This window comes from Sardina pilchardus, chromosome 14, assembly GCF_963854185.1.
Source record: "Sardina pilchardus chromosome 14, fSarPil1.1, whole genome shotgun sequence".
Lineage (NCBI taxonomy): Eukaryota > Metazoa > Chordata > Actinopteri > Clupeiformes > Clupeidae > Sardina > Sardina pilchardus.
Window position 1 is genome coordinate 33,152,632 of NC_085007.1, and position 60,948 is coordinate 33,213,579.

At 41.0% G+C, this 60,948-nt stretch overlaps 1 protein-coding gene and 1 long non-coding RNA gene across 3 annotated transcripts; both read left to right on the forward strand.

Annotated features, from left to right (window-relative positions):
• Positions 1-7,213: 7,213 nt before the first annotated feature.
• LOC134101495 (uncharacterized) lies at positions 7,214-9,766 on the forward strand. Of its 2 annotated transcripts, none has more exons than XR_009941383.1 (4): positions 7,214-7,284; positions 7,498-7,579; positions 8,545-8,619; positions 9,635-9,766. It is a non-coding gene; the product is annotated as an uncharacterized LOC134101495 (long non-coding RNA). The 2 variants fall into 2 exon arrangements; XR_009941384.1 differs by having other exon boundaries at positions 7,239-7,301.
• A 17,919-nt stretch (positions 9,767-27,685) lies between these two features.
• si:ch1073-398f15.1 (cardiomyopathy-associated protein 5) lies at positions 27,686-52,448 on the forward strand. The gene is made up of 2 exons (XM_062554051.1): positions 27,686-27,852; positions 50,198-52,448. The coding sequence occupies exons 1-2, from the start codon at positions 27,725-27,727 to the stop codon at positions 52,260-52,262; spliced, it is 2,193 nt and encodes a 730-aa protein (XP_062410035.1). The 5' UTR covers positions 27,686-27,724; the 3' UTR covers positions 52,263-52,448.
• The last annotated feature ends 8,500 nt before the right edge of the window (positions 52,449-60,948 follow it).

Sequence of the window (60,948 nt, forward strand, 5' to 3'; positions counted from 1 at the left end):
GGTCCGCTTATTGTGTGTGGTACGGGTCTGCTTCTTGTGTGTGGTACGGATCTGCAATAGGGCTCGGGCACACGCCTTGCATTCTAGGATAGCCACCATGTTGATAGCGTACCGAACGTAATATCCATTCATGTAGATGCAGAAGACAAGAAGCAGAAATATAGTATTAGCGATTCTTTTCCTCTTGCGATCGTGGGTTGCGCTGTTACACCCCACTACACAGCACCAAGAAGGCAACAACTAAGTAACAGGAACACACTAGGTGGGAGTAAATCCATAGTAATCCATAGTAAACTAAGGAGTGAGGCAATATGGCTGTAGCGACACCGAGCCCTATTCATGGGTTTCATCAGGTCCCTTTCCACAGGTGTATACAATCAAGCACCTTAATTATCAATGCAGACTGCATGGTGCTTGATACACCTGTGCAAAGGGACCTGATGAAACCCATGAATACGGGTCCGCTTCATGTGTGTGGTACGGATCTGCAATACGGGTCCGCTTGTGTGTGTAGTACGGGTCTGCTTGTTGTGTGTAGTACGGATCAGCAATACGGGTCCGCTTATTGAGTGTGCTACGGGTCCACTTATTCTGTGTTGTACGGATCTTCAATACGGGTCCGCTTATTGTGTGTGGTACGGGTCTGCTTATTGTGTGTGGTACGGATCTGCAATACGGGTCTACTTATTGGGTGTGGTAGGGGTCCGCTTATTCTGTGTTCTACGGATCTTCGATAGGGGTCCGCTTATTGGGTGTGATAGGGGTCCGCTTATTCTGTGTTGTACGGATCTGCAACACGAGTCCGCTTATTGGGTGTGGGCTACATCTGGCCCACAGTCAGATACCGTAGGTCCGCTACATACGGATCTAAAGGCTTTCATGCGGATCCGGCCCAAAGGAAATTGCTATCTGGGACAAATAGGACACATGCTATGCTAATAGCAAAAAATTAAATGAAACAATGTAGCCTAGCTACCTAGCGATGGCTGGATTCGAACCGTGGATGTCGTGGACAAAAATATCCCATCAATAGTGGCTTATACCCCTACACTACAAGCTGCTGGAAAAGTAGAGTGATTTTTTAACAATTTATTGGGTTTCTAGTCAAAGTTAACACAGGTTAACATACTGTGAGAAATATACGCCTATGTTAACTGGTGATATCACAATTTAACATGGGCATGCAAGTCTCGAAACATAGCCTTAAGTAGCCTAGGCTCATCTTGCTTCAACCCAGATAGCAAAATCTTTCTGGCCTTTATACGGCCCGAATACTGGTTTTAATTTAGGCATATATGCCGCGTGGAATGCAGGGCCAAGACTGGCCCACACACAATTTTGCCAAACTCATGCCAATGTAGGCCAGATAAATGCCAAAGCATTACCACAGGTTAACCCAAACACCTCAGACTGGCCCATATTCACGCCGTAACTATGCCAGGAGGTACCCATGTAATTGCCAGAATTGTCCCAAGAGCAAGCCATAGCTTTCCCAGATGAAAAAAACCATTGGACATTTTCAGAATTCTTCTGGCATATCTTTGGTTGAGCAATGGCACAACAGATACATGCCGATATATTTTGTGTACATTAGGGTGATTATAAAAGGACACAGAAACATTGCATTTTTTCAAAGGTTCAGGATTTTATTGCTATACAACCGGAAAATACACTAACAGTCAAACATTCATTTCGTAGTGGGCGTAAGAGCCACCAGTGGCAATGTAGACATGAAAGAACAGCCTACAGTAGGCTACACAGTACACAACCACTGATTGAATACAACAAAACGTATTATAATAGTTTGTGTACTGTAGGTCATGGGGATTTGAAAAACTGTTCCAAACACACATCTCAATCTCTGTTAGTTTTTGTGCTAGACACATATAAATGACACCATTAGAAACCTTTAAAAGAGAATGTTATCAATAGAGCACTTTGTAAAAACAATAAAAGAAAATCCTAGGATTTCAGTCCTCTTATCTGAAGCAGGTCCATTCAAATAATTTGCCTTTGAAAGAGCCACTCACTAAGTGAAGTGACACATTTAGTCTGACCTTTTTCCAATTTGTAGTAAAACTACATTTTTTTAATATTCTTTTTACTTATATGGAGCCAACGCCGTTGTTTTCAAGGTACAAACTTCAAAAGTCTTAGCTAGATATATCTAGAGCGTGTTTCTTACCTTTAAAAATATATTTTTTTGAAATAGTTGTGTTAACACTGAATTATAATAAAAAGTAATTTCATTTCATCCACTTTACACTCATAATTATTGTGGAGAACCTCTAGAATATAACCAGATGTGCCACTTTTGCATAGATGTTTTTAGTTAGATGAAAAACTTAAAAATCTCAAGGTATAGTAGACTGCCTCAACGTGCCTGAAAGGGCCCGGACCTCCAAGTGTTAAGAGAATCAAATGTAAAGGTGTCGTTTCACATATCAAACAAAAAAACAAATACAATGCTCTGTCTCCAGGGTGCGTGTGTAATAGTCCACAGGTCTCTCCAGTGTGAAAATAGTTTAAAGGAATAGTTCGGAATTTTGGACATAGGACCTCATTTCCAACTTAGTCGGGGTGATACAGGTCGGTGAAGACCATTTTCAGTGAATTTCTGCCCTTCCTTGAGTTGTAACGATCATCTCGTGCTAACCCGGTGCCGAGATAACGCAAGTCAACTGTAACATCCAGCCTGCCACTGAAAACACTCCACAGAACACCCGAAACAAATAAATTATAACGTCAGACTATCAATGCACATGCCTGTGTTGATAGAACAATGTTAGAAATAAAACTAACCTTAAAACGCATTGCAATAGCCCAATTTGTTCCCTGTATGGCAGTGGCGGATTGATATTGAGAAACTAGTCCCTCAAACTGTAACAAATCATTGAGTTGCAAGGTTAGTTTTATTTCTAAAATTATTCTATCAACACGGACATGTATATCGATAGTCTGACGTTTTAATTGACTTGTCTCGGGTGTGCGGTGGGGTAAGACTGTTGTTGATGTCAGACTGATGTTACCGTAGAAATGCGTGAGCTCAGAACCAGCGTTAGCAAAGGGGGACGCTGCAACTGAAAGAAGGGGTTAAACGCGATAAAAACGGTCTCACCGACCTATATCACCTCGGTAAAGTTGGAAATGAGGTCCTATGTCCAAAATTCCGAACTATTCCTTTAAGAGACAATCAAATGTAAAGATTTCGTTGTACGTGTGTGTGTGTGTGTGTGTGTGTGTGTGTGTGTGTGTGTGTGTGTGTTGGTATAACAGTCCACAGGTCTCTCCAGTGTGAAAATAATTTGAGAAAATCAAATGTAAAGACTTTGTTGTACGTGTGTGTGTGTGTGTGTGTGTGTGTGTAACAGTCCACAGGAGTTCTGTTTTCAGCACTACTGCGAGAACTTCTTGCTAAGCTCGACATGCAGTCTACTCAGAATTCTGTTCACCCACACCATTGGACAGGAGTTTCTTGCCAGTGAGAAGCTTCTGGCCTTTTGGATCTGGACCATGACTTCCGCTCCAATCCAGAGAAATAGAAAGACTTGATGATCTGTAAACAAAAAAATTAACAGCTGTCATGTCCTTTGCAGTAGTGCTGAAAACAGAACATTTGAAAAGATGGGTCACTGATTTTACAGCATAAAACACTAACTTGTATTGCAAAAGAGAATAAAATTACTTCTTACATACTCTGACACATTCTTCCTGGAAGTAGCATAATGTGAGGCCTCTGGAGAATGTTGATAACATCGATGTACTGGAGAATACGATTCAGCCAAATGCGGGTGACGTGGAAGTCCAAGAGAATGTAGCTCAGACAATTGCGGGGAGTCCTGGAGAATGCAGCTCAGCTGTATGCAGGTACCCTGGGAGTCCTGGAGAATGCAGTATATCTATAAATCCCTCTGTAATTGTTCTCCCATCTAATATTAACACAATGAAAAAATAATTTTGAAACTAGTTTCATTCAAAGTTCAGATGCCATGTTTTATATGCAAATTAGTGCATATTTAATGAGACAATACCTCATTTGCATATTTAAACATAAAATTACAGAAAACTTGTAATGCATTTTTTTCTTATGTTGATGTTAGTAATCAACTGGGGAAATTTCATAGTGATATCTGCTAGTTATTCACCTGTAGTGTCTCGCCTTAAATAAGTGTAACTTACACGAGGAGTGCAGTGACCAGAGTGATTTTAATGTTACTAAAAATATATGAGCTGCCACAGGAGCACACATTGGATTTGAATCCCGACGATTTTGAGGCTAAGCGTTCTATGACCTTTGTTCTGAAGTACTGTGCAAATGATTCCAAGTAGTGTATTTCATTTTGCCACATGGATTAAAACTGACTAATGTATATGAATTCCATTCAATAATGTTAATACAATTTCTCATATGTCTACACTTCACTACAATACAATACAATACAATGGCGGACGTTTGATATTTGACTGCCTGAGGAGATGGTTCATGCAAGCTAGATGGCTAGCAACTAGCAGCTACATGGCTGGCATAAATTTCAGCGGCAAAAAAACAAAACGATACATTTCACATATTCAATAGAAAGCGACAAAACCTAAGTTAAGACAACTGTACGAAAGTAAGAATATCATGCAATTACAAGGAACATTGGTCGCCAAACACAACTTACCTTATTTTTACTCCAAGTCGAGCAAGGGTAGGGAAAACTGTCTGGGGATAACGTTAGAGTTAACAGTTAGGTTTGCTAGCTAGTTATGCTAAGAACTTCAAAGCTAAAGCTTCATATTGTTAATTAACTTTAACCCCCTCTCCCCTACATAGCAAACATAACACGAAGACAGATAAAGTTAGGCTACAATTGTCTGTTTGCTCTAAACTAAACAGAGTATTTGTACTTAAATTGCGCCGTTACCTTTCGTGTAGCTCCGAATGAATGGACGTTAATGGTGGCATCGTGTGGTGGCAAGGAGGCAGAATATAAAATGGTTGCCGTCATAAAGGTCAGAGTGCAAATCAATATTTCTTTGTACAATGTACCTAATACAAAAACATGATTTACTGTTAATTCTATGAATGTGAACTTTAAGATAAAATTATATATTCTTAAATTAGGCTATAATAATATTGGTCTTCTTAAATTACGGACTTTACTATTTCTATGAAACTATTAATAATGTAGGCTATTATGTTGTTATTATTAGGGTATTATTATTATCATTATTATTATTATTATTATTATTATTGTAGGTGAAGTACCATAAATAGACACATAATTAGATTAAGCTGACTAAAATCCTTTAGGTTCGTAAAGTGAGTCAGAAAATCAGCCAGGCAAAAAAAAAAAAAAAAAACCCAACCGTCACATTTTCGGGTGTCCAGAAATATGCCGAACATCAGCCAAAGCGCAATTATCTTCTTTGGGTAAACAATCAAAACTCACAATTCAGCCATAAGGTCTGTTCTATGATGTTTGGCATTACTTTGGCTTGCCACTCTCTAGCCAATGCCAGCCAGTGCCATAATCGAGCCAGGTATATGCCAGAAGAATAGGCCTACTGAAAAAACCCAAAAGGTTTTGCTATCTGGGAACTAGCCGGTTACATGTCGGCAGTCCGACATCCTGCCAGTCCGACATCCCTTTCGTCCGACATGCCGCTATTCAGACATGGTGTTATTCCGACATGCTGCCAATCCGATACATTTTAGTACCCCCATTCCGACAGTTTACAAATCCTATTTTTTCCACGTCAATTCAACGGACCCTATGAGCCTGACGGACGCAAAGTGCGTCAAAAAACACACCCATTCTTCTCTGTTACATTGCTCTGCTATTAGTCACAGCGAGATGAGACCTATATTGCATGAAAGAGCTCAGAACCTTTCCAACGAGACTAGACACGTGTCTGTACGATCAAGTATGAAAATAAAAATAAAATCATGAATTTAAATGAAAGTAGGCTAGCATATTTACAGTCTATTGCTCTGCGTTCACCCACACAGCCACTGCTCTCGCATGAATTACTCCGGAACCAGGCATCGCACAGCCATAACATGCATATCAAATGAAAGAGGAGAAAAAGAGCTTTCCATTGATACCAAACACATCGATCCTTTTGTGTTATAGAAACAGACGAAGTGACAAACAAATAAGAATCACCCATACAGAAAAATCCATGGAAAAAATATATGCACATATATGCAGCTGCATCCAGCATATGTTTAAATAGATGGCTAAAATATATTGAATACATATATAGTACCAATATGTATATATGCCAATAAGTATATGTGGAACCAAGCACTGTAACATATATGTGGATATCTTACATGAAAGTCTATGTGCTGAATATATTCACTGAATAGATGCAAGTATATGCGGAACCCAGCACTAACATATATGTGAATATCTTACATGAAAGTCTATGTGCTGAATATATTCACTGAATAGATTTTTTAACGGTTGCTTCAAGTGCACGCGCACACACAGCAATTCCCATCCCCCACCCCTAACTGACTTTTCAACTCCAGCCACAAGTCACTTCAACTGTCACTTTTCTGTCATGAAGCTTGCTGTATGTAAGCTGTACAAACTCTGCCGTCATCATCATATTCAAGGTAAGAATTACAGTACTTTCGTATGCCAATTGAAAACGGGAATCTATTAGAAATGTATTGTTTTCATAATGAAATCTCAACCATAAGTGATTATGATTTGATAGTGTTAGATTAGAATCATAATTAGTTAGCATATAGCTAGCGAGCTAACATCACTAACGTTAGCGATGTTAGCTGTTAATGTTAACGTTTACAGTAACCAACTTCATTATGAGGAATATCTGGAATGGTAGTTAATATATCTAGCAATAATTCAGTCTGAGATGTCGTTATGAATGTACAGCTTTAGTTTGAATTAAATATCAGGCGCAAGTAGCTTATCAAACAGTAGCCTACATTTAAAGTGGCTGTTACCATGCAGGCTGAAGTTACAGACACATGAAAGTTGTTAACGTTACTATTATAATAGTGTTACGTTGCAAACTTCCATGGGACATGGGTAGTTAACATTATTTAAAGGTAATACATGTAGTGTTGATGCATAATATACATAGTGTTGCTATACGTTATCTCACCCCCTGATTTCAGGAACTATAGATCTTTGTGTTTGCAACTTATTCATTTTAGCCTCCTTCTGTTCCTTCTGTTTGCAGGCGGTGTGTTGTGTGGAGGACTGCTGCCCTGAGACCCTGAGAGGAATATTGTCACTTCCAAAGCCCATTACAAGCCTGCAAGTGAGTTCACTCACCAGGTAGAGACTAGAGAGACACACACACACACACACACACACACACACACACACACACACACACACACACACACACACACACACACACACACACACACACACATAATTGCATATAGCATTGGTATACGTGTGTGCATGTATTTGTGTTTGTAAATGTTTAACCCTTCCTTTCATGTGTCTGTTTGTTATGACTTTGTAGTGGGCTCTATGAACTGTCCAGAGCAAAGTCAGTCTGTCCTGATGGCACTACCTGCTACTATGGCTGCTGCTCTCAACCTGGTGTAAGTGCAGTGTTGGGAAGGTTACTTTAGAAATGTAATGTGTTACAGTTACAAGTTACCCTGTTTAAAATGTAATAGTAGTGTAACTATTTGAATTACTTTTTCTGAGTAACGTAACTAATTACTTTTGATTACTTTTTGATTACTTTTCCGATTTTTGAATGATATATATAGTCCCCAAATCCATGCGAAGATTTCGGCCTTGGTCTACGGGCTGCCGAGCAGTTCTGTACAAGCGCACAAGGCAGCAAGGGCATTCAATACATGAATTAGCATCACATTTTTTGTGAGGATAATATAATGATAATCATAACACGTTTACAGGCAGGCATGTAGGCCTACGCTGATGGTGCTGTAGACGTGATAGAACCTATCAGAAGGTCCCGTATCAAACTATGGCTGTGGAGGGAAACAGTTCTTTTTACATACAATATTCTTTGCAAGGTTTTGCTGACAATATTGAGATGTAATTCAAATTGTAATTTTGAAAAAATGCAAAAGTACCTGTAATTGAATTACAAATGTTTCTACAGTAACTGTAATATATTACTGTTACATTTATTTTGTAATTAAATTACGTAACTCAATTACATGTAATGCGTTACTCCCCAACACTGTGTAAGTGTTTGTGTTTTTATCCTTTACAACATTAGGAAGATCAGACCTTATCTGACACAAGATTCCACACAGTTTATTGTACAGATTATGGTTATTTCCAAGCTGGACTATTGTACACTGTTACCTGGCCTGCTTGTGCATTAAGATCGTTACAGTTGATTCAGAACGATACTGAATGCTTTATCTGTGTAGTTCTCTATGTCTCTCCTGTGTATGAGTTAGTTGTGTTGTCTCATTTAAAAATGTTAGGCTATCTGTGTGGACTGCTTCACATTTTCACCTCACCATCATAGATCTTTTCAGTAGTAAACTATTTGAGGATCTAATTGATTGTGCAATTTTTTCAGGGGGCAAGTCTTAAGAGTTGCAGACGGGGGAGCAAAGGGAGTTCCTGGACCCTTAAAGGGTTAAGGCCATAATGGGTGAGTTTATTATATTTGTATGTCTTTCTCTCCAACTCACTTTGTATTTCTATGCAATATTTTTTTGAAGTGAGATAACCTTAAGTGAATATACAGTTATGAACATCATTCATATTCATATAGGCTACAGTCATATGCATAAGTTTGGACTCCCATGCTGAAGTTGAAATCATCTTTTAGAAATTGATCTCAATGCCTTAATGTAGGAAAAGTCCAACCTTTAAAGACACCCCTATGTTAAATTCCCATAGAGACAGGCAGATTTTCCTCATGATTTTGCCTTATTGACTTGCAGTTATGTCATGGATCCTGGATACTGCTCATAGGAAATTATTCATCCCCTTGGCAAATATCAATTTAATGTTGATTTTCTCTTGACCAATATGTTTGTTCTGACTGAACATGACACTGCCACATGCCATTTTTCATCAAAATGTAAAAAAAGTTCCATGTTTCTAGCACATGGTCTTACAACCTTTTGGCATGTGGCAATGTCGTTTTCAGTCAGAACAAACATTGGTTAAGGGAGAATCAACATTAAATAAATAATTCCAGGGGTATGAATCATTTTGTTCCAAATTGCGTGTTTATTTGATCTATTATGTGCATATATCAATACATCTTTAGACATTTTTGCATTGTATGTACACTTATTTGACCTTGTTATAAGTGAAAATCTACTTCTATTGGTGAATCCTGCAAATGAAAGTTTCTTGTTTTGTGGAAATACCACTTATGTAAGATAAACTAAATTATCTTGCAAGATTTGTCAATAGAGCAAGATGATTTTCACTTATAACAAAGTCAAAACTTAAATGTAAAAAGGTATTGCTATAAGTAAATGATAGAAAACAAGACTATAATGGATGAATTTATTTTATTTTACATAACGTATGTCTTTCTCTCCAACTGGCTTTGTATTTCTCTCCAATTATTGTGATTCTGTACTTTAGCATCCGTGGTTGTCACTAATATTTTGCATGTTCTATTTGTATATGTTCTGTCTTTTCCATAGGCCACCCAGAAGAGATTCAGGCACTCCCTCAAGATTGCTGGGCCATGCAATTAATGCCAAACTTACAGAACTGTGATGTCAGTACAGAAACAAAAATAGCAATTTTTAAATAAATTCAACAAAAGAAAACAGAAGAGTTGTGTGTTTCTTCCTCTTTATAATGATACTATGGTTAGTTTTAAGTAAATACTATAGTGAAAACAATTATAAATGCAGAAAACATGAAACCATAGTAGAATATGAACTATATTTAAACAATATATCAGAATATATGTGAGAAATATAAGTCTGAAATATATAGGTCATGTGATCACAATTTTCATGAAGGGTCACGTGATCATTCTTTTTAGTGCCATATATTTAAATATATTTAATTATATGCAGAAAATATAAGAAAGTGGCCAATTTCAAACATGTACTTATATGTTGACATATATTGATACATATATGTAAATATATGTATTTAACATAGATGTAAATATATGTATTTAACATAGATGCCCTTATACTGGAATATATTCAAGCTGCATATATGTCAATATGTTATTTTTCTGTATGGGATAGCTTCGGCTACCGCTATACTTTCGTTTGATTTAGCCTACTCGTGAAACCGTGTTAAAAAGATACGGCTTGCATGTCAGATAAAAGAGGAGAGCTAGAGCTATCCACAGATACCAAATACAACCTTCTAGGCGATAAAACAGACGAAGTGACAGCAAAATAATAACTTAATTTAGCTCCACTTAGTCCGCGAATAATGAGACAGAGAAGAAAACTTGCCATGAACTGCTTTCACTTCCCCGAGTCGTGCACGCAACAGACACATAACCATATCAAGAAGTCTTCACAATGACATTTTAAATGGGAATCTTTATTATTTTACACAATTGGATATAGTTATGACATTAATAGCCTATTAATGACCTCATGTCGGAATGGCACGTTGTTTGAAAAAAAAGTTAAATACCGCCACTGCGACCATGAAAAAAAAAAATGTCGGAGTGGTGGAACTTCCTCCCATAAAGAGACATGCCTCCACTACGACAATTGGACGTCAATGTCGGAGTGCTGGTATGTCGGAATGAACGGCGGTAGCCCAACTAGCCTAGGCCTACTACAAACAGGCATGATCCCTACCACTTTATTCTGTTTTTGGGGTAAAATGAACAAGTAAGGCAAAAATGTGATCATTTCATTGTTAAATTGTGAATCATCTCACAGAATGTCACATGCTTATCTCGAACAGATTTTTAAAAGGCTATGCTGCTCGTAGCCTGTTGCAAAACATTCCTCAGATGTATTGCTAATGAACGTAGGCAATATTGATCGGCTGACAAACATTGCATATAGCTATTCATTTATTGGGAAGACCATGTATTAAATATCCTAACTTCATTTCAGCAGATTTGTGGTGCAATTGAGTAAGGGCATAGGCAGTTACAAATCTTGACGTTTTAATGAGCAGTTCGAGGCCCAGTGATCTTCATGTTTTTTGCATTAGATAAGGTGTTTCTGTCCCTCAAAATGAACAACGTCTGGAATGAGGTCATGCCCGTTTGTTGTTATTGTAGCCTGAAATAAATCTGTATTATTTAAGGCTTGCATTCCTGTGTTTGCTCATGTCATGAGCCATCCCACTTAACGTGGACGTCATGATTTCAGTATAATAAGCTACGCTAGCTCACAGATGCTCAGTGCTTACCGTAGTGCAGTGGTAAAGATGCAGCTAATGGATCATTTTGCCCACGCGAGACTCATGTTCGAAACCCAACAAAATCTTGTTGTTTTACTTGAACAATTCCTTTTTCTAGAGCATCTTGTGTGGATTATGCTTAAGCACACCTGCATGAATCGGTGATGTCGGCATGTTTTTGGCAAGATCTTTATTCCCAATTATCTCACTCACTGCAGCTTCCTGAAAATGTGAATCTCCAGCACTCGAGGGGCGGAGGCAGAGCAGAGCGCTGTTAACGAGTAGGGAGGGTTCTTGTTGAAAATTCAGTGATTTTATGCAAATATCACAATCTGAACTGATCACAAGATACCATGGTACACCGGCACCTGAGTTGAGCCTGCATGACAGTCTATCGCGGCCCTAGACGAAAGATATTGTCGCGTTTGACTGGTGAGACCGACTGCCTCCTCAACGTTGTCGGAAAAGGTTAGTTTGTGATGTATAACAAACGAACAATAATCATCATGAAGATGTATGATATTAATTACAATCTCCATAAATCCAGGCTGAGTTTGCTACGTTTAGCCTAAATAATCAGACAGCCTGCAAGCAGACAAGCAGCCCGTTGTCCCATAGCAGGCTAGCCTACTATTTTTTTGGTATTGGCATAATCCAGTTTGTTTCTCACATTTCGTTTTAGCAAGAAGAATGAATGATGGAAGTAGCCTAATGCATCACATTCATTATTTCATTCAAAATGGTTGAATGCCTAAATCCTATCACTATTGGGGTATTGAAGTAAAAATGATCACTGAAAAAAATCAGGAGAAGGAGAGACAACTCAAGTAGGCAGCAAAGGGCAGCACATCAATGCAGGGTTGGCTACAAAAAAGCCAACCAGCAGGTGAGACAGAGGCCCTTTCCGAAATGGATCCCTACTCACTTCGACTCGGTTAGCGAGTGAACTTCCTTTTCAAGTCCACTCGTGGGTGCGGAGAAAACTCGCATTTGAAGGGTTAGGGCAGAGGTTCCCAAACTTGAGACTGCTGAGGCCCACTTTCAATTCTGAAAATGTTCTGCGGCCCACCCGCCCAAATGTTCTGCGGCCCACAACCGATATTTATCGGTTTGTTTTGTAGTGGCCCATACTGATGATACGATAATCGATAATATTAGCCTATTCTTGGAGAATTGTTTTTATTTTCTTTTAAATGAATAGGGGACAACATTTAATAGGCATAATTTAATTGCAGTAGGCCTAATTGGACATAACTCATAAAAGTCCTCAGATACAGCAGTCAACAGCAGTTGCCTAGGCCTATGTGTGGCTCCTTTAAGTGAACGTGATGTCATTAAGGTGCGAGTGAGTGGCCAGGGACAGTGCATGAATCGTTCTCATATTAGACAGGGAAAAATCCAGAACGATCTAATAAAGGTCACTACCAAACTTTTTCTCAATTGATTCTATAGTACTTTTCCGCGTAGAATCCATTTCTGCTTGGGACATTTTTATATCACGCATAGTTAATGAGATAATTTGCATATTTGAAGACATTAGGGCAATTCCATATCAGTTGGAACAGGTCCGACACCATGGTCCTCAGTTTTTCCTGATTTTTGGTCCAAATGTTCCTCCATGTCTCATTAGAAGAAAACCAAAATGTTAGCTGGGTATCTCGTTTAGTTTCTGAGATATGGCTCTTCAAATGTGGTTAGACGTGTCCTAAAAAAAAGGCTGAAAATTCCTGTATTTAATGAGCACCACTTTTTTTTAAACCCCTCTCCTCTCTTAAGGCTACCATATTATTTTCAAAAAATTTGAACACTGGGGCAGTACCCTGTGTTGTTGTCCAAAATCACAAAGGAATTACAGTCCTTCCCACCATTGGAGACTTATTCATCGAAACAAACCCATATTTTTTTTTGAAAGCAATGAAAAAAAAGCCTGTTTTTGTTCTCTTATGGTCATGAATGCCTAGCACTCACATTTTTAAAACTCTGCATATATATAGTCCATGAGTAAGAGAACATGTTGACAAAAAATTGAGATGTTTTTTTTTCTTATTTCGAGGCTATGAGCCTTCAAAGTTGGCCAAAATGGCGTTTTTCCTAAAAATGCCACTTTTATTGCCTTTTTCCAAGGACAAGATGAAATGCAAATCCAACATTTATTTTTTTCTGCAATAGTGTGGCACTTTAGATCTTGTGAATGTGGTAGATCCGACCTGTCCATTTTAATATCCCCACAGCACATGTCTGAAGCTAGAAAAAATGAAAAAATGTCTTGGCTGAAGGAGGTGTTGGTTTGATTTGTATGAACCTCTTAGAAGGACAATATGGGATGTAAATCCATTTTTATCTTTTTGAGGGATCAGAATGCCATCCTGTAAACAGGATAAAAATGTTATATCCCATTTTTACTCTTTAGTGATCCCTTAAAATATGTCCAAAAGTTGTCAGAAATGGGGGGAAAAAGGCGACTAAATTGAGGGGCTTAAATGGCCAAGTGGATCATCCATATCCGCCTTATATTCAACACATTGGACAAGAAAGGCTTAATATACGAAATTGCCCAAGGGATATCACCGGGCACCCTCTTAAATCTTAAAGAGGTACACCTACTCTACTAGATTCAGCAAAAAAAAAAACTTTAACCGACAAAAGTGAAGTGTTCCTTTAAGGTTCTCGTGAGCTTTTGGCAGACCAGACCAGTCACTAAGCCATGGGGTCAGGTTGCAACCAACCCAGGTCAGACCTGGTTTTGTTGGTTAAAGTTTTTTTTTTTGCTGAATCTAGTAGAATAGGTGTACCTCTTTAAGATTTAAGAGGGTGCCCGGTGATATCCCTTGGGCAATTTTGTATATTAAGCCTTTCTTGGCAGCTTTGGATCCTTTTTGTAGGCGAACTTCAGAGGTCTATGGAGGTATTATAAGAACTGGAGAAAGTGAACAAGTCCCGCCCCCATTCATTTTCAATGGGAATGCTAGGCTAGTGAAAATTGCCAAAATTGAACGATTTTTTCAGGCTTCAACATGGCGTTTCAAGGGGCTTGTTTCCGGTGCCGTTTTACTTAGCCGTGCCCACACTAAGCTCGTGCATGAGCTGAGAGTGGAACAGCCACCAATCAGCATGAGGAAAACGCAGGGAAAACGGCACCGGACATGATGTATTTCTGGAAAATGGCGACGAGGAAGTGCTTTGCTAATCGGCGAAGCTAACCAGTCAAATCCTGACCCCCTGGTGGAGCTTGACCTGCGCTGCGCAATGGATTATGGGATATCTGAGGCCAAAAAGATGCATCGATGCACGCTTGGAAATCACGCCAAACGAAGTACCCAACTAGTGAGAGCGCTTGACTTTCGGACAGTCTATTCTGACGTAACTTCCGGAAAATGCACACTGCCCAGCGTGCACGCTTGACTTCTGGACACAGCCCTATTGTGAGCTGTAGAAGTCCGCCCCTTAAGGGGTCCGGGTGGAACACAGTGGCTTACAACTATTTCCACCTACTGCCAGTCACCCGGTGACAGATGTGTATAGGCTATAATGGTCCATTGCTCTATCTGACTAATGTCTGAACCTAATATCATTAGTCAGATAGAGCAATGGACCATATTCATCATCATTATTACATAATGTCACTCATAACATAATATCCTCATAAATGTTTCAAGAAATTTGGATTTTCTTAGGTTTCTGAGTGTCCAGAGTGCCAGGCCAGGCGGAATACTCTAAAGGAGAAAAAAGCATATATTCCCATTGAAGTAAGTTCAGTTGAAAAATGAATACAACTTTGGCCCAACAATGGATTCGTGCGCTTGTTCATTTTGTTTTCTGATAGGTTTCAGAGCCTTTTGAGTTAGTGGGCATGGACTTGGTGGGAAAACTGAGGCCCACTAAAAGTGGGCACAGATACATGTGTGTGATGGTAAACTACTTCACCAAGTGGGCCAAAAGTGCAAAGGAAGTGACGGCCTACATTTTGGACTGGTTTTATACCTTTGGGGCACCCAAAAGGCCCCCCCCCCCTTGAGCTCTCACTAAGCTGGTGGGCAACAAGCCTCATACATGGGACCTCCACCTGAAGTCCACACTTTTTGCACAGCGAACAAAGCAGCACTTTTCAAAGCAGTTCTCCCCATACTTCTTAATGTTTGGAAGAGAGGCACGTTACCCTAGCCAGGTTTTGGAGAACCTTGAAGTGAGTCATTTCAGCTATTGGATTGTGTTTGAGGAATACTGTATCTGTTTCAATGTTTTTGACTTCTTTAATTTCTACAGGTTACCGATGAAATGGCAGAGGAACTGGTCTCTAATGAGTCTCCAGCTGCTCTGCAAGCCCTGCCTGACTTTCATAAGAGGGTCTTGAATAATATGAGGAAAGTGCAGGACAAGGGGCCTCATTTATAAAGACTGCTACGCACAAAAAAGTTGCGTGAACGGGGCTGAAATGTGCGTACGCACCTTTCACCGTCAACGTCGGGATTTATAAAGAAAATCTATGCGTGAAAAGATGCGCAATTCTACGCATCCTTTTGACCGTCCGTAAAGCTTACGCAAAGTTTTTCACGCATGAAAATAAGCGACATCTAATGGTGAAATCACAAAATAAAGCTCAGAGGGCATTGAAAAGATCTTAACACTTCAACATTTCATTATGTTACCTTCGTGATCACTATCATTCATTCACATCAGGCTATGAGGTTTGTAGCCAAGGCTGCCGACAAATAGGCCCAAGTCTACACTAAACTGCAAACGTTTTCAGTAAATCACGTTTAGTAATATTGATATTGATGTTCCTTAATAATAGTAATATAGCCTAAATGCCTCTCCCGACAGTGCGAGGCTATACTTGCGCTGCTAGTCTAGAAAAGTAGGCTACTCCGAGAGAGCACCGATATCTTGCTAATGTAGCAGGACGAACACTGGTTAGTTCCAAATGGGTAGCAATTAACTTGCTCTCCTTGCCCCGCCCCTGTGCTTAATTGCTTGCACCTGAAAAGGCCTTCAGATCCCTATAAAGGGGGTAGAAGAGAGGCCATGTTGGAAAGGGTCTGTTGCATGCGTGATCCCCGGACGGCTCTCACCCCAGCTCCATGGGCTCTGTCCCTATAGCATTTGGTCAGTACTATGGCTGTTTTGCAGCAAGCCAGCGTTTAGATTCACTCGCCCTGTGCACTGGATCTGCTCTGGTCCGTCAAGGACTGCTGGAAGCACCTTGCCCCATGGTGTCTGCTCCCTCGCCATTTGTACTCAATGTTGACCAAAGTGGTAGGTTCCCTTAAGTTCTATTTTATGATTATAGTGACTTAGCAGTTCATTGTAATGATGATCTCCACCCCTGTAGGCCTGAGCTCGGATGGAAGCCGACAGGCGAGGCTGCTCTGTTTCTGCGCTTTTACCAACACCCGTGTGTGTGTGTGTGTGTGCGTGTATGTGTGTGTGCATATGTTGCATGTGCTGGCCTGTGCTCCACCCTCCCGGCGACCTCCCAGCGGCAGCCAGTGAAGTCTGTTCGGGTGGCTCCAGCTTCCTGTTTGGCCCCGTTGTCGGCTGATGGCATTTGTGTGTGTGTGTGTGTATCAGTGCGAGTTTGTCTTTTGTTTGCCATTTGCCAATGGCTTGTTGGGTGTTTGTGTAGTATTTTGTTCTGTCCTTGTATTTGTCATTAGATGTATTGGGCTGTCTTTGGGGGAACTCCTTTGGTGGTCGCTATCCCCCTTTTTGTGTGCTGTGTTTTAACGTAGCTAGTACTACTGTTAGTCCACCTTGTGGTCGTGCCTGTGTGGAGCACTTTTGATTGCCGTTTGGGGTACAGCGCCCGTTAGCAGGGTAACCTGATAAGTCAGTCTGATTAGTGTCCTGATTTCTGTGTGTCTTTACATGTTGTCTTATGTAATAAAATATATGTAATGTGAAACCTGCGTAAACTTGTGCGCCGCACGGTTTTATAAATCAGAATATTTTTTTGCGTACGCAAATTGCAAGGTTTGTGCGTACGCAATGTTATAGGGTGGAATCTACGCACACCTTTATAAATGAGGCCCCGGGTGCGGAAGAGGAGGATGAAGGTAGGGAGAGAGGACCACTTTGCCATAGGGGACAAGGTTCTCAAGAGAAATATCAGGGAGGAGCAGAGGAAGGGGGGCAAAATGGTGTGTGGTATGCTGGGCCCTTACACCATTGTTGGCCTGGAAGGCAAGAGTGCTGACCTTGTTTCCGACAAAGGGAAATCAATCAGTAAGGTCAACATTGATCAGCTTGCCCCCTATAATGAGCCAGAGGCCCGGATACCCCACAAATGGCCCTGTAGGATTGACACAACCTCCCCAACAGATGAGCCCAGGCCAGGTCCATCATACCAGCCTATGGATGATAGGCTGGAGTCATCTGATGATGAGCTGGATATATATCCTGATTAAGAGCTGCCAGGGCCAGATCCTCATCTGGATGAGCCGGAGCAGGGTCCAGACCAGCTAGCTCATGACTATCTGCTGGAGTCCTCTGGTGATGAGCTGGATGCATCTGCTGAAGAGCTGCCAGGGCCAGACCCTCAAGGGCGTCGTAGTGGGGGGAAAAGGGGGAATACTTTACCCGGGCCCCAAGTGGGGGGAGGGCCCCTAAAGAGTTGAATTTTATTTTCCTTAATAATAAATAATTCCCTTAATTTAAAGATCTTAATAAATATTATTAACGAATATAAATGCAAATATTTTGGGTAATTGTTTGAGGGCATGCACCCTCTCCCTTGCACAAAATGGTTCAGTCCGCCTTCCCCGGCTAGGCACATTTTTGAAGTAGCGTTCATTCTGCCTGAGCGGTAGACGGTGTGAAGATGAAAGCGAAATCCGGTTCCCAAAAAAGGAAAGAGAGGCGAGAAAGGGAGGAAAAGGTGAATAAGGGAAAGCAAGTGTTGACAGCCTTCTTTCCCAAGAAAGGTGAGCCCAATGTGAAAGCAATAGTCTACAAATGAACTCCTTTGATGTTACAAAACACTTCAATACCACCGCGATTATATCAGTCCTTAAACAGTATTAACACAAAATAAGAAATAACATGATGCCTGCTTTGTAGCCTACCACAACATTTCAATAGCCTACTAATTCGAAAATTATTATGAGCTAATAGCTTAACTTAGTAGGCTCAATGTTATAGGTTCATGAGGAAAGGCTGTCAAATTAGCAAAGCTAACTTGTGAAACGCATCACACTCAGTTTCAGAAACTGTCACAGAGGGTGATGCAGCAGCAGACCTCTCACAATCTGGTGATGTGGACTTGAGACAAGGTGAGCCTAGTTTAAAATGAAATCACATGAAAGGCTATACTGTAATGTATTTGGCAACACTGTCATGCTCTGTCTTTCACTGTAGTCTGGTGGTTGGGCGTTTGGCTATAGTCTAATTAAAATACACCATTTTTTTTGTCACAACCATCAGAAAAATAAAATGTTCTTACAGTGCCCTCCAAAAGTATTGGAACACATGCTTAAACACTATACCCCCACACCAACACTATACCTGGCCTTCACCATACGATTTCATTCTCATTGAGCTCAATGCAATTCAAACCAGCTAATAGGCTAACTGAAATAAAACCATGTCAATCTCTTACTATGGTGAAGGGTATAGTGTTGATGTGGGGTTATTTTAATTCCAAAGGCCAAGGGATCAGGGTGCATAGTGTCCTGGATCCATGAAATAACTGGCCTTTAAAAATGAAAATAAAAATTCTCTATGCGAATTTAACATGGCCGCTCCAATAGGCTACTTATGACCCCTGTATTTTAAGGAAAACATTTATTTATTTACAATACATTATTCATTCACAAAGAAAATTGATGGCCTGAATATTTCCTCATTTTTCATATAAGGCATTAAGATCAATTTCCGAAAGATGATTTTATCTTTAACTTTAAGCATGTGTTCCAATACTTTTGGAGGGCACTGCATGTTTTTATGAAGCAAATGAAATTTGAGGAAATTTGACACAGAATATTTAAATATTAAGCATGTTCAGTCACATCCATAAGGCTATACATTGGAATTGCCTGCTAATATATCTATATGCTGGTAGATAGAGAAGATGTAGTGGATGAAGGAAGCGAAAGAGAAGGTTCTGAAAAAAGTGAAAGCGATGAAGAGAGGTCAGAAGGCAGTCAGGGCAGTGCTGAGGAGATGCCATTGCCTGAGGATCCAGCACTATGGCCAGAGAAGTTGAAGAGTGAAGAAAGAGATACAATAGTACGCAGATTGGCGACCAAAGAAAAAACAGATAAAATAACAGCAAAGGACAATGAAGGAAAACCATTTCCTGAATACCTTCAATTTGCAAAATCTGCCAATGGCCGTGAGAAAGTCAAAAGAGATTGGCTAATCTGTAGTCAAAGTGCAGAGGCTCTGTATTGTATCCCATGCCGTCTGTTTTCTCAAGATCTGAAAAATCCATCTACAAGTGCTCTCAACCGTAATGATGGTGTTCAATTAGCACACATAAAATGGCAAAAAATTTACAAAAAATTACCAGAACATGAAACAAACATGCCTCATAAGGAATGTTATTTGAAATGGAAAAGCCTTCAGCATTCATTACTGTCTGGAACAGGAGTTGATGGTCACATTCAAAAACAAATACAGACAGAAATTGAAAAAAAAACAGAATGATTCTTGAGAGGCTCTTGGATGTGACCCTTCATTTAGCATCAAGAAACCTTGCATTTAGAGGCAAAACTTCAAATCTAGATGATGTACACAATGGAAACTTTCTTGGCACTTTAGAGCTGCTGGCACATTATGATTCAGTTTTAAAAGAGCATTTGGAGAAATTAAGGCAAAAGGAAGAGGGGTCAAGGTTAACACACTATCTGAGTCCTGAGACACAGAATGAGTTTATTGATATCTGTGGCAAAAGAGTGCTGAACACCATACTGGCAGAAAGAGAAACTGCAATCTATTACTCTGTGATATGTGACTCAACACCAGATATTTCTCACACTGAACAGAATGTACTGTTATTAAGATATGTTCATCAAGATGTTGAAAGCAGTGATTGGAAGATAACTGAGAGATTCTGTCAATTTAAAAACTTTTACAAAAAGACAGGCAAGGACATCTTTGAAATGATTCAAGCTGTACTGCAAGACAGGGGCATACCATTAGAGGACTGCAGAGGACAAGGTTATGATAATGCAGCCAATATGTCAGGGAAACTGAAAGGTGTGCAAGCCCAGATTCTAAAAGCAAATCCGTTTGCGATATACTCCCCCTGTGCAGCTCACTCCCTTAATTTGGTGGGTGTACATGCAGCTGAATCATGTGAGGAGGTTTCAAATTTTTTTGGTGATGTTAATCGCCTCTATAATTTCTTCAGTGCTAGTCCAGAGCGGTGGGCAATCTTGATGAAAGAAACGAGATGCTCTCTTCATCGTCTATCTGACACTCGATGGAGTGCACGGATTGCTGCTGTGCGAGTTGTGGCCTATCATTTACCGTCCGTTCTGGTGGCACTAGAAGGTGTACTAGACACATGCAACCTTACAAAGGAAGCCAAGTCTGAGGCAAAGGGCCTTTACATTATTTCAAGACCTTTGATGCAGTAGTTCTCCTTACTGTGTGGGTAAAGGTGCTACAGTGTATTGAAAATAGAAATCTAATCCTTCAGACAGGGGATATTTCTTTGGAGTGTGAGGCTGCAAACATCAAGGATCTACAGGAGGAAATACAGGCTATTCGTGATAAATGGGACTCCCTTCTCTCTGAAGCCTCCTTAGTAGCCCAAGCCATGGAGATCCCTGCACATTTTAGAAGGGAGGAGAAGCGTAAACGGAAAAGGAAATTAATGCCTGACGAGAGGAGGAGTGAAGAGGATGAGAGGGAGTGTAGTGCAGAGAAGGAATTCAGAAACAATGGCCCTCATTTATCAAACGAGCGTACGACCAAAAACAGGCGTAAAACAGGCGTACGCTTGTTTCCACGCAAAGTATGGCATTTATCAATGTGAACGTGATCGGTGGCTACGCTCAAATCTCACGTCTAGTCTGAACTCGTGTACGCAAGTTTTTCAGGCGGCATGCATCGCGCAGCAGTAAATCAGCGGTGCATTAAAGAGTTGAATTGATGGACTATCTCGGACATAACACCTTTCCTGAACATGTGCAGCCTATTTTCTGTAATGAGGCATATTATATTGACATATTTCATGGCTTAGAATAGCCATATAGGCGATGATTACTTTCTCTTTGGCAAACGCAACATTCATGAATTAGGCCTAGGCATATATTTTAAAAGGGCAAATTTCAGTGTCGTACGGTTTTGTAATGAATGTATTTATAGTATGATGCGTTCTCTCTGCGAAAATAAAGTCTGTTGCGCTCAAATCGCTCTAGTTTCCCGCCTTCCTTGATGACAGCTTCTAGCTGTCAAAATTAACAAGGTTCAGCTGGACGTCACTGTGGCTCGAGATCACTAATGATCTTTTTTGGACGTATAATGCACCTTCATGTCGTAAATTCTAGGGGCGAGGCCATTAAAATGAGCATAATATAGGGGCGTGATATTTAAATCACGCTTGTTTCCAGCCGCCACATTTATCAACAAATGTTCATTCTTACGCTGGAATTGGAGTGATACGAAAGTTTGATGAATCACACGTGAGTCCCGTCGTAAGATGATTTCTACGCTCAGATATACGCTGGTTTCTACGCTCTGTTGATAAATGAGGGCCACTGTGTTTTTTGTTGCAATTGATAGCATCATCAGTGATCTCAGTGTAAGGTTCCAGACTACAGCCACCATATGTGAATCTTTTGCACTTCTTCTGAGGTTGAAGGATATGTCAGAAGAACAGATAAAGGCAACATGTCAGGCTTTGACAAGAACATACCCAAAAGATCTCACAGTTGAGTTTGAGAATGAGATGCTGCCCTAAACACAATATATAATGCCACATTTGCTCATAACCTGTCTCCTCTTCAGCTTCTCAATGCCATCTATAAGCTACAGCTACAGAGCATCTTTGGAGAAATATGCATTGCACTGAGAATTTTCTGTACCTTACCTGTAACAGTTGCTAGTGGTGAACGGGCTTTCAGTAAGCTGAAACTGGTTAAAAACTACCTGAGATCAACAATGAGCCAGGATAGATTGAACAGCCTTGCCCTTCTCTCCATTGAAAGTCAGTTGGCAAGAAAACTAGACTTTAAGGACCTCATCAAGTATTTTGCCACCAAAAAGAAAAGGGGGGCATGGTCACCACTTGTGGATAGGGCCCATAATTTGGTGCTACGCCCCTGCAGACCCTCATCTGGATGAGCCGGAGCAAGGTCCATCTAATCAGCTGGAATGCAGCTCAGGGCCAGGTTCATCCCAAACCTGTGAGTTTTGCTTTCCTTATTACAATTATTATTAAGTAATAATGTATAATTTTATGAAAAGTTTGGTGTACATGTTGCTTGTCTTCCAGTGATCCTTGACATCTGGGCAGGGAGAAAAGTGAACATTCTGTGGTGCAAAATGGGACCATACAGAATTTTCACTAAAAACCTGTATGAACACCTTGGGCCAGGGAAGCTTCTGGAAAGTGAAGAATGTTCCATGATATTGTCTTTGTTTGCATGTTGCTCAGTAAATAATTGAATTTTCAAGTGACTGTGCAGATCTTTTCAAGGTGATCAATGCCTTCCTTGTGGCACAAATTGTGAAATACAATGCCGACAGTAGGAGGGGGTATGCAATTGACTCTTACCAAATGACTGCCATCTGGCAGGGGTCAACCAAGGGTCTGCGGAAGGTGAGTGTTGTTCAGCTTTTATTAAAAGTGTGTATTTTGACCACATTTCATGACTAGATATCCCATGTGTGTAGCTCTGTCCTTTGGATTATGACCTCCTCATTGGGGCAGTGTGCGAGAGGAACCATTGGACACTTGTAGTAAGTCGGCTAAAAGGCTATTATCACCTTGATGTCTTTTAGCTGTTTTGTGTGTACTATAATGTTGTATAGCTACTTTGTTAAGGCCATGTATCCAAAAGAGCGGAGGGCACTGGTAGTTGACCCCTTTGGTGCTAGAGAGGAGGCTATAGCCAAATGCACACAAATCACAAGGTAACTGCAAAGTTTGTGTCAGTATGTACTCGGAGGCTGAATCCTGTGAGGGCCATAATGATGTCAGATAAATTAAGGAAAATGTATTTTATTGATCAGGGCCTTCATGAGACAAAGGGGAATAAACTATTACAGGTGGAAAGGGGAGATCATTCTGCACCCTACTCAACAAGATGCCACCTCTTGTGGAGATCTGGTGTGCAAAGTAAGCATATGCATTATTTTGGAATATGTTAAGGTGATTCATTTAACTAATGTTGCCTTTCAATTTTAAGCTTGCAGAGGTCATCTTGACAAGTGGAGAGGCATCTTTTGCAACAGATCCAGAGGGAATTACTGCCCTCCGCCTTCACATTGCACAGACGTTAATCAGGGACACTGGTGAGTTTGTTCTTGCCCTTTCACTAGCAGCTTTTGTTGTGTCTTTGTCTTAATGTAATGTCATCCACAGAGGACCTGTCAAACATATGCAGGATATGTGGGGCCAGTCTGGCAATTGTGTAAGTCTGCTTGTGCAAAGTTTGTTCCACACTTTATGGGGATTTATAGAAATATTCTAAATGTAGTCCTCTCTCCCCAGATTGAGTGTGCACTGTGTGGTGTGTGGTACCACTGGCTGTGTGTGGGCCAACGGGCAGAGGAAGGGCCTTTCCATTGCCCTATTTGTTTGTAGGCCTAGATGGTTTTTCTTTCTAGGTCCAGGTAGCCTATTTTTCATTTCCTCCATTAAATGATTTATCTCTTTGTATTTAATTATCAAAACTTAACTTCTTTTCATTTCAAATGATGCAAGACATTGACCACTGCCAAGCAGTTGCATGTTTTAATTTGATATGGGCATATAGAATGGTGGTGAAACCTTTTGTGTTGTTAAAAAAAAAAAACAGGGAAAAAAACATAATTAGCCTAATATATCAGCTAATCAATCAGTTCATATTTATTGTCTCTGTTGATGATCGTTTAAAACAAAGTTGTGTTACATTGTTCCAACCTACCAGGTTGCTACACATATTATTGTATAAAAATACACTGAATGTTTTGTATTTTGTATAGTTTACATAGTTCACCATGTGCCTTCTGAATACTCACTTCTGTAAATGCCTCAATCCTTTCATTCTTTTTTTGTGGTGCAATGTCAATGACCATGTCTTTAATTACATGCATAAATAGTTTGTGAATATTAAACAGTGTTGAAAGTACAAGTGTCTGTGGTAGCCTTCTTTTACAAAATGCAATATGCTCCTGAACAGTGAGGTGGTGTGGATGCTCGAGATATGAGTTAAATTAATGACCAACTGATATTTTTACATCCTCTAATGGGTTCAGTAACAGCATATAGGATGGGATATCTGTGTTGCTTTAATGGTTTGCTAAAGTCTGACATTTCCTAAACCATCAACAGGCTGAACAAAAGCAGTCTGATGAAAATGGTGTCCTTAGTTTGTCAAATTTGGTTCTGGTGACAAAACATGGCTTACATCGCATAAAAAAACTTTCCTTCAAAACCCAATTTATGGTCAAATCAGTGTGTAGCCTAGCGTAGCCTACTTCAACCATTTCAAGAAAAATGTCAAATCCAACCTATTTTTCTCTATAAGCAAGGTTCAGCCTGTAGCCTACTTAATCAAACAGGCGACATTGAAGTTTCACCCACGATAGCTGTGCATAGTCCGAACAGCGTTAGGAGATAATCTGTAACATGGATTGTGCATTTTGTATCAGAAAATTGTTATTTTGTCAGATCAAATAACTCTACGAGATCTAAGTTCAATGTTACACTGCCAATAAACAACTGGAATTGTAGTGTAATGGATAGCGTCTCAGTTTGGGAAGGTATGTTTTGCTCAAAGAGTCACGGGTTCGTGTCCCGCGGGCGCTTTGTCAACTTTTTTTCATACATTGGCTCATAGTGGTTATGATGCGTTGCATTGCGTTACCAGGACATGTTAGACATTTAAAATATGGTAAGGATGTTTGTAGGCTTGTTCCAAACAAGTTGTCTTCAGTTTTGAAGTGACGAAACTGTAAGCGGCCACATCTGTCGAAGACACGTCATGAATCGTGAAACGTCATCAACGAAGCCAGTTGACATAGGAAGCCAGTTACCACATAACACCGGTTTGCACATGTCCCGCCTCTTCCAGTGCCGTTGCTCCAATCATTTTGCCGATCACGCATGCGCAGTCCAAGATTACCAGTAAGAAAAAAGCTTTTTCAGCGTTGATTTGATACAAAACCACCAAACCTTTTCAGCGATTTTAGTCTAATTTTCATCGTGATTTCAAACATGTGATTTTTATGTCCCTTACACCTCTGAACATGGACATGCTCTCTTCCCCATTCATTTAGATAGGGCCTGGTCTTGTTACCATAGACCTACGTTCAAACTGGCTGCCCGACCCCATGGCCAATATGGCTGCCGACTGACTTTACTTGCTTTAAAAAGACTTTGCTGTTACTGATTCTCCCTCTCTCACATGGCGCCTGGACTGAACTGAACAGAAACGCGCCTGCACACGATACTGATAGCTAACGTCATTTCCACTGACTCTGCACACATTACCCATTTTGAATGTGAATGTTTTCTGGTGAATGTATGTTTATCCTGCGATTTACATTGGTTTCCATGGTTTGGTATTTTGAAGAATTTGAATGTGAATTTAATTGAGTAATAAGTCAGATAAGACAGTCATTTAAAGTGAAGGTTTGGTTCAAAAGGAAAAGTGTTAGAAAACAGTAAGTGGGGTTGTTAATTCATGTTGACTCAGTGTCAAAGGTGGATTGATGTTTTTTTGTTTAAAAAGGTGTTTTGTAAGCACAAATAAAAGTTATCTTGTGCTGCGTTTATCATTTCATATCTCAGGAGGAGTAATAAATATTATTTCTCTTAATTATTCTCTTTTGGGTTACTTACCTGGGGGTAGGGGCGCTCCACCTGATTCAGCTAGACTTGGATAGAGTAGGGGTGAGTGTAAAGTACATACATCTCATACACCACATTCCCTTCAGGCAGCCACTGGACACTCCTTACATCCTGAAGCCCACTGTAACCAGTCTATTAAGCCTGCATTTAGTCGGGGCTGCTGAACAGGATACAACTTGCTCGTGCATACACGCACATTGGGGCTGTAGCTATTGGGTGTGGGGGACCTAGATCCTGGCCCACTCAAGGCTCCCTAGGCAAAGTACTATACTATCCCCTACAAGGCGGCGGCAATAACTCCGACCGCCACAATAAGCTTTGTCACGTTCCTCTCGAACTTAAGTTTGCAACTACATTAAAATAAGTCCCGTCCGAATAGGGCTTTAGTTAAGGGAATAACATAGTTTAATATAAAAAAAACGGTGGAGTTTTCCTTAACGGATACATTTTTTTGTGTATTTTAAGTATTGCTTACCAAACAATATGCATATTGTAGTGCGTGACATAGTGACAATTATTTTTTTTATCAGCAAAAGATACCCTTGGTCACAGTGAAATAAAATACTTGAAATGTCCACAATTGTATAAATGAGTTTTGAAAGTATATGGAAAAAGAATACAATATTCTTGATAAACATTTCCTAGTGCTGTGAACAAGGCTATTGACTGAGCAAACATTGCTCAGTGCTGTTCATTAACAGAACTCAATAATGTTAGTAAGGACAACAACATTATTGTAGTTGGGGTAATCACATGGCTTAAGTGCTTTCCCTCATCAGAACTAATTAATATAAGTAAAGACAACAATGTTATTGTATAATTCAGTGTAGTTTCATCAGGTTCTACAATGTGTTACAAACCTTAAAATGAAATATAAATGTTTCTCATTCATTAATCACAGTGCTAAGGATTCAAACACACACACACACACACACACACATACACACACGCACACACACACACACACACACACACACACACACACACACACACACACACACACACACACACACACACACACACACACACACACACACACACACACACACACACACACACACAATGTATACACTTCTCCACCATCTCCACCATAGGTCTTTAGTTTCATAGAGACAGGCATAAACAGGAAGGGAGAGGGAATAAGAGAGATTAGTAAGAGAGCATATTTAAAATGTCTGACCTCAGTTGACATTAGTTATAGATGATATGAGCGGTGAGGATCTAATGACTATTTACTGGATGTCATGGATAGCTGAAGGAACACAGGATGCCTTTCTTGCTATTTTGAGATTATGCTGGGTAAGAGTTTAGTCCTCACACCGCTAAAGTGACATTCACCTTGCAACTGTGAGGAGGGAACACATCCTACAAGTTATTGAAAACTGAATTAAAAATGGAGACCTGTGTGCAAACTGGATCTGGAAAAATTGCTACAGAGCTCCAAATGACTGTTCTACAAAATGAGACATCGGGGGACAGTGACGTTCAAGTGAACGACGAACTTGAAGAGCTTAGCAACAGGTCAACCACTAAATTTTGCACCCCACACAAAAACAACACAGAGAACAACATGAAGTGTCATTATATGACTAGATATGTTATATGACAAGTTATAGTTGAGAAAAGGGTCTGTTATTTCAACAATTCATTGTTGTAGATTGTGATCTAAACAGAATAAAATGTAAATGTCTGTAACATCCAAGGCTGGTTCAAACACAAATAGAACGTCAGAATGTCAAAAGATCTGTCAACTGAGAAACATCTGCCATTACTATGGTAGGGTGACCAGATTTCTCTGAACTAAAACCGGGACACTTTTGTGCGTGATCAAATGTAACGTCAACATGCGACAGGTGAAACTTTTTTTTGTAGCCGTCCTTAAGCCAAAAATTTCATAAATATTGCTGTGTAAATGCACAAATTCTGTGCACTTTCAGTCAGAGATTAGGGCCTGCACTGTCTGACTCCTAAACATTCCTCACCTATTATCTAGCCTATGCATGAAAATTTTTTTTGAAAACGAAACTCAGCCATATTATTTTCTCAACCTTAGTTTGCATTATGTGTGATAACTCTAAACAGCTACTCTTGTCAGATGGCTATTATACATCATTGAAAAGCTTAGAATTCCAGGCTTTCAGTAAAGGTAGGTTTGCCACCTTTTTGGTAACGACCAACCCCTCTGGCTCACGGACTAATTAGGTTATTGAGAATGATGACTTTCTCTTCAGCATTGTCGTAGCGTAACCTGCTAGCCATTAAAACGAGGCAATGAAACAATGTAACGTTGACTGCAAAGATTGTGTAGACTGTTGCGATTGACTGGCACACGATCACACACACACAAATCATACGTTGAACGCTTTATGCTAGTTTCTACATGGGTTTAGGTAGTGATCGGGCTATATTAAAAGCACACTTCAGTAGTGGTTGGTGAAAACCAGGACATATTAGCGTCCCGACAGGCTTTTGTTGGGACTCGGGAGACAACAAGTTGCAAATAATTATTTTGAGCAACAGCCTACGGAATTCTGAACATTGATTCGACTGAACTACCTACTTGATTTTGAGATTATAGCAGAAATGAATTATTCAAAACAGTACTCATTTTTTAAAAATGGTGTCTATGACAATTACATTGAAAAATTTGCAGCAATCATCAGTATTGTTTTCTTATGAAAAGGAATGTTGTCCATTCTTGAGGTACCCTTCATTAAGTCAAGAATTGTTTAAAAACTTCTGATTCCTAAACTTCTAACTTCTAACTACCTAATTAACATAACGTAACATTAGTCTGGCTATCACCATACTAAACTCAATCTTTTCAGATTGAACATTAGTATGGGAAGTCTGCGCTTTATTTCTACTGCACAAGAGACGTGCTCTTTCGGAGGAGGGGCGGGACTGTCGAGCTCTATTGGCATCGTTCAAATCAGTACGACTCTGTACGCTTGGATCAGGGCTGTACGCTAAGCTTTTTCACTAGGAGCACAGGTGCTCCTAAATTAAAAAGTTTAGGAGCACGGAAAAAAAATTAGGAGCACTATGAAATTTCCTTGAAAACCTTCTTGCCTTAAGCAGGATACAGATCATTCACAGCAGTGGCAATCATAGTCTCTGCTCAAACCCTACACACACAGAAAATGGCTTGTCTTGTTTCTATTTCATATTTTGAATTCAGAATTTGTATACATTTTGTTATCAATTTATAGCATTTTAGGATCTGCATAATTACTTATAGCTTAAAATATTCAGTAAACTGAATACTTCATGTTGATTACACTGTAATGATATTACAGGGGTGGTGTGTAGGTCTAATTGAGTGCCTGTCACTTTAAGATGTACGTGAACATAATTAGGTTTCATTCGGTTTTAGGAAAAGAGTCAAGCATAGTTCAAGGATACATCATGTTTTCATTAAATAACTTAAATGTTAAAAAAACGAACAAAGGTAAAGACAAATATTTCTGGTGTAATAGAAAAGATGAGTGTCCACTGTCCAGTAACGTTAACTTCTATGATTTAGGTAGCCTACCATGGCATGGCATCGTGAGTTGTCACTTTTTCCTTGGTCATGTTTAATTGGCTGGGTGCTTAACTTACTCTACCATGACTCGTCTTGGAGTTTGGTAGGCTATAGGCTATCTGTTATATCCAATGAGTGACAACCAGAGCTCAAAATAAAACGTTACAGTATTCTCCTGATAACGTTAGTGGAATGGAATTAATGTGAATGTAACCTCCATACAAAGACGCAGAGTGGCTATATGATGCGCACATTTGTAATGAAAATGTTCCGCCTTTTTAAAGCAGGTGTAGCCTACACCAAATCGTGGTTAAATCCATCATTTAGACAACAGAATCAGTCGGATTTCTCTCATAGAAGTCAACCAGGCCTACAGTATGTCAAATGCAGGCTGGGGTGAAGCTAACACGGTTTCCACACCGTGTTTATCAACCGTGATAATAATAATATTTGAAATGAACACGGTAATTGTAGGCTTTATAGTCAACATTCTTATCATGGTTTGCCGTTTCAACGGTAGGCTAATCGCTACAAAGTCACCAACTGATAACGAACAGATTGAAGAAAAAGAAGAATGGTTTTGGAGTGACATTTCTTGCGTGTGTGAGAGACAGCGAGGTTGATGCTGAAAGCGTGAGTTTCCAGCCAGGAGCAATACTATGAAATTTGCATAGCCTACAGATGCGCGAAAATTGTACTAGCCTATATACTTTGATCCACTTGGTGTGGATTTTTAGGAGCAAAATGCGAATAAAAGAGTTGAATTCAGTACTCGCACCTGTGCTCCCATTTCATATTTTCAATTAGCAATAATATATATTTCCTCGCATTTGCGACGAGGTGCTCGCTGTGTACAGCAGGCCAAGACCCTAAAAAAAACTTTTGATGGCATTTTTTGTTAAAAGTTGGCAACCATGCTAGAAGTTATTAGTAGGGTCTGAGGTTCCAGAATCCAGTGGTTGCCAAAATCATATTTATAATTTAAGGTCAAATTTGAAGGTCAAAAAGTTGGAAACAATAGATTTTAATGGTTTGTCTTTTGGGGGGGCTCTATTTTCATGACATCCTTTTTAAAAGTTAGCAACCATGCTAGAAGTTATTAGTAGGGTCTGAGGTTCCAGAATCCAGTGGTTGCCAACATCATTTGTATAATTTCAGGTCAAATTTGAAGGTCAAAAGGTCGAAAACAATAGATTTCATAGTTCGTCTTTTTGGGGGGCTCTGTTTTCAAGACATCCTTTTTAAAACGTCATTTTTATAATTTAAGGTGTAAAACAGGAAGGGTGTCGCGCCAGTAAATCCAGTCCTGATGGGTGCGTCAGTTCCAAAATTAGTATATTCAGCAGTCAGGAGGAACGGAACTCGCACACCACTGTAGCCGATGCAATTTTTTTTTATTACATTTAAAAAAGTGCTACCCAAAAAGTGCGCGCAGTGCAAAACGTTTTCGGTCCTATTCAGACCATCCTCAATGCAGTAATAATTTAAGGTCAAATTTGAAGGTCAAAAGGTCGAAAACAATAGATTTCATGATTCGTCTTTTTTGGGGGGCTCTATTTTCTTGACATCCTTTTTAAAAAGTTGGCAACCATGCTAGACGTTATTAGTAGGGTCTGAGGTTCCAGAGTCCAGTGGTTGCCAAAATCATATTTATAATTCAATGTCAAATTTGAAGGTCAAAAGGTCAAAAACAATAGATTTTATGGTTAGTCTTTTTGGGGGCTTTATTTTCATGGCATTCTTTTTTGAAAAGTTTGAAAGATTTTTTTGATAAATATTTATTTTTATTGATAAATAATTTGGATATATAGACTTGATATGGCCATTACTCCTTTATGCTATGAATAGCACAAAACGTTCTCTAGAGAATATATTGCTAATGAATAACAAGAATGCTTCTTTATTTCAAGGCAAAATGTCAATGTCAATTCAAATGTCAATTCAGACTGTCTGAATATTTTGTAATATATGCAATGTTTTGCAATGTGCAATTTTGCTGTATTACAAAAAGGCCGTCTCGTCCTGATCATGTTCCATCCCTACATTGTTGAGACATCCATCAGCATCACAACCGCATGCAGGTGTGCAAGGCTGTCCATTCTTAAGGCAAGTGCAGGCATGTGTATGGCACTTGGTTCTACAACCACAAGTTATCAGCTCCAAGCAACTACTTGGAACAGGAGGTTCCTGAGTCACACAACCACCAAGTGTTGGTCTACAACCTTCCAACCACCTGTCTCCTCAGGGATTTCACTAATGGCAGGGTCAGACTATAGGCTACAATGTTTTTTGTCGCTCACAATTGTCGTTTACGATCTACCATGTCACAGTATACGATTTTAGAACCATGAAAACCTCTCCGCGTCTTGGTCAGGAAAGTGGCCACATACACAGAAAGCATCGGTCGCGTCATTACGACTCCCGTCAAATTTCTGACAAGCCAGTCTTTTGGTCGGGCTGTTTTAGAACGTTGTGAATGACAAATCGCAAGTCGTGAAGCATGTCACATTATACGATTCCCTCCGCGTTTGATGTCGTGCCCGATCATTTGAAATCGGATACGGCGCTGTAAACTTGTCGGTCACGACAAATGGCCAAAATCGATATCGTGCAATCTGACCAGGCCATAACATCTACCTTGTCAGATTGCAACCATACCTTTGCCTGGTGATTTGCACATGCAAGATGCAATGACAATTCATCACTTGTTGGAGGAAACATTTCCATTGCCTTTTTGCCTTTCTGAAAAAAGTCATGTCTAGCCCTGTCAATACCCAAAAATGTGCATGGTGCTTTGTACAGATGGCACAAAAACTCCTCAACATAACATTGAGGCCCATCCCGACCAACACCATGTAACCGTTCGGGATGTTGCAAATACACAGTCCAACAAGACTTCTTCCCATGTCCAGCAAATGAGGAGATGAGGAGAGTATCGCAACCAGTTAGGGCATGGAAGCCGAGTACATTATCCACAACTACCCGAGGTAGTTCTCATTGATAAGGTGGACTGGATAGCACTCATATTCCTTGGAAGTCCCACTCATCATCCACACCTTGCAGACTTGGTTTCTAGTGAAGTGAAGAGGCAGAAGGAGGAGATCTGTATCACGGCACTTCACAATGATGTTCTCGTACCCAGCATTAATTACTTCCAACATATGTAGGATGATGCGTGTGTCAGCCTCCTCATGGTTTGCCTGTAGACCATGAATAATTCCACGTGGAAAGTGTGCAATACAGTCTCTACTCTCGGTTTTTATTTCCTTATGATGTCATTATTTTTTGTCATCCGCAAAACTGAAGATTGTTTTATGTAACTTATCACCTAACCGTGTGTTCACATCAGAAGCAACCAGAGTGACGAACGTCATTATTTATCTGCAAATAGGGTGGCCATAGCAAATACGGTGGCAAGGCAAGTTTTATTGATATAGTGCATTTCATACAGGGGAGCTCAATGTGCCTCACATAAAACAAAATAATAAAGCGAAACGAATTGGGTGACCAGATCGAAAAAGTTAAAAGTCTGAATATGCTAATGAACTATGATGTAGCTCGGTGAAAACCAATTGGAATGTACACATTTTCGAATGCCCCAGGCTGACAGGCCAGAGCCGCTCTATGATAAGCTAAATCAAACTTCCCAATATAAAGTCATGAGTGGATAAAACAAATTCATGTCGAATCAGACTCATGTTGACTCTTCTTCAGTGAGCCCGGCGACCTGGTCGCTTCTGATGTGAGTGTTAAAATCGAAATTCTTTTCACATTTACCTATCATTGTGGCAAGAACCTCAGACCCCACTGTTCTAGCATGGTTGGCAACATTTAAAAAGAATGCCATTAAAAAAAACAGGTCCCCAAAAAGACGAACCATAACATTTATTTATTGTTTTTGAGCTGTTGACCTTTAAATTTGACCTTAAATTGTGAACTTAATTTTGGCAACCACTGGATTCTGGAACCTCAGACCCTACTGACAACTTCTAGCATGGTTGCCAACTTTTAAAAAGAATGCTATGAAAATAGAGCCCCCCCAAAAAGATGAACCATAAAATGTATTGTTTTTGAGCTTTTGACCTTCAAATCTGACCTTAAATTCTGAACATGATTTTGGCAACCACTGAATTCTGGAACCTCAGACCCTACTGACAACTTCTAGCATGGTTGCCAACTTTTTAAAAAGGAATGCTATATGAAAATAGAGCCCCCAAAAAAGACGAACCATAAAATGTATTGTTTTTGAGCTTTCGACCTTCAAATTTGACCTTGAATTCTAAATATGATTTTGGCAACCACTGGATCCTGGAACCTCAGACCCTACTGTTCACTTCTAGCATGGTTGCCAACATTTAAAAAAAAAAAGAATGGCATGAAAAAAGAAGTCCCCAAAAAGACAAACCATTACATGTATTTATTGTTTTTGAGGTTCTGACCTTCAAATTTGACCTTAAATTATAAATATGATTTTGGCAACCACTGGATTCTGGAACCTCAGACCCTACTGTTAACTTCTAGCATGGTTGCCAACATTTAAAAAAGAATACCATGAAAAAAAGAGGTCCCCAAAAAGACAATCCATAACATTTATTATTGTTTTTGAGCTTTTGACCTTCAAATTTGACCTTAAATTCTAAATATGACTTTGGCAACCACTGGATTCTGGAACCTCAGACCCTACTGATAACTTCTAGCATGGTTGCCAACTTTTAAAAAGAATTCTATGACAATAGAGCCCCCCAAATAGACAAACCATGAAATGCATTGTTTTTGACCTTTTGACCTTCAAATTTGACCTTAAATTATGAATATGATTTTGGCAACCGCTGGATTCTGGAACCTCAGAGCCCTCTAATAACTTCTAGCATGGTTGCCAACTTTTAACAAAAAATGCCATCAAAAGTGTTTTCTAAGCACATTTCCTGGTGTTGGCCTGCCGACTAATAATCCTTTAACCAATCAGACCAACAATCTGGTGCATCCAACCAAAGGTTCTGGCAGGGAACAGAGGAGATAGATGTGCAAGTTTCCAGCCTGAGCTACCGGGCAAAATCCAAATTCGCCGACAGGTTCACCCAGCCTAACATAACATGACATAAACAAGTCTTGTTCTTATTTTTTTATTATTATTTGGGGTCCAAGCAGTGCAGGTGATTAGTATTGTTTTTCTCCCCCTAAAAATGGTTGTACAGAAAAAACCATAAGGCCCAGAGGCCAATTGTACAAAACATCTGAAGTTAAGATTTCCTTCCATTCTGATTTAAGGTTTCCTTAAAATTAAATTGGTTGCACGAAACGGTAGGTAGGTTGCACGAAACACCTCAAATGTTTTCGCTGAAGTTCGACCCTTAAAGCTTAATTTCTCGTTACATAAGGGATATATTTAAGGGTGTTGCACAGAATACCTTAAATGGTTTCCTTAGTTCAGGAAAAACATTAAGATTTGCTGTATTGAAAAGGATTTTCCAATATGAAAATTCTATAGTTTTCACAAAGATTGTTCAACATTCATTTCTGGGAAAGCTCTTAACACTAGAAGCACCGTGCCGTTCTGACCCACTTATGCCTAGAGGCGCCCCGGTCATTAGACCGCTTTGACGTCCTACTAGAAGCGCCATGCAGGTGTGAACTACTTAAAGCGCGGCTGAGGCGGTCAAAAGACCGCTGAGTCCTCAGACTGGGACGCTGTTACTTACACATAATGATAGCTAGATGGCGCTTCGTGCCCGAATCAAATCGTTTGGTCATAAATTCAGTTTGCACTAAGCCATGTGTCATTCGTGTCAGACCGTGTTGATAGTCTGTGGTTGTTTCATTATGACATAGGCTACAGCACGTTTGAGTTATCTGTTCATTTATTTGTGTTGATTTGTGTTAAAAAAGAGTAAAAACTCTGGAAGAGTTCTCGAACAAACCTTAAACAAACTTGACTTTAACTTTTTCATAGTATTTTATTTTACATTTTGTATGCTACTTAGAAATGTTATTTATAGGCTATTTTAAAACGGAGGCATGTGTTCTGTGATTAGGAGCCTGACCCGACGGAACCGAGGGATGAACAATTTCGACCCAACACCGATGTTGTTGGTTCTCGAGATCCGTAACACCGGCCTGCAGTTTCGGGTTTGGGCAGATAATCTAAGCTCTAAAATGAACTTCCCCAAATTCACTTCTATTCATTTAATAGGTAGCCTATGTTTGTGCAGCCGAGAATGATCACAGACCTGGAACAAAGACGAAGCCTAACCTAGTCTCGTTTCAATAGTAGCCAGGATTTTATGCCGCATTTTACAGGCTACCGCGGCTACTTTCTAAAACAATTTTCATTCATTTAGGGAGAAGCATCTTGTTCCTCGGAGGGAGGGAGATAGAGAGAGCAATAGGCTATGCTGAGCAGGCATAGGCGCGAGAAGTAATTAAAATGGTGAGTGAAAGATGTTTTCCGTTTTGCGAATGTTGTAGGCTATGTTTGCGATGTCTGCTGAAAAGAGCTATATTTTTTCTACATTTTAAGCTAACTTCTATGTGAATTCGTGGTTCAGCATTCAAAAACAAATTTTCTCACACAGTGTGACAGAGCCATGGCCTACTGGTTAAGACTTAGGGCTTTTAATTGGTGGGTTACCAGTTCGATCCCTGACCACTCCATGGCAGAAGTTCCCTTAAGCATGGTATCAAAAAAGTATATTCTATTCTTTTCTATTCACACAACTACACGCACACAGGCGAATTCGAACATTCTGAAACATTCTGCATAATGCGATCAAACATGATTGCGTATTCTTCCACGAGTTGCCTAAACAGCCAGCATACTGCTCTGCCTCACAAATCAAACAACTAATAGGCCTAGCCTACTAAAAGATGCAGGGGGAAGGGTGATGTCCTAAGTGAACTGGTTAGACGAGTGTATGGGGGAGGGGGAATGATAGCCCTGCTAATTGCTCTTCTATTGAATGCCTCCATGTGCAAAGGTTTCAAATAGGCTATGTTTGCAATGGATAGCAGATATTTTGTACATCAGCCCAGTTGATTAGTTCTAGATTGGATTTCTTTCGGCACCGTTCTCATCACGTTAAACCAGCAAAGCATAGCAACGTTGTTGCTATGGGTAAACAAAACTAGTTTTCTGTGTGCTGTCTGGAACTAGCCTAATTTGCTAACTGATGTAATATTGTTTTTAAGTAGCAGCTAGCCTAGTTTGGTTTTTGTGACTGCAACTCAATACAGTTGGGTGTCATGAATAATTTTCTGATAACTCGTCGACTTTGCAGAACTATAGCCTGTAGCTCAGTTTGAATGCAGTAGTTCTACGTGGCGAGAGACGGTTCATAAAGCAACTAGACAATCTTTGACGTGGCTAGCTTACCCTTGAACGTTGCTTTCTCATTTTTTGCGCTGTCCATGAACGTTAGTAAATCCACTAACTGCTAAGCCAAGTAAGACACCAGGGCTAACTTATATTCTCATTTAAACCTCTCAAATTGTTTTTAACAGAAACTCAACACAGTTATGCACAGGTGCAACTGGCCAGTGGCCATGCATCTGGAACCAAATTTGGTGGGCATGTGTGTTATTGCTATAGTTATTCAGAGACAGAACTCTGGCCTCGGGTGTGGCTTACGGACTCTATAGCGCCACCTAGTGCATTGTCTGTTGTGGTTGACACATACATTCACGAAAACTAACCAAATTTGATGGGCTTGTGAGTTATTCCTATTGCTAGTCAGAGACAGAGCTCTGGCCTAGGATGTGGCTTAGGAACTCTATAACGCCACGTAGAGCGTTGTTTGTTGTGGTTGACACAAACATTCACAAAAATGAACCAAATTTGGTGGGCTTGTGTGTTATTGCTGTCGCTAGTCAAAGACAGAGCTCTGGCCTCGGGTGTGGCTTAGGGACTCTATAGCGCCACCTATCGCATTGTCTATTGTGGTTGATACATCCACAAAAATGAACCACATTTGGTGGGCATGTGTGTTATTGCTACTGCTAGTCAGGGATAGAGCTCTGGCCGAGGGTGTGGCTTAGGGACTCTATAGCACCACCTAGCACATTGTCTATTATGGTTGACACATTCACGAAAATGAACCAAATTTGGTGGGCTTGTGTGTTATTGCTACAGCTAGTCAGGGATAGAGCTCTGGGCTAGGGTGTGGCTTAGGGACTCTATAGCGCCACCTAGTGTGTGACCTGTTGTGGTTGACATATACATTCACGAAAATGAATCAAATTTGGTGAGCTTGTGTGTTATTACTGCCGCAAGTCAGAAACAGAGCTCTGGCCTAGGGTGTGGCTTAGGCACTCTATAGCTCCACCTATCGCATTGTCTTTTGTGGTTGTTACATCCAGGAAAATGAACCACATTTGGTGGGCATGTGTGTTACTGCTACTGCTAGACAGGGATAGAGCTATGGCCTAGGATGTGGCTTAGGGACTCTATAGCGCCACCTAGCACATTGTCTATTATGGTTGACACATTCACGAAAATGAACCACATTTGGTGGGCATGTGTGTTATTGCTACAGCAATTCAGGGATAGAGCAGGCCTAAGGTGTGGCTTAGAGACTCTTTAGCGCCACCTAGCACATTATCTATTATTGTTGACACATACATTCATGACAATTAGGTACACTTGTGTGTTATTGCTGCCACTAGTCATAGACAGAGCTCTGGCCTTGGGTGTGGCTTTGGGACTCTATAGCGTCACCTAGCTTGTTGTCTGTTGTGGTTGACACATACATTGATGAAAATTAACCAAATTTGGTGGGCATGTGTGTTGCTCATGCACATGCCCACCAACAACTACGTCTTGCTTTGTTAGATTCTGCAAATGTCAAGGGTCCGCACCGCAGGTGCTCGGGCCCGCCATCACCGCTTGCGGCTATATTTAGGGCTTGAGCACCGAGGTGCGGCCGCTGTAGCAGCGGCTGCACCGTAGGTGCAAGGCCCTATTGTTTCTGCTCAGATTATTATTATTCTTCTTCCGTCTTACCTGTTTGGCCTTTTTTCACCAACTTGGCATGCTCTAAAACTCTTGTAATTTGGCAGCCATTTGTAGAATTACATTTGAAACTCAGAGACAGAGCTCTGGCCACGGGTGTGGCTCAGGGACTCTATAGCGCCACCTAGCGCGGTTTCTGTTGTGTTTGACACATACATGTACGAAAATACACCAAATTTGGTGGGCATATGTATTGTATTAATCTGAACAACTTTTACATTTAAATGATATAGTAAATTTTAGAAAAATTTGAGTTATGATTATGATTATGATTTTTGCACATCACGTATTTTGAAACACTTCTCCTAGACGGTTTATCGAAATCATGTCATATAAGCACTTAAATGATCTTGAGGGGTTGCCCGAGAGGAATTATATCGAAATGGCGAAGGTTTGAATTATGGCGTTTTATTAAGAAACAGGAAGTTTGTGTTAAAGGCAGACAAAAGGTTATGAATTGGATGTAATTTGGCAGCTACATGTGGAATTGCTTCTGCTAGTCAGAGACAGAGCTCTGGCCTAAGGTGTGGCTTTGGGACTCTATAGCGCCACCTAGCAGCACGTTATCTGTTGTGGTTGACACAAACATTCACGAAAATGAACCAAATTTGGTGGACTTGTGTGTTATCGCTATGGCTAGTCAGAGACAGAGCTTTGGCATAGGGTGTGGCGTAGGGACTCTATAGCGCCACCTAGTGCGTTGTCTGTTGTGGTTGACACAAACATTCACGAAAATTAACCAAATTTGGTGGGCTTGTGTGTTATTGCTATCGGTAGTCAAAGGCAGAGCTCTGGCCTAGAGTGTGGCTTAGGGACTCTAGAGCGCCACCTAATGCATTGGCTGTTGTGGTTGACACGTACATTCACCAAAATGAACCAAATTTGGTGGGCATGTGTGTTATTACTAAAGTTATTCAGAGACAGAGCTCTGGCCTCGGGTGTGGCTTAGGGACTCTATAGCGCCACCTAGTGCATTGTCTGTTGTGGTTGACACATACATTCACGAATATGAACCAAATTTGGTGGGCTTGTGCGTTATTGCTATCGATAGTCAGAGACAGAGCTCTGGCCTAGGGTGTGGCTTAGGGACTCTATAGCGCCACCTAGCGCATTGTCTGTTGTGGTTGACACGTACATTCACCCAAATGAACCAAATTTGGTGGGCATGTGTGTTATTGCTATAGTTATTCAGAGACAGAGTTCTGGCCTCGGGTGTGGCTTAGGGACTCTATAGCGCCACCTAGTGCATTGTCTGTTGTGGTTTACACATACATTCACAAAAATGAACCAAATTTGGTCAGCATATGTGTTATTGCTATAGCTATTCAGAGACAGCGCTCTGGCCAAGGGTGTCTTATGGACTGTATAGCGCCACCTAGCGCATTGTCTGTTGTGGTTGACACATTCACGAAAATGAACCAAATTTGGTGGGCTTGTGCGTTATTGCTATCGATAGTCAGAGATAGAGCTCTGGCCTAGGGTGTGGCTTAGGGACTCTATAGCGCCACCTAGCGTGTTGTCTGTTGTGGTTGACACATACATTCAGGAAAATTGACCAAATTTGGTAGGCATGTGTGTTGCTCATGCACATGCCTACTAACACGCACATGTTGCTTTGTTAGATTCCGAAATGTCACAGGTCTCCGCACCACAGGTGCTCGGGCCTGCCATCGCCGCTTGCGGCTATATTTAGGGCCCGAGCACCGAGGTGCGGCCACTGAAGTGCAGACATTCATGAAAATGAACCAAATTTTTTGAGCTTGTGTGTTATTGCTATCGCTAGTCAGAGACAGAGCTTTGGCCTAGGGTGTGGCTTAGGGACTCTACAGCGCCACCTAGCGCATTGTCTGTTGTGGTTGACACGTACATTCACGAAAATGAACCAAATTTGGTGGGCATGTGTTTTGCTATAGCTATTCAGAAACAAAGCTCTGGCCTAGGGTGTGGCTTAGGGACCCTATGCGTCACCTAGCGCATTGTCTGTTGTGGTTGATACATTCACGAAAATGAACCACATTTGGTGGGCATGTGTGTTATTGCTACAGCTAGTCAGGGATAGAGCTCTGGCCTAGGGTGTGGCTTAGGGACTCTATAGCACCACCTAGCACATTGTCTATCATGGTTGAAACATTCACGAAAATGAACCACATTTGGTGGGTATGTGTGTTTTTGCTACAGCTAGTCAGGGATAGAGCTCTGGCCTAGGGTGTGGCTTAGAGACTCTATAGCGCCACTTAGCACATTGTCTATTATTGTTGACACATACATTCATGACAATTAGGTACGCTTGTGTTATTGTTGCCACTAGTCATAGACAGAGCTCTGGCCTTGGGTGTGGCTTTGGGACTCTATAGCGTCACCTAGCTTGTTGTCTGTTGTGGTTGACACATACATTGATGAAAATTCACCAAATTTGGTGGGCATGTGTGTTGCTCATGCACATGCCCACCAACAAGTACGTGTTGCTTTGTTAGATTCCGCAAATGTCAAGGGTCTGCACCGCAGGTGCTCGGGCCCGCCATCGCCGCTTGCGGCTATATTTATTATTATTATTATAGTGGAATCCTGTTACGCTCCATGTTTGGCCTTTTTTCACCAACTTGGCATGCTCTAAAACTCTTGTAATTGGCTGCTACATGTGGAATTGGTAAGGCTACTCAGAACCAGAGTTCTGGCCTAGGGTGTGGCTCAGGGACAGTATAGCGCCACCTAGCGCGTTGTCTGTTGTGATAAATCATATCACTTGATAAATCATATTTAGCCTACATTAACACGCACTGCTTCTTTGTATCTACTTTCCATCTCCCTCTCCCTCTTTTTTTTTTAAACCGGACCGTCAGAAAATTTCTAACTGTATATGCGCAAAGGATTGTGGGTTATTTCTTCACTCCGAGGATCCATCGATGCATCCTCCAAAATTCTCAGAAATTCTCAGAACGAAGGACTCAGTACTTGCTAGAATTTGAAAGCATCCTTGACTTTGGAACAGTGCTTGACGAAATTTGATGACATAACATCCTTGAAAAAGTGGCTTGGAAGGACCAATCCTTAACTTTGAGAAACACCCTGTGTATGTTATTCCTAAAGGTATTCTGAACATATCCTGAAAAATTCAGCTTGTTACTAATTTGTTCCGGGTTTGACTCTATTTTGAGCTAATGCTCTTGGACTATTAATGGAATAACGTACAAAACTGGGTTAAAACAACACAATTTTAACCCAACCACTTAGACAGGTCATTTGCTCAACTTTTTGGGCCTAGTTTTCTGTCAAAGTTTTCTCAATGGATTCCTGGTCAGAACCCCTATTGAAACAGATTAAGACTTGGGGCATGTTAAATTTTGTCCAAAAATTCAAGATGGCCGCCGTATGGGCAATTCCATATCAGTTGGAACAGGTCCGACACCATGGTCCTCAGTTTTTCCTGATTTTTGGTCAAAATGTTCCTCCATGTCTCATTAGAGGAAAACCAAAATTTTAGCTTGGTATCTTGTTTAGTTTCTGAGATATGGCTCTTCAAATGTGGATAGACGTGTCCTAAAAAAAGGCTGAAAATGCCTGTATTTAATGAGCACCACTTTTTTTTAAACCCCTCTCCTGTCTTAAGCCTACCATATTATTTTCTAAAAATTTGAACACTGGGGCAGTACCCCGTTTAGTTGTCCAATATCACAAAGGAATTATAGTCCTTCCCACCATTGAAGACTTATTCATCGAAACAAACCCATATTTTTTTTAAAGCAATGAAAAACAAAAAACCTGTTTTTGTTCTCTTATGGTCATGAATGGATAGCACTCACATTTTTAAAACTTTACATATATATAGTCCATGAGTAAGAGAACATGTTGAAAAAAAATTGAGATGGTAAGTTTTCGTATTTCGAGGCTATGGGCCTTCAAAGATGGCCAAAATGATGTTTTTTCCGAAAAATGCCAATTTCATTGCCTTTTTTCAAGGACAAGATGAAATGCAAATCCAACATTTCTTTTTTCCTGCAATAGTATGCCACTTTGTAGACCATGTGAATGTGGTAGATCCGACCTGTCCATTTTAATATCCCCTCAGTACATGTCTGAAGTTAGAGAAAATGAACAATTGTCTTGGCTGAAGGAGGTGTTGGTTTGATTTTTATGATCCTCCTAGAAGGACATTATGGGGTTTAACCCCATTTTTTATGTTTGAGGGATCAGATTGCCATCCTGTAAACAGGATAACAATTTTATATCCCATTTTTACTCTTTATTGATCCCTTAGAATATGTCCAAAAGTTGTCAAAAATGAAAAAGGCGACTAAATTGAGGGGCTTAAAATGGCCAAGTGGATCAAGTTACACAAGGCTAAAAATGTAATATAAGACAGATGAGATACTGAGGGAGAACACTGTGAAATGTATAACCCCTGTTACGATGGCCTTTGAACCCACTGTGTTAACTGAGGGGGCTAAAAACCACCAACCACCGATCCGGTGGTCTCCAACTTTTTCATATCTCTTGATAGAAAATTTGAGACTTGAAACTCATACATGTTGTTCATCTCTTCAAAGCGGCTTTTTGAGACCATCCATGACTTCCTGTGATAACCGGAAGTTGGTTTAAAACAGGAAGTACACTTTAAAAAGGCTGTATCTCTGGGAAAAACAAAAAACAAAAAAGCTGTTGAGGCCTACACTTTTTGGTTAAGTTAAACCCTAAGGGCGATTTTTTTTTATGTCATACAAAGTGGGTACCACTCAACTCCAAATGGTCTGAAACATACTCCTACACAATCTCTCAAACCATGATTTTGGCCTCAACACTTTGGCCCCAACAGCTTTTTGTTTTTCTTCCCCAGAGATAGCCTACAGCCTTTTTAAAGTTTACTTTCTGTTTTAAACCAACTTCCAGTTATCACAGGAAGTCATGGATGGTCTCAAAAAAACGCATATATGAGTTTTAAGTCTCTTAAGTATAAATGTTCTATCAAGAGATATGAAAAAGTTGGAGACCACCGGATCGGTGGTTGGTGGTTTTTAGCCCCCTCAGTTAACACAGTGGGTTCAAAGGCCATCGTAACAGGGGTTATACATTTCACAGTGTTCTCCCTCAGTATCTCATCTGTCTTATATTACATTTTTAGCCTTGTGTAACTTGATCCACTTGGCCATTTTAAGCCCCTCAATTTAGTCGCCTTTTTCATTTTTGACAACTTTTGGACATATTCTAAGGGATCAATAAAGAGTAAAAATGGGATATAAAATTGTTATCCTGTTTACAGGATGGCAATCTGATCCCTCAAACATAAAAAATGGGGTTAAACCCCATAATGTCCTTCTAGGAGGTTCATAAAAATCAAACCAACACCTCCTTCAGCCAAGACAATTTTTCATTTTCTCTAACTTCAGACATGTACTGAGGGGATATTAAAATGGACAGGTCGGATCTACCACATTCACATGGTCTACAAAGTGGCATACTATTGCAGGAAAAAAGAAATGTTGGATTTGCATTTCATCTTGTCCTTGAAAAAAGGCATTGAAATTGGCATTTTTCGGAAAAAACATCATTTTGGCCATCTTTGAAGGCCCATAGCCTCGAAATACGAAAACTTACCATCTAAATTTTTTTTCAACATGTTCTCTTACTCATGGACTATATATATGTAAAGTTTTAAAAATGTGAGTGCTATCCATTCATGACCATAAGAGAACAAAAACAGGTTTTTTGTTTTTCATTGCTTTAAAAGAAATATGGGTTTGTTTCGATGAATAAGTCTTCAATGGTGGGAAGGACTATAATTCCTTTGTGATATTGGACAACTAAACAGGGTACTGCCCCAGTGTTTACATTTTTAGAAAATAATATGGTAGGCTTAAGACAGGAGAGGGGTTTAAAAAAAAGTGGTGCTCATTAAATACAGGCATTTTCAGCCTTTTTTTAGGACACGTCTATCCACATTTGAAGAGCCATATCTCAGAAACTAAACAAGATACCAAGCTAAAATTTTGGTTTTCCTCTAATGAGACATGGAGGAACATTTTGACCAAAAATCAGGAAAAACTGAGGACCATGGTGTCGGACCTGTTCCAACTGATATGGAATTGCCCATACGGCGGCCATCTTGAATTTTTGGACAAAATTTAACATGCCCCAAGTCTTAATCTGTTTCAATAGGGGTTCTGACCAGGAATCCATTGAGAAAACTTTGACAGAAAACTAGGCCCAAAAAGTTGAGCAAATGACCTGTCTAACTGGGTAAATAGTGGTCGCACCCAAGTTGGGTTATTCACAGGGTTATCTTAACACAGCAAATTGGGTTGTGCAGTCAACCCAGTTGAAAGTCCAACCCAAACATTGGGTTATTGTAACCAAATTGTCAGGTTAATCCAACATAATTGTTGGGTGCCTTGTTCAACCTACTGTGGCATTTATGTTATTTTCACCCTCATTGCTGGGTTACATTGACCTAACTTGTGAGTTATATGTCTTAAAAATATAATAATAATAATGCTAATAATAATAATAATGACAATAATAATAATAATAATAATCAATCAAACAGTCACCATCATCTTCTTTTCCAAGTCTTGTTTGCAAATTATGAATGTTACAACCTCCTTAATTTCCTTCGGGATAAATAAAGTATCTCTATCTGTCTACTGTTTTCAAATCCATTCTATACCTTAACATCTATTCTGACCTGTGTGCGAAATATCCTATTAAAAAGTAAAGAAGTTAACAACTACACATATGTGATTTAATGGGTCAAGATTATCTAGGCTAAATGATCTAAATTGAACAGGTAATCTAACTGGAACAAATATGCAAAGAAACAAAAATGAGTTAGACAGAATAATTTATTTTATTACAACAAACCTAAAAACATGTGCTCCTTTCAATTAGGTCTATGAGGGCATCCATCATCTGATTCAAAGTCAGGCTGCCAGACCTGAAATAGAAAAATGAGAACACTGCATTAAATACTGTTAACAATTCAATTTCAGCAAAACTATTAGACCAGGAATTGATGTAGCCTAGAAATATATTGAAAATCAACCCAGCAGACTGCATTGTCTTTTTTCCAAAGTCCCTCGATAGGCTTTTACTGCAAGTGTTTCCAGCACACATTCAGTAAGATAACAAGCATTTGTCATAGGTTAATACTGCGTTCATGCAGCTCGGAACCTCGGAAATTTCTGACCTCCGATAGCGGAAAAATGACATGAACGCTAGGTCGGGTGGGATTTTTTCCTCGGAGACTCGTGCGGAAGTTTTGTGCCCCGAGGTGTCCGACTTGACGTCACTATCATATTCTCCAACCACGACGGCCTCCCTTGCAACAACACAAGAGGTGAATTTCACTGTCATTACGAATAGGCAAGGTAATTTGTCACTAAATTAACAACACAGACAGAAACACTCGCCCAAGACAATTTCCTTCTTGCTCAACCATACTAAGCAGTTGTAATAACGTATTTATGCGTTTCCTGTATTTATTTTCCGAACTGATCTCATGAACACAATTTTTTCGGAGGTCGGGACTTTTTAAAGGCAGGTCCTCCGAGGTTCCGAGCTGCATGAACGCAGTGTAAGTCCATTAACCGAACTAGCCAGCTATGCTAACAAACTGATGCAACATAAGGGCAGTAGGCTAGCAACTTGACTACAAGCTAACCGTTTTTTTTTTACTTTGCTTAAACTTAACGTTGTGTTGTACCTTAACTTTATTTCCCTCTGTCTACTTACACTAACGTCAGTAGTGTTATCGAAGTGGTTGTCATTCACTAGAATAACACTATGAAGTTTGTAATGTGACGTTAGCTAATTCGCTAGTGTTGTGTTAGCTCGCTAGCTTCATTAGCTCTGTAATAATAGTGGGTGAATTTTCTCCAAATTTGAGCAGTAATCTTACACTATTAGGCTTGAAATGATGACAAATACCTACAGATTACGACAGATACTGCCAAAAATCTTCACAACTCCAGAGAGAAGTAATGACATACTGTTAAATTTCCACGTGTCTCATTCACTTCAATGTAACAAGGTTTGAGCTAACTATCAAGGTGACTGAAGTTGGATTCTCAGGAAAAACAGGCTACTGACGCAACTTTCCGAGTCTCTGGATTGATTTCACATTGGTAGGCTATGTTGAAAAACTAAATTAAATGCAGCTACATACCTTACAAATTGCCTTCATCTCTGTATGTTGACAGTTAGCCTACTGCAGGACCCAGGACCGTTGAGGGAGAAATTATTTTTTGAAATCCCAAACAACCAAACTGCAGTGTTATTGACACCCAGTCACTGGGTAATTTTAACAACCCACAACGAAACTGCAGTGTTATTGACACCCAGTCACTGGGTAATTTTAACAACCCACAGCCTGGGTTAAAAAAACAACCCAACTTTAGGTAAAATAACCCAAGAAAATGAACCAACGTTTTTAACTCAGTGATTGGGTTGAGAAAATAACCCAGTGTTTTTTAGAGTGTATTAATAATCATACCAGATGTGTTAACATGTGTATGATCTTCCCCATTTGTATTTTTTAAACATATTTGCAGCTGAATATTGAACAATGATCAGCTTTAAAACAAGTATGTGTGTGGTAGAAATCAGGCTTGTGCAAAATTCAGAATTGAATTGAGAATGACTCCTAAATTCCAATTCAATTCTTGAGTTTGAATTGAATTTGAATTGAGGTCAAAAACAGGATGCAGAATTACAATTCGAATTTGAATTAAGGGAAGTAGAATTGAAATTCAATGAAATTCAAATCAATTCATATACAGTGCCTATAGAAAGTTATCATACCCTTTTGAAATAGTTACTTTTTTTGTCTTACAGCCTGAAATCAAAACCCATTTTAAAAAAAAATCTTTTCCAGTTTTATTTACAAATGTAGCTGTACAACATCAAAATAATGAAAAAAAAGTAAACAGTTCTGAAAATTAATAAAAAATGAAAAACTAGAATAACAGGGTTGGAAAAGTCATCATACCCCTTACGCAGGTTTTCCTTAAGAATTTTGGTGTACTTGGCAGCATCCATTTTCCCTTCTATCCTGACCAATTGCCCAGTCCCCGCTGAAGAGAAACATCCCCAAAACATAATGTTGCCCCCACCATGCTTCAAAGTAGGTATGGTGTGTTTTGGGTGTGTTTGGGTGTGTATACTGTGTTTGGTTAGCGCCTGGAGCTCAGTCCAAAAACTTCAATCTTAGTCTCCAAAAAGTTTGATCTTAGTCTCATCTGACCATATAAGCTTTTTCCACATGGTAGCAGAATATTCCAGATGTGTTTTTGCACTGAACTCCAAGCGCAATGTTTGGCGAAAACCAACACAGTACACCACCCAAAACACACCATACCTAGTGTGAAGCATGGTGGGGGCAACATTATGTTGTGGGGATGTTTCTTTTCAGCGGGAACTGGGCAATTGGTCAGGATAGAAGGGAAAATGGATGCTGCCAAGTACACCCACATTCTTAAGGAAAACCTGCGTCCCTCTCCTAGACAGCTGAGGATGGGGAGGTCATTCGCCTTCCAACACGACAATAATCCTAAACATACTGCCAAAAGAACAAAGCAGTGGCTTAAGGATAGGATGGTGAATATCCTTGAGTGGCAAAGTCAGAGCCCTGACTTAAATACTATAGAAAATATGTGGATTGACTTGAAGAGAGCAGTCCATCGCCATTCCCTACAGAATTTGACTAAAGTTTAACATTTCTGTATGGAAAATTGGGCAAATATTCCCCTATCTAGGTGTGCAAAGCTATAATAGAGACATATCCAAACAGATTGATGGCTGTAATGAAAGCAAAAGGAAGCTTTACAAAGTATTAAGTCAGGGGTATGATTACTTTTCCAACCCTGTTATTCTAGTTTTTCATTTTTTATTAATTTTCAGAACTGTTTACTTTTTTTTCATTATTTTGATGTTGTACAGCTAAATTTGTTAATAAAACTGGAAAAGATTTTTTTTTTAAATGGGTTTTGATTTCAGGCTGTAAGACAAAAAAAGTAACTATTTCAAAAGGGTATGATGACTTTCTATAGGCACTGTACATAATATAAGGGTACGCTGCAAATTATTTGATTCTTATCAAGATAAAAAAAAATAGATTAGAAGTGTTAGATCATTTATATTGTTTGAAGCGTGAATTTCTTACTTTACGTAAGTGTTCAACTTTACACTATCTTAAATCAAGCACATCTTTTTTTTGTCTCAAATAGGCATGAAATCTTAAAATTAGGTAAATACTGTTAAAATGAGATCTTTTACATCTCTCCCTCAAATTCTCATCAAAATAAAGCTTGTTTTAAGATTAAGTGACAAGAAAATTTGACTTAATTTAAGATGACATTTAAGATTTAAGATATCATCTTAAAACAGCAGTTTATGCTTATAACAACTTATGTAACAAGTTTAAATATACGTAATCTAGATTTGTCACAAGCTGTGGTACTGTGGCGCAACAGGTTACAGCATTAGTACCTTGTACTCGTCCAACTACCCACGGGGACCCATTTCGAATCTCACCTGCGGTCATATCCGAATCTCTCCCCAACTCTTTCACTCACCTACCCGCTTCCTGTCTATCTTCATTGTCCTATCTGAATAAAGGCAAAAAGTCCAGAAAATATTCTTCCAAAAAAAAAGGAATATAATCTAAGGCTGTTTAAATTTAAGTAACCTCATTTTACAACCAGCATTTTATGCTTATATTAAGTATATTTTACTTATTTTGGGGATGTAAAAATTATATTTATAAGTAATCTTAAAAACAGCAATTTCAGCTTATGTTAAGTTTCCAAATACCTCTGTAGACATGCTTATTGCTAGATAATTTCTTGTCAAGTGAAATTATCTTGCTGCATGGACAGAAAATTTCACTTGTTTTGAGTACTTTTACCTCAGATTTAGTGTTTTTATCTTGTTTTTAGACACCCTTTTTTGCAGTGTTTAACAATTAAGTTTCACAAAATGTCAGATATGATCTCAAGAAACACACAATTTATAATTGAAAACAGTAATCAATTACATTTCCAATGTAATTTTCCCTGAACTGAATGTATGTGAGATTCAACACATTCTTCCTGTTGTGACATGTGAATTTGTTTTGAATTGCCATGAATTGAATTCCACTTCCTGTCATTCCAATTCCAATTCCAATTCAACTTCCTGTGGGGTGGGGCCAATTCAATTCAAATTCCAACTCATGAATTGAATGGAGGCAAATTCTAAAATTCAGAATTGTGCACAAGCCTGGTAGAAATACAAAGCAAATTCCATTAATTAATGAATCCACTTTTAGGTTTTATGAAGATTTTACAGTGTTTACCCTTTCTCACCAGTTTAAGGGAAGTGATCCAAGACCAGACTGTACAGCCTAAACTTCAGTGTTTGATGATGGACCCCACCTTCTCCATGGTAACTGTTCAAAGAGAGGACAGTGGCATCATGTGGGAAACAGCTTTCAGTCACTGCTCCAACCCGTGGACATCAAGGGCCAGCAGCAGAGGTTGCAAAGTTTTCTCTAACAAAACAGAGTGTTGTAAAATACCAAAATCTACAAATGCAGGGAAAATAACATTTATCATGGATGAGGTTCACACTCTTAGGAAGAAAAAGGACAAAGAACAGATGAGCGAAAGTGAGCATGTAGTAGCTTCTCGGAACTTGCATGAGCTGACTGATAGACCAGCAATGGTGGAGGTTTCCATGCCCAATATGAAAGATGTGCAGAACAAACAGGTAACAATAAGAGATCCAAGAAAGGAAAAAGAGCAACGCTTATTTCGCCTTGTCTCTGAGGGATCTGAAATACTCAACATCGTGGTGCCAGCCAAAGTGGCCACTGTTGATGAAGAGGAGAGCAAAAAGCTGAAGGACAACCTAACCTACATTGAAGAGTCACATGTACAACCAGTAGATATAGAGGGACGTGCAAATTGTCCTGACATGGTCATTCCTGAGCCAGAACCACAACAAACTGATACACAAACCCAAGAAAAGGAATTACAAGATATTGTACCCGTTTTGCCTTTCAAATTACCAAATAAAAGGCCAGTTATTGATAGTGATTATTTTGACATGTTCACACTGTTGGATGGGAATTCTTCAGGGGTATCTGACAAGAAAGAAGACAAGCACCATCAACCACACAATATGGCTATTAAATGTTTCAAATCTATTCCAGTCAAGCCAGTCATGAAAACCGAAGTCACTCCCCATCTCAAAGAGGATATTATATCCTCTGGTGAAATTGTCAGTGAGCTTCTGGACGAAGTGTTTTATGGAGGCACAGAGAAACGTAACCATTCCCAGTCAGGGGAGGGGTGCCAATGGAACAAAGATGAACTCTCCAAGTTTATAGAAAAGGAAAGTGGCTGTGTCTTATTTAGTAATGAAGACACAGTTCTCACTCCTATCTTTCTCTCCCAAGGGCCACCAAAAATTAATGACCCTTCCCTACTAGAGGAGCCTAAAGCAATGGCATTCTTATACACAGATCTGTATGAGGATGCTCTTGGAACTAAGAAGAAAGAAGAGGATACAGTCAGTGTGACCTCTGAGAAATCCTTCCATAGCAAAGACTCAGAATCAGATTCCAACTGTTACCTTGAAAAGTTTGTTCTGAAAGATGAGACTCCGTTAGTTGAAATGATTGAGGCAACAACAGGTGCTGCCAAAACAGATGGGTTCAGGATGTGGTCCGAAGAGATGTTTGAGTTAGCTAGATTAAACCAAATTGGAAATGAACCTGAGAATGACCCTGAAGAGGATGTTACAGATTTCTTTCGGAACAGTGCCAGTTCCTCCCCTTGTGAAGATGTTAAACAACCAAATTTATCATTAGACGAAAATATAGAAATTAAATGTCGTCGAGTGATATTTGAGGATGAAATTCCACAGAAACATCAAAAGGAGAATAAATCTGAACAAGCACCAGGATCAACACAAGTAAACCTGAACAAGCAGAAGAGTCAAGAAAAAAATAATTCCATTGAAACAGCTCTTGAAGGGACTGACATGACAGAAAAACTCATCACTGACAAATTATCTCTTGAAGATGACGCACATGAAATAACCTATAAACAAGAAATCACTGGTATAGATGCCTTCGAAAGTCACAAAACTAGCATGGCACTTGAAATGCCACTGACACTGGCTGAACAGCAAGCCACAGGCTTGTCTCCAAGGTGCATTCTAGGACTAAGCTCGCTGGAACCTGCTGACCCAGAGGAGGATATGGCAGAGGAGGAATTCATGGAGGAGTGCATAGAGGGTGACAGGACAGAGGTGGAAACAGCCCTCTACACAGAAGAAGAAAGACATATGAGGACTCCGCCTATGACTGGAGATGATACAAATGTGCCCCCAGACAATGACTCTTCTGACCATGAAGCCGCACGTTAAACTGAGGGAGAGGAAGGTTGAAATGAGCCTAATATACGGACAGAAATTTAGATGGCCTCTTCTGTGAAAATTAAATAACACGGGTGGAAGAGACTGAAAATCAGAAGGGAATGTGTCAGAATATCAGCAACCCTGATCCATATGAAGTACCATGGACATAATCAGGGGTCCAGATAGTGAAATAAAGCTTCCATTCCGAGTTGGGAAATTTTCCTGTCATTTCTTTTTGTTCTTAAGACAATTCTATACCAAACTATATGCCACAAGTCTGACGACATGTCTGAAGTCAAATTAAAACATGATTTCTAACCAGATTTATTAAGGTAATTCAAGTTTCAAAATTTCAAGTTATCACATTTGCACACATGCACTTTTCCTAAAATGTACATCCCTTTGCTTAAAGCCCGTGCGCCAAGTTAAATTTGTAATTATGATTAACACAAAATATATAGGGGAAATACATGTTTGACAAGTCGATGTATTGTTTTGTATGTTTTTCGACACATAAAGGCACAATATAAGATGATAAAGTTCGTTATTTTCAGTACCTACATAAAACTCCCCCTACCCGCAAACGAATCGGTTGACGTCATAAGAGTGACTCCTGCAGGTCCCTGAGGGAAATGGCGGGTTGCTCAGGCTTACAGCTGTTAGGCCTACCTGTCGTCAAATAACTCCGCCATGACCCAACTAATTTTATCATCGAAAACTTCCTCATAAAAGTCCAATCATAAGCTTTCCAGTGGTATGATTGGTTAAGGGATTTGTGTGAATCAAGAGTTAAGGTCTTCTTCAGCTGAAGGAAAAGCAGCAAGAAGCAATCACATTCACCTCACGTCGTCTGAAGGAGAAAATGCGGGATCAACAGAGATTGGATAAGTATTTTATGAGGTTATTAGTTGTTATCCATGTTATTACTTCATAATAATTTTTTGAAACGTATTATTTGTAATTATCCTAAGTTATTTTTACCGGTAGGACCGTGTGTGCTATGCCTCATGTGTGGTCAGACTGGTGGTGTTCACTCACATCCGTTTTGTCGAGCTGCTAATAGGTATTTTATTGTCAAATAAACATGTTATTCCGTCGAAATATGTGGCACAATTTCAATTTGCTTGTGAGCTAACCTAGCTAGCAGTTTTTGGGTGTGTGTTTTGCTCGTGCAGTCGGTTCACTTAAGTGGCATTGGTGGCATCAGGGACCACAACGAAATTGCAACTCTCTCACTGTTAATCGAGGTGAGCAAACTAATCACTGAAGTTATGGTAAGATCCCTCATCTAATGTCATAACATGCCTGGCTGTTGAAATTGGGACGTACAGCTCGCTAATAGCAACAGAAGCAAGCTACGTCTAGTGCACGTTTGCATATGTTACAAGTCCCGGTCAGGACCGTGGCAACAAATAATAAATATTCCTGTAAGACAGGAGAAAAGAAATGAGGAGCAGACAGACACCGATGTTAGTGTTTAGTCACGAAGTTGCTTCTGCTTTATTAAATAACAATCAATCAATAAAATATACTTTGAATCCTCAATGACTCTTATAAAGCCCCAATACAAGCGTATTATGGTGTGACATGTCAATACAAATACAATTCCATTCATACATTACATTACATTCACCCATAACTAACATCCATATCAATACTGATAAAATACCACAAGTTAAATTACTTTTACAATACTAATCATGTTTACATCAATGAATAAAAGGCTACTTTGCTTGAACTGTGCAATATTAAATGGCTATACCATTACTTTAAATGGAAACTGTATGTGTAGCTGCCTGGCAGACCACTGACACTATCCATACTGAACATACACCGACAAAACCGTTTCTCATTAAGGCACTCAGTGCTAAATACTAGGCTACATGTAACCCACTCACATTCAAATCAAATATCATTCACTCCAGTATTCAGGACTATATTAAACATTCATGTAATTCGAATAAATCATTAAATCAAGTTATCAATATCTATAATCATTAAACTGTAGCTTATATGTTCAAATCAGTGCATCTTTAACATTAACAAAATTACTGTTTCTTTAAAACAGTGTATTCACTCATATAACCGTATCTTTAAACCTTTGTCAAAATGTTATACTCTTGTTTATTATCCCGTGTCTCATAACACAAATACTCAATGAACTAGATTATCGTAGTATATAAAAACCAGTGTGTGTCAGCTTTAAATGTGCTCGTTAAACATCGCAAGATAGCAATCTTGAAAACCAGTGTGTGTCAACTTTAAATGTGCTTACTAAACATCGTAAGATAGCAATCATGAAAACCAGTGTGTGTCAACTTTAAATGTGCTCACTAAACATCGTAAGATAGCAATCTTGAAAAACCGAGTGTGCTAACTTACTATGCAAGGCTAACTGTCAAATACATGACTCAATACTATTCCTATGAGCCAGTTAGCTAAAAGACGGCGGCTAACGTCTACTGTAGGCTACTTCTCTTTGCCGCCAGAGCTAGCTCGCGAGACGGTAACTGAAAGTTTACCTCAGCTAGCGATCTCATACATTTAAATGTAAAACTAATGTTATGAAGTTTCAATTTACATAAAAATAGGTTGTCAGACAAACATCAATACAGAGCTGACAATCAACAACAAAGAAGGACAGTTTACCCGGCACTAACCTGTAAGACAGGAGAAAAGAAATGAGGAGCAGACAGACACCGATGTTAGTGTTTAGTCACGAAGTTGCTTCTGAAGTGACCGCGGGGGTCCACCACTCAAAACAACCCCAGGTGGAACGTCAGTCTGCATCACTCATTGAAAGTTCTATAGTATAAAAATAAAAGTCCTGCTAGGCATAGTGCCGTTCTAAGTGAATAAGGTAAATATAAATACAGTAAATAAACAAATATAAAACACACCTGTGGTCACCTACTTAGGGGCGCCACACGCTTCCCAACAACAAAAGTGGCTCCCGACACTCTAAGACTCACTCAAAGAAACAGGTGTGTGACTCAAGGTAAGTATGCAGGTAAGTATGTTAGTGTGTGTGTGAGAGAGTTTGTGTGTGTGTGTACCAATACCCGAGGCAAGTATGCAGGTAAGTAGATACGTTAGAGTGTGTGTGTGTGTGTGTGTGTGTGTGTGTGTGTGTGTGTGTGTGTGTGTGTGTGTGTGTGTGTGTGTGTGTATTATGTGTGTGTGCATGGGTGTGGGCCATTTAGTACCCTAACATTGGTGGGGTGTAGGACATGGTTGGAGGGTAAGCTAGGATTGGGTAAGGTGTGGGGTATGCTAATGTCAGGAATGGTGTGTGTAAAGTCAGAGGGTATGGCTGCACTTCCCATGGTGGCACTGGTGGTGGACCAAAGGCGCCTACTGTGTTGCAGTTGGCTGAGGCTTGGTAAGAGGGCTGGCCTAAGGAATGGTACATCAGGGTCTGAGTAGGCCTTCTTTCCCGTGTGGATCTTCGGACTTGAGGCGGACTAGGCTCATAATGAGGCTGCTCACTGATGGCTTGCGGGATTACTGGTCCATCCTGCATATCTTCCGGTTCCCAGGCTGCAGGCATCGGGTCAGCAGGCAAGAAGTCCTCCTCGTGTGGTCTGTGCTCAGTGCTACTGTCCACCGCAGGCACGTTCTCCCTCCTTGCGGCGAAACGCTCACTCCACCGGTCCTCCCTTTCAGGCTCAGGCCATCGGCTGTCGGATTGCTCCGGGGACACCGCCTGACTGGGATTTCTCTGAAGCTCACAGGTTGGCTGGACTTGGCTGTTCCCAGGCTCTGTTCGAGTTGGTATCCTCAACCAGTATCGTGGCTCATCGTCATCATCAGAGGAGTCACTGCTGGGGTTCCAGTCCCTCTGTCTCTCCGATTGACCATTCCTGGCTTTGCGCTGCGGCTGTTGTATGGGTGAACCAGGTAAGGAGGCTCTTTGTCTTTCAGGGGGTGGCTGCTGAGATTGCTGGGGTGGTTCCACAGGTAAGTCGTTGACCAAATGGAGCAGGTTGCGGTGTAGAGTGCGTACTCGTCCTCCACCTGTTTCCGGGGCCACTTTGTAGACAGGACCCTCTGCAATTCTCTCTTTGACGACATACACGGTCTGTTCCCAGTACGATTTCAGCTTGCCTGGGCCCTCTCTGTCTCTCATATTACGCACCAGCACACGGTCACCTGGTTCAAGTATGACACCCTTCAAGTGACGGTCATAATACTTCTTCCCCCTGGAGCTGGACTGTTGACTGTTCTCTGAGGCAAGTCTGTACGCCTCCTTCATCCTAGCGGCCCATTTTTCCGCATAGCCTCTGGGAGACTCAGCTTCATCGTCAGCCATCAGGCCAAAGATCATGTCCACGGGCAGACGTGGGTGACGGCCATACATCAGGAAGAAGGGGGAAAATCCGGTTGCCTCATGCCTGGTGCAATTGTATGCGTGGATGACTTGTGGCAGGTGTTCTCTCCATCTCTCCTTTTCTTTCTCCTCCAGGGTTCTGAGCATCTGGAGCAAGGTGCGGTTAAACCTCTCTGCAGGATTTCCTTGAGGATGGTAAGGGGTGGTTCTTGAATGGCCCATTCCAGTCAGGTGCCTCAGGGTTCTGAACAGGTTGTTCTCAAACTCCCGCCCCTGGTCATGATGGAGTTTCCAGGGGTAGCCAAACCGTGGAATGAAGTCCTCGAAGATCTTCTCTGCAGCAGTCTTCCCAGACTTGTTCTTGGTGGCATAGGCTTGAGCAAACCTGGTGAAATGGTCTACAACCACCAGGATGTACTCAAAGCCTCCCTTGCTAGATTCGAGATGCACGTAGTCAATGGAGACAAGCTCTAACGGTGAGTTGGTGGTGATGCTCCCCATTGGTGCTCTGATGTGTGAGACTGGCTTCTTCTGTTTGATACAGGGGCACTTTCTGGTAACATAGGCCTCCACATCCCGCTTCAGGTAGGGCCAGTAAAAGCGATCTCTGACCAGGCCTAGAACTCTCTCAGTCCCCAGGTGACCCATGTCGTCATGGAGGTGCTTCAGGACCATGGATCGATACTGTTCAGGCAGGACAAGTTGGCTTCTCTGACTTGTGTTCCTATACAGCAGACCATCTTTAAGGTGAAGCTTCTCCCACTCATGCAGAAATCGCTTGGCAAGGCCACTTACTTGTTGTCGCACATCACTGGTAAGTGTGGCGCCAGCCTCTTTCAGTCTGATGACTTGACTGATGGCAGGGTCATCTCTCTGGTTTTTCATGAGTTCATCATGACCGATGATTGGGAGCAGGCCAGGTGGTTGTGAAGGTGGACCTTGTGAGAGGTTGAGGGCAGCAACATAAGCCACATCCTTTTGCCTCGCAGCTCTACTGCCATCCCATGTTGCCAGAACGGTGTCTCTGGACAACTCTTCCGTACAGGAGTGAACATAGCTGTCAATGTCCACAGGCAGCCTTGACAAGGTGTCCGCGTCAATGTTCACTTTTCCTGGCCGGTACCTCACGTCAAACTGAAAGTCAGCAAGCTCACCCACCCACCTGTGACCAACAGCGTTCAACTTAGCTGTACTCAACACATAGGTCAACGGGTTGTTGTCCGTGTAGACAGTGAAGTGGGATGCATAGTAAAGGTAGTCTCTGAACTTTTCACTTATAGCCCATTTTAGCGCTAAGAACTCGAGCTTGCCTGAGTGGAGGTGGTAATTGCGCTCAGCTGGCGTCAGAGTCCTGGATCCATAGGCGATGACTCTGAGCTTCCCTCCCTGACGCTGGTATAGCACGGCACCAAGTCCTTGCTCTGAGGCATCTGTGTGCAACACAAAAGGGAGCTCAAAGTCGGGGTAGGCAAGCACTGGTGGGTTCAACAGGATGTCTATCAGCTGATCCAATGCTCTCTGGTGCTCTGCTCTCCATTGCACTGGTGTCCTGGATGGCAGTTGTGCTCCTTTCCCCTTCTTTGTCTTGGGCTGAGGCACGACAGGAACAGAGTGTGAGGCTTGCAACAGCTCATACATCGGTTTTGCAACTCTGGAAAAATCCTGGATGTACGTCCGGTAGTAACTGAGGAATCCCAGCAGCTTACGGACTTCACCAACAGTGCTGGGGGTCTTGCTTCTCAGTGCCTGGACGGCCTCCAGATCCTTGGGGTCTATTCGGACTCCCTCTGCAGACACCAGCCTTCCAACGTAGCGAACCTCTCTCTGGAAGAGCTCACACTTCGCTGCCCTGAGCTTGACACCATGGCGTTGCAGGGCCTGAAGGATGTGTCTCAGTACCTGGACGTGATTTTCAAATGTCTTGGCATAACAGAGGACGTCATCAAGGTAAGGGATACAACACTCATCGCGCAGAGAGCTGAGCATTTCCTCCATGCTCCTCTGAAATGCAGCCGGGGCGTTAGAAAGCCCAAATGGGATACGCACCCATTCATACAAGCCCCATGGAGTGATGAACGCAGTCATGTGCCGTGACCCCTCTGCAATGAAACCTTGATGGTAGGCTTTCCCCTGGTCCAAGAGGGAGAACCAGCTGTATCCGCCAAGCGTGTTAATCAGATCTTGAATGCGCGGAAGAGGATGTCTGTCTGGAACGGTCTTTTGGTTCAACAGCCTGTAGTCAATGCACAGCCTCAAGGTTCCATCTTTCTTGCGGACACAGACGACAGGAGCAGAGTATGGGGACTTTGATTTGACGATCCACTTCTTCGCAAGCAAGTCTTGGATGTACTCTTTTACTTCTTGGTAGAGGGGTTTGGGAACAGCTGCATAGGATCTTTGGACTGGGATGTCGTCTTTCAGATTTATGCTCATTTGGAGGCTTGGGATGCAGCCGATGTCACCGTCATCCCGTGCAAAGGCATTGGACTCCTCATAGAGCATTTCTCTTACTTTGACTTGTTGTTCTTCAGTCAGATGACTTATCTCCACAGGAGGATGCCACAGCTGGGACGTGGGCTCTCCATGGCTGTTAACAACCTCCACAGGAGCAGGAACAGAGACAGGTGAGTTGACACTATTGACCTGGATGTTGTTGGTCTGGTCTGTCTCCACCACCTTGCAGATTGACTGGATGCTGCCAAGCACTGTGAAGCGGCTCAGCGAGATGCTGTGCTGGGTGTGATTGCACACAGGGATGTCGACATATGGGTGGCTGGTGTGGTGGACTTCAACCAGGCCGTCACCCAGGTCTAGCTGCTCAAGTCTTGAGTCAGAGTGGTTGACCTCAAACAGTGCCACAGGTGAAGAGAAGTTGACAGGCACCCTACATCTGACACGGGCAACACGGCCTGGATGGACGACAAAGTCACGCCGACCAACCCTCACCAGTGCATTACCATGTACATGCTCTCGGGTCTGCACAACAGTCACAATGGCCTCTGCTTGCTCTTCTCCCACCTCCATGGCATTTCTCAGCAGCTGAGCGATGACGGCGACAACCTCAACTCCACCTTCACGACCAAGGATGAGCTCTTGGATGACATTGAAGCCCAGTATTGGTCGTGCAAGGCTCACACGGCTGACCAGGAAGGGCACTCGGATGGCGAGGCTTGGATCTTCATTGCCAGGTAAGTTGAAGGTAAGTTCAACCCATCCATCGTATGGTATTGGCTCTCCATTGGCAGCTGTGAGATCAAGTTCCCTGTCTCCCATCAGCTCACTGAGAGGACGTACTTGCTGTTCAGGTAGGAACTTCTGTTTCCAGGAACGGTCGATGATGCTGACCTGAGCGCCGGAGTCCAGAAGAACAGTGACTGTGTATCCACTTAGATGGCATTTCAGTGTGCATTTCTCTCCAATGAGCTTGGCCACTCTCTGTGATGTTGACTCTGGACCATGTAAACGCTGAGGAGGGACGGTGAGGCTGTTGACGGTCTGAGCTGGTAGGTGAGTATCGTGGTGGGACTGGATACTGCTGCCGGTCACAGGTTGTCCCTTTGCCATGACCGGGGCGCGTTTCCCGACGGCTTGGTCCTTTTCAGGCATCCCACAGCACGGTGTCCCTCTTCCCCACAGACGAAGCAGTGGTTGCAGTCAGTCCGGCCTCCTGAGATGCAGCTGGGGCAGCCACGGACTCTCTCTTTCCTTATCAGCCTGTTTTGCTTGTTGGAGCATTGGCAGTTACAGTGGGATCGAGGCTCAGGGCTTGTTGACTTCACTGAGGGGGTGGCATTGGACTGGAGGGAGCTCACCACCTGAGTCAGGGCCTGCACTTGAGCACTCAACTGATGAATGAGCTCATCTTTGGCGCTGATGTCAGTGCTGGTCTTGCCTCTGCTTACCTCACTGATGTTGGCTTCTCCACTATGGGCATGAGCTGATTTTGGGCGAGTGCTGCGCCCCAGGCGTCGTTTTCTCTCGCTCTCCTCGCTGGTCGTCTTGGTCACCTGCCTAAGGAGTGCCTCATCAGTGACTGCAAGATCTGAGAGAAGGGGCCTTAACTCCCGCCGGACATCATCATGCTTTTCATTCAAGCCCTGGTAAACAGTGTGGAGGAACACGTTCTGTGCTGTCTGTGCCTCGTACTTGATGTCTGCGCCACACCGTCTAGACGTGAACATGACACTCTGCTTCAGGCCCATCATTCTATATAGGAACTGTTGCGGAGTTTCCTGTTCGTGCTGTTTCGCAGTCATGAGTTCCTGGAAGAGCTCAGTGCTACTTTTCTCCCCAAGGTGTGACTGAAGAAAGCTCTTGAGTTCACCTACCGTCATGTCCTCTTTGCTAGCGAGCATCTCTTTAAAG

What these genes read in the sequence shown, in the direction of transcription:
- si:ch1073-398f15.1 (XM_062554051.1), top strand. Translation starts at nt 27,725, where the DNA reads ATGGAGACCTGTGTGCAAACTGGATCTGGAAAAATTGCTACAGAGCTC. An exon ending in CTTGAAGAGCTTAGCAACAG is followed by an intron (nt 27,853 to 50,197) that starts GTCAACCACTAA and finishes CTTTCTCACCAG; the next exon opens with TTTAAGGGAAGTGATCCAAG.